The sequence below is a fragment of the Miscanthus floridulus genome, chromosome 14, assembly GCF_019320115.1.
Source record: "Miscanthus floridulus cultivar M001 chromosome 14, ASM1932011v1, whole genome shotgun sequence".
NCBI classification, from domain to species: Eukaryota; Viridiplantae; Streptophyta; class Magnoliopsida; order Poales; family Poaceae; genus Miscanthus; species Miscanthus floridulus.
In genome coordinates, this window is record NC_089593.1 from 62,288,279 (window position 1) to 62,358,758 (window position 70,480).

The 70,480-nt window shown below is 46.5% G+C and overlaps 5 protein-coding genes across 6 annotated transcripts in view; 3 read left to right on the plus strand and 2 right to left on the minus strand.

The window, feature by feature from the left end:
- The first annotated feature begins 10,855 nt into the window (after window positions 1-10,855).
- On the plus strand, window positions 10,856-15,284 carry LOC136504967 (probable boron transporter 2). The gene is made up of 12 exons (XM_066500022.1): window positions 10,856-11,242; window positions 11,437-11,519; window positions 11,633-11,825; window positions 11,926-12,064; window positions 12,565-12,730; window positions 12,895-13,061; window positions 13,162-13,335; window positions 13,419-13,514; window positions 13,600-13,740; window positions 13,839-14,158; window positions 14,334-14,601; window positions 14,728-15,284. The coding sequence occupies exons 1-12, from the start codon at window positions 11,139-11,141 to the stop codon at window positions 15,004-15,006; spliced, it is 2,130 nt and encodes a 709-aa protein (XP_066356119.1). The 5' UTR covers window positions 10,856-11,138; the 3' UTR covers window positions 15,007-15,284.
- A 2,453-nt stretch (window positions 15,285-17,737) lies between these two features.
- LOC136505416 (uncharacterized) lies at window positions 17,738-20,876 on the minus strand. Of its 2 annotated transcripts, none has more exons than XM_066500572.1 (5): window positions 20,739-20,876; window positions 18,636-18,712; window positions 18,280-18,324; window positions 18,081-18,178; window positions 17,738-17,972 (listed from the first exon to the last, which is right to left on the minus strand). In XM_066500572.1, the coding sequence occupies exons 2-5, from the start codon at window positions 18,687-18,689 to the stop codon at window positions 17,900-17,902; spliced, it is 270 nt and encodes an 89-aa protein (XP_066356669.1). In that variant the 5' UTR covers window positions 18,690-18,712; window positions 20,739-20,876; the 3' UTR covers window positions 17,738-17,899. The 2 variants fall into 2 exon arrangements, with proteins under 2 accessions (XP_066356669.1, XP_066356670.1); XM_066500573.1 differs by having other exon boundaries at window positions 18,636-18,705; window positions 20,739-20,785.
- A 669-nt stretch (window positions 20,877-21,545) lies between these two features.
- On the minus strand, window positions 21,546-31,629 carry LOC136503549 (ABC transporter G family member 29-like). Its single transcript, XM_066498590.1, has 11 exons — window positions 31,093-31,629; window positions 27,405-27,612; window positions 26,973-27,126; window positions 26,074-26,559; window positions 25,720-25,991; window positions 25,551-25,621; window positions 24,913-24,990; window positions 24,401-24,575; window positions 23,982-24,250; window positions 23,602-23,876; window positions 21,546-23,370 (listed from the first exon to the last, which is right to left on the minus strand). Exons 1-11 carry the CDS (start codon window positions 31,627-31,629, stop codon window positions 21,546-21,548), a joined length of 4,350 nt encoding a protein of 1,449 aa, XP_066354687.1.
- A 3,636-nt stretch (window positions 31,630-35,265) lies between these two features.
- Window positions 35,266-42,743, plus strand: LOC136505488 (protein MODIFIER OF SNC1 1-like). The gene is given in 9 exon segments (XM_066500647.1): window positions 35,266-35,491; window positions 36,659-36,739; window positions 36,826-36,870; window positions 36,974-37,337; window positions 37,418-37,499; window positions 37,774-37,854; window positions 37,953-39,478; window positions 39,984-42,083; window positions 42,085-42,743. Coding segments are annotated over 9 exon segments (4,527 nt in total). The 5' UTR covers window positions 35,266-35,459; the 3' UTR covers window positions 42,301-42,743.
- Window positions 42,744-67,606: 24,863 nt separating this feature from the next.
- LOC136504356 (ATP-citrate synthase alpha chain protein 3) overlaps window positions 67,607-70,480 on the plus strand; it is a 3,493-nt gene continuing 619 nt past the window's right edge. Inside the window, exons 1-9 of the mRNA XM_066499263.1 lie at window positions 67,607-67,883; window positions 68,718-68,894; window positions 68,995-69,237; window positions 69,389-69,440; window positions 69,536-69,650; window positions 69,789-69,870; window positions 70,027-70,122; window positions 70,282-70,383; window positions 70,467-70,480. The exon at window positions 70,467-70,480 is cut by the window's right edge and continues 103 nt beyond it. Of these exons, the coding sequence (XP_066355360.1) occupies window positions 67,785-67,883; window positions 68,718-68,894; window positions 68,995-69,237; window positions 69,389-69,440; window positions 69,536-69,650; window positions 69,789-69,870; window positions 70,027-70,122; window positions 70,282-70,383; window positions 70,467-70,480 (980 nt within the window). The 5' untranslated portion in view covers window positions 67,607-67,784. The remainder of the gene's footprint in view (window positions 67,884-68,717; window positions 68,895-68,994; window positions 69,238-69,388; window positions 69,441-69,535; window positions 69,651-69,788; window positions 69,871-70,026; window positions 70,123-70,281; window positions 70,384-70,466) is intronic.

Genomic DNA, 70,480 nt, shown 5'->3' on the forward strand with positions numbered 1-70,480 from the left:
CAGTTAGGAACGCCAAACGGGTAGATGATGTTGAGAAAGAATTTGACTGCTTCCTCCGAGAGGATGTTGGTAATGGGTTTGGCCTCTATCCACTTGGTGAACTTGTCAATTGCTATGAGTCGGTGAGTGAAGCCGCCTGGGCCCTTTTTGAGGGGCCCTACCATGTCGAGGCCCTAGACCGCGAATGGCCAAGTGATGGGGATGGTTCAGAGCTCCTGTGCCGGTAAATGAGTTTGTTGAGCATAGAACTGGCATCCTTCACACCTGCAGATGACCTCCTCTGCATCTCGTAGCGTGGTGGGCCAGTAAAAACCTTAGTGAAAGGCTTTTCTGACCAGCGACCTTGGGGCCATGTGATGTCCGCAAATCTCGACATGGACCTCAAAGAGGAGCTGCTTCCCCTAGTTGGTGGGGACGCACTTCATGAGCACTCCTGATAGACTCCGTTTGTAGAGCTCGTCACCGAGCACAACGAAGGTCTTGGTGCATTGAGCGATCCATCAGGCTTCAGTCCTTTTGGGCGGGAGAACCTCCTCGAGAAGGTAGGCGAGTAGCGGCACTCGCCAGTCAGTTTGATCAAGTGCCAATACAGCAATGTCAGCGGGTGATGCCATCATGGAGGTACTAGGATTGGAGCCCCCGAGCGCTAGCTTGGCGCTAGGGTCAGAGCCCCCAAGCGCTGGCCTGGCGTCAGGGTGTGTCTGGGTTGGACCTTCCAGGACATGGGTGGATAGCTCATGGAGGCCGTTGATGAAGATCCTGCTTGGGGACGGGTCTCTCCTGGCCACCAATTTTGTGAGAAAATCGGTGGCATCGTTGTCCTTTCGGGGGACATGGTGCAGCTTGATCTCCTAGAATTTGTCCTCGAGCTTGCGCACCTCATGGCAGTATGTTGCCATGTGGGGGCTTTTGTAGGAGGATTCCTTCATGGCTTGATCAACGACCAACTCCGAGTTGTCACGAACGTAGAGTCACATAGCGCCGAGCTCGATGGCGATACGTAGTCCGATGATGAGGGCCTCGTATTCCATAGCATTGTTTGAGGCCGAAAAATGGAGGCAGATGGCGTAGCGGAGTCTACTCCTGTCTGGGGAGATCAGAACCACTCTAGCCCCCAAGTCGGGCGCCATTACAGACCCGTCGAAGTAAATTGTCCAGTACTCATGGGTGACGTCTGGGGTCGGTAGCTGGACCTCTGTCCATTAGGCGACAAAATCCATAAGAGCCTGAGACTTAATAGCGGTATGAGGGGTATACCTAATGTTATGGCCTATGAGTTCAAGTGCCCACTTGGAGATTCGCCCTGCGGCGTTGCAGTTGCGGATGATGTCTTCGAGCGGGTATGAAGTGACGACCGCAATTTCGTGGTCGGTGAAGTAGTGCAGGAGCTTCCTGGTCGCCATTAGCACGGCATATAGGAGTTTCTGCACCTAGGGGTATCGAACCTTGGGGTTGGTAAGTACCTCCCCGATGAAGTATACGGGTCGTTGTACCTTGAGCTGGTGTCTCGGCTCCTCCCTTTCGATGACCAGGGCAGCACTCACCACATGGTTGCTTGCCACGACGTAAAGGAGGAGGGGTTCTCCCTGTTCGGGAGCGACGGGGATTGGGGCCTATGCTAGGGATGCTTTGAGGCTTTCTAGAGCCTGCTAGGCTTCCTCAGTCCAAACAAAGGCATCCATCTTTTTGAGGAGCTTGTAGAGCGGCATCCCCCGTTCGTCGAGCCAGGAGATGAAGTAGCTCAGGGCAGCCAGACAACCGGTGAGCCTTTGTATGCCCTTGACGTTGCGTATGGGGCCCATGTTGGAGATGGCCATGATGTTTTTGGGGTTGGCCTCGATGCCACGCTCGAACACGATGTATCCAAGCAGCTTCCCCTTTGGAACCCCAAAAACATATTTTTTAGGATTCAGCTTGATGTTGAACCTTCGGAGGTTCATGAATGTCGTGGCCAAGTTTGCGATCAGGTCGCAAGCTTGAGCTATTTTGACCACTATGTCATCAACATAGACGGAGATTGTTGGTTTTGGTCATTCAGCCTAATTAGGCTGATCGAACGGGTCGATTTGGTCGACGAAGCATTGCTGCATGCACCTTTGGTAGGTGGCGCCAGCATTCTTTAGGCCAAAAGGCATGGTTACATAGCAGTACTAACCATACGGGGTGATGAACGAGGTTGCGAGCTGATTGGATTCTTTCATCACGATCTGGTGATAGCCTGAGTAGGCATCCAGAAAGGAGAGGTTCTCGCAACCTGAGGTGGAGTCAACTATCTGGTCTTTGCGCGGCAAAGGAAAGTGATCCTTTGGACACGCTTTGTTGAGGCCAGTGTAATCAACGCACATTCTCCACTTCTCGGTCTTCTTTTTAACAAGAATGGGATTGGCAAGCCAGTCGGAGTGGAATACCTCTCTGATGAATCCGACTGCCAGGAGTTTGGCGATCTCTTCGCCTATTGCCCTGAGTCTCTCATCGTTGAAGTGACATAGGCGTTGCTTGGTGGGCTTCGAGCCTAGGATGAGGCACAATGCGTGCTCGGTGACCTCTCGTGGTATGCCCAGCATGTCAGAAGGCTGCCATGTGAAGACATCGCGATTGGCATGCAGGAAGTCAACGAGCTCGCATTCCAATTTGGCTGGGAGCTGGGTCCTGATCTGCACCATCTTGGTTGGGTTAGTGGGGTCGATACCCACCGCCTTGGTTTCCTCGAGCAGGTGGAAGGCCGTCGAGGAGGTTGGTTTGTTGCAGTCTAGGACTACTAGGGTTGACGACTCCCCAAGCCGCGGGAGCTCGGACAAGTTGACGATCGTGGTGGCAAGCTCAAAATGCTCGTGGTCACACATGAATGCGTGCGAGAAGGCACTACTTACAGTGATGACGTCGTTTGGTCCCAACATCTTTAGCTTGAGGTAGGTGTAGTTGGGGATCGCCATGAATTTGGTGTAGCATGGACGCCCCAAGATAGCGTTGTAGGACCCTAGAAAGTCCACCACCTCGAAGGTGAGGACCTCCAAGCGGAAGTTGGCTCATTTGCCAAATGTGATGGGCAGATCAATCTGCCTGAGTGGGTATGCCTGCGCTCCTAGGATCACCCCATGGAAGGGAGAACCCGCTAGGTAGAGTTCCAATCGAGGAATGAGCATGGTGTCGAGGGTGTCGATGTAGAGGATGTTGAGGCCACTACCTCCACCCATCAGCCTTGGTGAGGTGCTTCTTGTGGATGATAGGGTCAACGACAAGAGGATAGCGTCTTGGTCTTACGACGTGGGAGGGATGGTCCCTCTAATCGAAGGTGATCGGAGATTCTGACCAGCTGAGGAAGGAGGGGACGTCTGTCTTGGTGGCGCATGCCTCCCTGTAGCGCACATTGTGCTGGTGTTTCGTCCAGATGGCGTCGGACTCGCTAAAGATCATGATGCACTCCTCAGGTTTGGAGAAGCCATCTTCGTCCTTGCCTACCGTGCCTCCTTTCTTGGCTGCCGCCTCTTTGTCGTCTCCCTCCTTTGGCCCGCCGGCCTGTCGAAGGAAACATTTGAGGAGCTTGCAGTCCTTGTAGAGGTGTTTGACGGGGTAGGCGTGGTTGGTGCATGGACTATCCATGAGTTTGTTGAAGTGGTAAGGCAGCCCCTATTGGGGCTACTTGCTCGTGCAGTCAGCCACGACGACCATCGCGGTGTTGTTTGATCGATGCCGATCCTTTTTGTTCTTCTTGCCCCTCTGTGTGGAGGAGCCCTCATCTTAGTCCGCACGCTTGGCCTTGCCTTTGTCCCGACCTTCGCTGAAGATCGCTCCAACCGCCTCCTCGCCAGAGGCATGGTTAGTGGCGACGTCGAGCAGGTCACGGGTGGTATAGGGCTTTAGGTAGCCAAGCTTGTTGATCAGGGACTCGTAGTTTGTCCCGGAGAGAGATGTGCTGATGATGTCTGTGTCGACGACATCAGGGAGGGAGTTGCATCGTTGGGAGAACCTGCGGATGTAATCCCACAGGGACTCGCTGGGCTCCTGCTAGCAGCTCTTGAGGTCCTAGGAGTTTCTAGGGCAGACATACGTCCCCTAGAAATTTCCGACGAAGACCCTCTTGAGGTCCGCCTAGTCGTGGATGCTGTCGTGCGGGAGGAATTCAAGTCATGCCCGAACATGTTCCCCCACGCAAATGGGAAGATACTGAATGATGAAATAGTCATCATCCACTCCTCCGGTCCGGTAGGCGAGCCAAAAATCTTCGAGCCAAATATCGGGGTTTGTCTCCTCGGTGTACTTGGCGATGTTGGTGGGCGGTCGAAAGCGCTGTGGGAACGGCGCTCTTCGAATACGCCAGTCAAAGGCCCGCGGCCCTGGACCCTCAGGGCTAGGACTCTGGTCGTCCAGTCGACAATCGTGCCTAGGGCACATTTCACCGCTCCCCTCGATGGTTGGGCCGGGATCCGTGTCGCCTGCTCTTGCCACCGCCCAGTGGATATCATCATCGTGCCAAGCCTAATGCCAGTTGCTGACAATGCTGCGAGCGTCTTGGTGCAGACCGGGCCGCTCGTGTACCAGCGATCGGTGTGGGGCAGGCGCCAGGTCGGACCGTGGCATGGCTGCCGCCCCCCGAGCCGTACCTGGCGGCTGTAGCGGCAAGCGGATGGAGTGATCCATCTGGCATGTCCCCATTCCCTCAGTGGGGAGAGAGGGCGCATGTCGAAGTCGAGATGTGGAGCTTTCCGCCTGTTGAACAGCGGCATCTTCTACTAGAACTCGGAGGTTTCGGTAGACTACCCGCTCTTGGGGGTTGACAGGCTCAGGAACGCCACGCAGAAGCATTGCCACAGTAGCGATGTTCTAGCCAGCTTGAGCGAACTGTGGGAGATCATTTCCCTCATTCATGATGTCGTGTTGGACCTGACGGGTGTGACCCCGGGCGCCACCCGATGGGTCATGCGCATGGGGCACAACGTACTGTACCGAGCATGCCGACGCAGGCGGTGGCTAGTTCTGCCGTCGCTATCGTAATTCCTTGGCATGCGCTTGCGCAGACGCGAGGGCCCTACGCGTGGGTCTAGAGGGGTGTGAGCTTACGCAGATTCCACAACCACCGGTGGCTATCCCGGAGTGCCCACCATAACGCACTCCCAGGACGGACGGTGGCAAGGTGCCACATCACCGATGCTGGAGCCGTCACTCTCACCCTCGTCATCCGGGAGTTTGTGGAAGGTGGCAGAGGCGTAGCTCGCCATTCCCACGAATTCAGATGTGAGGGGGGATGGCGCCGGCATCCTTCAGAGCCCCCGAGCGTACGCATCCATGGGGGATGCGAGGCCATAGGGGAACCGATAGTACGGTGTTCGTGGCGTGGGCAACATGGTCCCTCCGGATGATCGGTGGGAGATAGTAAATAAAGGGTAAATAATAGTACGCATATTACTTACAGTGGGGTTTGAGCAGAGAGTTTGCTCGGAATGAAGCGCAGATGCCGTGTCGTTGAAGTCGTGCTACCTGGAGTCGATGGAGGGTGCCCCTCCAATAGGTGTCGGAACATGAGCCTCCTTACGGAGGTGTAGTACGCCGAGTCGGTCGGCGACGAAGTCCAGGCTTTCGAAGAGGAAGGCCTAGGATGGCTCAAAGATGGGTGGAACCCACATCCCAATAGGCGAGAGTGTAGGAAACTCCAGTGAACCGAAGCGAATCGTATCGCCCGAGCCCGCCACAGCGAGGGTGGCGGAAAATGGGCCATTCGATGACCAAAAAAGTGTTGAACATACAGCGTCTTCTCCACGGACGGCACCAACTGTCGGTGCAGAAAGTGACCAATACGTAAATATTTGTAGTTTTGTCGTACGTTATGATCGGAGGTGGTCTAGCACTCAATGACATAGGGTTTATACTGGTTCAGGCAACATGCCCTACATCCAATTTGAGTCGGTCGGTGACTTTATTCCTGAGCCCAGGTGCTCGAAGTCTGTAGTGGGGTTACAAACGAGAAGGAGAAAGATAGGGTGTACAAGAGGTCCGGTCGGCTCCGGTCGGAAGGGCCGATAGCGACAGGAGCTCCTCTATAGGCTAAGTGTTCAAGCGTGTGCCTGAGGTTCGAACCTGGCGGTTCTGTGGTTGTGAGCTAGTGAACTTGATCGATCTAATGAATCTAAAGGGACTGAGTTATCTTGGAGGGAGCGCATCCCCTTTTATAGATAAAGGGCATGGCTTTACAAGTGAGAGGGTGAGGGTACGTATACTACTGAGCTTTGTTGCCCATGTCGGCGGGTACAAGATAATGGTAGGCGCCCACAACACTATTGATGTCACTGTAGAATGTCAGATACATGTGGAAGGTTGTGTTGCCTTCTTCAGGAATGGTAGATGTCGGTACCTGCAAATATTGTTGACGCCTAGAGGCATGTGAGGAGTTTCACCACATTCACCCGGTACGGTAAATCCCAGCGCCCACAATACTATCGATGCCCAAAGGCATGTGGGAGCCTTACCGTATGGGAGTTAATGGCACCCACAATACTGTAGAGGGAAATGTCGGCGCATACAATACTGTTTGTGTCAGGGCGGTGCAGAGTACTGTTCCGTGCAGGGTACGGTCCCTGGTACCGTGGTTTGACTTGTGCGTCTCGCCTCGCTTTTCTCCGCACGTCTCCTGGTCCCTACCGAGCGGGCATCCCCGGTCGGTTGATCCCAGTCGGCTCTAATCGTGCCAATCGGAGAAGAGCGGTGAGCAAGGGCTGGGCGTATCCCTGGTCGGAGAGTGCAGGGTCAGAGTCGGAAGCGGTGCTTTTGGCCGGCCCTTCCGGTCGAAGAGGTCGTCCAGAGGCGGGCTAGCGACCGAAGTGAGCGCTCTGGTCGGAGAGGCGGGCCGGAGTCGGAAAACAGGCGTTGTTCCTCCTCGGCCTGACCTTCCGGTCGGAGATTGGATCACTCCCCCGGCCTGTCGCTTAGGTATTTGGGCCGGCCCATGAGTTGCGCGCTGTCTGGTTGGGCCGGGCCTTTGTGGGGAAGCCGATCCACGAGGGACCCTGGGTTTATGAACCCGACACACAGTGTTACACATAATGAGGTAGAGATAATAGGCAATAAATTGGTGTGTATTTTTTATGGGCTGGAGGAGTTTTGTCCATTTCTTAGCATTTAGTCCTTCACTAAATGTCTACATCACCAATTCACTATGGGGGCATCTAGCATTCTAGCTTTATAAAAAGGATGTCATTATGTCAAATACTACCTTCTGCAAAGAAAAGGTTTATCACAGACAATTTAGCTATGCTTTTCAAACTAATTAGCAATGACAACATTACGATTTCTTTTTTTTTCGTGCAAGCAACATTTCCCACTTTGCACGCAGCCTTTCCTAAAGATCAGACCATTAAACTAATAGCTTAGCTCAAAGAACAGTAAAATAAAGTAGAACCCATAAAAAAGAACCAGTAGTGCCCGTGCATGGGACTAGGCCAACTAAACCATGTTAGTGTCGCCTGGTTCAGACCCACTTTGGCAGAACTTTTCCAGAAAGAAGTGATTCTCTGTTAATTCTGTGGAGTGATTCTCTAAAATGAACTAAGAGGATGAGAGCTGAAAAAATAGCTTATCCGGATTCTGTAAAGTGGTTCTCCATCGAGTTTTCAAAAGTTTATGCTAAATAATCAAAGAGGATCACTTTCAGACACAGAATCACTTTTATCAAAGAATCAACTTCCATAGAAAATCAGAATCAGACGAAGTTCTTCCAAACTAGCCCGTATCTTAACCTTTTGTGCTAATATATAAACCATTCAACTTTTACGAGAAAGAAAGGGTACTATATAGATATGTTGCTTCAGCTTTTGTGAAATACCTAGTTTGCTGAGGTCAGCAAATAAACCATCCGTACTATATAGATATGTTGCTTCCGCTTTTGTGAAATACCTAGTTTGCTGAGGTCAGCAAATAAACCATCCAAGATGAACTCGACACCTGTGCACCACCACCAAAAGAGCAATAAACCATCCAAGATGAACTCGACACCTGGGTCAGCAAATAAAGAAAATAAAATAAAATTTGCATCCTTCGCATCTCTTTCTCTACCCCTCTCTTAGTCACTTAGACTTAGGTACATGGATCAGCAAATAAAAATTTGCATGCATGACAGTTCCCTTGAGTAGTTAGCTCTTAGCTCACACAGCCTCACTATATAGCACCACCTAGCCTGTCACCACACTCACTTGTCATGCATGTCCCAAAAACAATCATGCATATTAACCACACTGTCAACGAAAAGTCACCAGATTAATTAGCCACATCAAACCAAACTTGTCATGACCTACCTTTTCAAGCAGGATTGTGCTCATGCATGTGTTCATGCATGCTTCCATATAATCTTGAGCATGAGTTCCTGTAAATTGGAAAACAAAGAAACATTCATTTGGTTAGAGAAACAGAGCTAACATCATGGTTAATTAGACAAACGTTCTTCAGATAACACCAGATCAAAGCAACAGTAAGATACTGCCTTTTGCTAATTAAATACTTCTGCCAAGACAATCATGCATGTTGGGACAAAGGTAAGGTCAACTCTTGTACCCCAGCTGAAGCCTGAAGCAAACTTCAGTTTTCTTGGGTTCCTGAAAACCCTGGTTTCTTATTGGAAGATTCCACGCACACATGAACAGGATGCTGGTCTCAAGGAACTCTACCACCTTGTCCACATTATCATATGAGCTGTGCAAGTACTGTATTATTAGGGGGAAAAAAGATAATGATGCATGTGCACATCACACACTGATGGCAACTGGTGACTCACTGACTTGTGACTGATCATGTAGCAGATAATATCCTCCACTTTATTTTGTTTCAGGCCCGTTTAGTTTCGAATTTTTTTGGCTTTTGGTTACTGTAGTACTTTCGTTTTTATTTGACAAAAATTGTCCAATTATGGACTATTTAGGCTTAAAAGATTTGTCTCACGATTTCTCGGCTAACTGTATAATTAGTTTTTTTTCGTCTACATTTAGTACTCCATACATGTGCCGCAAGATTTGATGTGACGAAGAATCTTGAAAATTTTTTGTTTTTGGCTTGCATCTAAACGGGGCCTCAGTCTGGATACTGGGGCCATGTGGGCTTCTGCCTCCAGTAATCAGTACAGTAAAAGGAACTTGCACCAGTTTACATTAACTGCAAGCAGTTATGCTAGAGAATTTTTTTGGTAAGAACATTTGTGATCAAACTTAGATATTCCCATCACCGCTTGGAGATACTACTAGTCATGATATGTTTAGATCTACTAGTACTGACAGTACTCCCTTTGCTCTATAAAATAAGGAATTTAATATTATCATAAGTCAAACAATGCTAAGTTTAACTAAATTTATAAAAAAAATAATAGTTACGATGAGAAATTAGCATCATTGGATACGTTGAAATATAGTATCATAACTAACAGTTTTTATAGTTCCAAAAAAACTAACAGTTCTTATGTAGTAGATTTTAATACTCTTTTTAATAAAATTGGTCAAACTTAGTATAGTTTGACTTAGGATAGATTTGGATCTTTTAAGTTTCAGGACAGAAGGAGTAGCTAGCTCATAGTTAATGACCACTAACTATTAGCTAAATAATTATTAGCATGATCCATTCGGATCCACCTATTACCAGCCTCTTAACTAATAGTCAATTAGTCTATTAACAGTTCTATTTGGATCCACTGGTACTAATTTTAATCGCTAACTATTAGCATTAGTGGATCTAAATAGACCCTTAGGCTCATATGCAATGCAGCCAAAAACAAAGAGAAAGAGTTGCTTCTTTTGGGGATACTAAGCCCTTGTTTAGTTCCTCTAAACTCCTGAAAAATGCACTATGCAAAAAGAAAATTCCATGTCACATCAAACTTGCGGTACATGCATGGAGTACTAAATATAGACGAAATCAAAAACTAATTGCACAGTTTGCTTTAATTTTGCGAGACGAATATTTTGAGCCTAATTAGTCAATGTTTAGACAATAATTTATAAATACAAACGAAATGCTACAATAGGGAAACTTCACTATGCAAAGTTTGCCTGCGCAAACTTTACCCAACTAAACACCGCCTAATACACAAGATAAAAGTGGCACGCTATTAAAAGCTGCAGTTTCACAACCATTGGAGTTTCCAATGCCCCCTTTTCCAACTACGTGGAAGACGCTTGTGTATACACAACATTACACACGATTTCCACCACTGATTCTCTATAGCTTACACACAAGCAATTTTATTGCTCAAAGTTTTTCTTTAAAAAAGAAAAACGCCACATGCACATTCTTCCAAGAGGTGCTGCCTTTCCACCTTAAATCCTGTAAAGGAAATAACACCCCTGAACACCTTCCAATGAACCTATAAGCAATCATTTTAAATCCTTCAGACAGTGGACTATATAGGAGAAAACAAGCACGTGAAGGGATGAGCAAAACGGCGCAAGGAAGCTTGCTGGGTCCTTCTCGTCTTCCCCCAGACAGCAGACAGCTGAGCTAGAGCTGGACTGGCAGTCTGGCTCTGCCCTCCCAGTTCCAGGGCAACAGAAACCAAATTTTATTAGTTGTCCTCTTGCCTTTTTTTTCTATTCCTTTTTTAACTGAACAATACACTGGTAAATACAATTAGCTGTGACACTTGCTACAGCAGTTACAGGAAGTCACACACCCCACTGGAACCCCTCTTGTGCTTTTGCTTCCGTGTGCTCAGCAAATCAGCGTTCAGCAAGCCTCCCCCGGACAGTTCTTGAGCAATGCATTTTTTCTTTTCAGGATAACTTTTTGCTTTAAACTTTTTTCTACCCAGATTTCTTTGGTGAATTGACAGTGGTGCCCCTCCTCTTACACCGCCTATATATCCACCCTCTATCCAGCTCCATCGCTCTGTAGCTCTTGCAGTCTTGCCTCTGTTTCGCTCCGCTGCTCTCTCTGAGCCTTGCCCTCCGCATGCTCTCTATGCTCCCCTTCCGTTCATAGCCTCGGCCTTCGTCATCCTCCATGGATCCGCGCTAAATGCATTGCGAGGTTCCGAATTGGTAGCATTTCTTCCTGCTCCATCTGCCGCAAGATGTAAGCAGGCTCTCACTTGACACTCCGAGTGGCGGCCATTCAGAATATACCCTCATATCTTATTGTCTGAGAAAAGCGACGCCCTTTTGGCCCGAGCAATGGAGGAGAGCTTCGTGCCCTTGCGGGGCATCAAGGACGACCTCCACGGGAGGCTCGCCTGCTACAAGCAGGATTGGACTGGAGGATTCCGTGCCGGTATCAGGTACGAACTTGAAGGCTAATCTAATCTTTCTTCGCAATCTTGCATTGTGCTGTTTAGGATTAGAAATTCGGTATGTCAGAATCTTGAAACTGTCTGCGATGTAGATAGTCAGTCCTTTTGTTGTTGTTCTGAAGTTTGTTCTTGCCTGGCCCAAGATCTTGAATGAAAAGGAGTGATTTTTGGGGGTGTTTCAGGATCCTGGCGCCGACCACTTACATATTCTTCGCGTCCGCGATACCGGTGATATCGTTCGGGGAGCAATTGGAGAGGAACACTGGTAAATGGGGGATTCAAAATTTGTACTTGCTGGTGTTAGTTTCAGACTTTCAGTACACAGTGGGTGAGGAGAGGAGCTTATTTGTTTGTTGAGGGATCAAAACTTGTGTGCAGATGGAGTCCTCACAGCAGTGCAGACGTTGGCATCCACTGCCGTGTGCGGCATAATCCACTCCATTGTGGGAGGGCAGCCCCTGTTGATACTGGGAGTTGCCGAACCCACTGTGCTCATGTACACATTCATGTTCAACTTTGCCAAGGACAGGCCCGACCTCGGACGGAATCTGTTCTTGGCCTGGACCGGTTGGTAGGTCATCCTTGCGGCGCTGATTGAGAATTTTATTTCAGATTGGTTGGGTTTGTTCTAATTGGTTCCCTCTCTCTTTCGGTGTCATGTATATGTGCAGGGTTTGTGTGTGGACTGCCTTCCTACTGTTCTTGCTGGCCATACTAGGCGCATGCTCCATCATCAACCGGTTCACCCGCATCGCAGGCGAGCTGTTTGGGCTTCTGATTGCTATGCTCTTCATGCAGCAGGCTATCAAGGTTGGTGAAAACTGCAGGCCTTTTCAAGCCACTGCTGCTTTCCAGGCTTGAAACCCTGTGCTGATGCAGAAACTTTTTTTAAGGCGTGCTGCTGCTGGACCATAGAGCTTTATACCAAACACCAGTTGCCTTGCCTCTCGAAATTGTGTAGTACTGCAGTCAATCTGAATGCAACTGACTAGTGGAGAATCTAGTAGGTTGGTCAAAGGCATGTGCGAAAAGCACATGGAAGCCAATGGAGATGCCTCCAGCTTCTGTTTTTGTGCCATTGGTCACTAGTGCAACCAAATATTTCAGTGTTCTCAGTTTGGTACAAAAGAAAGAAGTAGATAAAATCAAGAATGCTTGTTTATAAAAGCAAATGGTGTTTTCCTGGAAAAAGGTTCCTCAAAAATATTAAAAAAAAACTATCATAAATTCATGTGTACTGAAGTAATTTGCAAGCTGACTTTTCTTTGTCAATCTGGATGTGTAGCTCACCAATCTGTATGATGACATAGGGACTTGTCGACGAGTTCCGCACTCCTGAGAGGGAAAACCGAAAGGCACTAGAGTTTGTTCCATCATGGCGGTTTGCCAATGGAATGTTTGCAATTGTGTTGTCATTTGGCCTTTTACTCACTGCCCTGAGGAGCAGGAAGGCACGGTCATGGCGCTATGGAACAGGTATGCATCCGAAAACTGTTCTTGTCCTGCAGATGCTATGAGCTATAATACTTTATATAACTCTCTTTCTTTCTCTCTCTCCCCACCCTTTGTGTTGCTTATGGCTGTGAAGCACCTCACTTAGTCCAATACCAAATTTCTGATGATAATACTCTTGTACCTAGGTTGGCTGCGTGGCTTCATCGCGGACTATGGTGTTCCACTGATGGTGCTAGTTTGGACTGGAGTGTCTTACGTACCTTATGGAAATGTACCAAAAGGAATTCCGCGACGCCTTTTCAGCCCTAATCCATGGTCCCCTGGTGCATATGACAATTGGACAGTCATCAAGGTATTCCAATATTCACAAAAAGATTCTAAAACATTATTTTTATTCATGTGTAACATCATTACCTATCGATTAAGTTTTTCCACATCAATCAAATGAGCAGGATATGACACAAGTTCCACTCCTCTATATCATTGGTGCCTTCATACCAGCAACGATGATTGCTGTTCTCTACTACTTCGATCATAGTGTTGCATCTCAGCTTGCTCAGCAGAAAGAGTTCAATTTGAGGAAACCTCCATCCTTCCACTACGATTTGCTTCTCTTAGGCTTCCTGGTATGCCCAGATGTGCACAATTTTCAGTACCAAGTTTTGGTGTTTTCTATACATTTTGATAACATCAATGTTTTGAACTGTAGACGTTAATGTGTGGCCTTATTGGTATCCCTCCATCAAATGGTGTCATTCCACAATCACCCATGCATACAAAGAGTTTGGCTACTCTCAAGCACCAGGTGAGTTATGAAAATTTTAAATAGTACTTCAAAATACCATGTGAATATCTGATTTCTCACTCACATGGCAAACATTTCTGTTCAGCTGCTTCGTAACCGTCTAGTAGCCACTGCACGAAAGAGCATGAGCCAGAATGTGAGCTTGAGCCAACTGTATGGCAGCATGCAGGATGCTTATCAGCAGATGCAGACACCACTGGTTTATCAGCAACAGTCTGTCAGAAGAGTACGCGTTCTATTACCCAAAACTTAGTATTTCACAACACTTTATTCAGACGATTTCTTTATATAACATTTTCTATACTTTTTTATTAAAAAAAATAGGGCTTAAATGAGCTCAAGGACTCAACAGTCCAGCTAGCTTCGAGTATGGGTAACATTGATGCACCAGTTGATGAGACAGTCTTTGACATAGAGAAAGAAATTGATGATCTGCTGCCCATCGAGGTCAAGGAGCAGCGCTTGAGCAACTTGCTACAGGCTTCCATGGTGGGGGGTTGTGTCGCTGCTATGCCGCTACTCAAGAAAATCCCTACATCTGTCCTCTGGGGCTATTTTGCCTTCATGGCCATTGAGAGCTTGCCTGGTAACCAGTTTTGGGAGAGGATCTTGCTGCTCTTCACTGCTCCCAGCAGAAGATACAAGTAAGTTTATTTTATCTCAAAAGATTAGCTTGGCTTTGGCACCTCTGATTCTGTTTTTGCGTATCCACAAACTGCGCAAAGGCATGATCCAATGGATTCAAGAAACAATATATTATGCTAAATACTGTTAATTTAGCTGCTTTGGAAGACTGAAATTACTGTAAATATTTCCCAGGGTGCTTGAAGAGTACCACACCACGTTCGTCGAGACAGTGCCATTCAAGACGATAGCCATGTTCACATTGTTCCAGACATCGTACCTGTTGGTCTGCTTTGGAATCACATGGATTCCAATAGCTGGAGTTCTTTTCCCCCTCATGATCATGCTCCTGGTTCCAGTCAGGCAGTACATCCTCCCCAAGCTCTTCAAAGGTGCACATCTAACTGACCTAGATGCAGCTGAATACGAGGAATCACCGGCTATGCCATTCAGCCTTGCTGCGGTAAGTTCAGAAAGACATCATCTATTCTGAAAAATACATGAGTCTTGCTCATCAACATGGTATTTTGTACTAGAACATTTTTAGTCATGTTGCATTTCCCTGAAACTCAAATCTCATGTATTTCAGCAAGACATCGATGTCGCATTGGGACGCACCCAGAGTGCAGAAATCCTAGACAACATGGTCACGAGAAGCCGGGGTGAGATCAAACGCCTCAACAGCCCGAAGATCACCAGCTCAGGTGGCACACCTGTGGCAGAACTGAAAGGCATCCGCAGCCCATCCATTTCTGAAAAAGCATACAGCCCTCGTGTCACTGAGCTCCGGCATGAGCGCAGCCCTCTGGGAGGGAGAAGCAGCCCTAGGACGCCATCCAAGTTGGGTGAAGGCTCAACGCCAAAGTGAATAAAGCAATGATGTATTGCTTAAGCTATGCAACTACTGACCATCAGTAATATGAGTGATTTTAAAGTGGTCTTAGTGTTAGTATCCTTATATGAAGATGTCCTCTGATGAGATTACTATTTATGTGTATCTCTAGCCTATTTTTCTTCTTTTTTGTGTTCTCCTGATTAAAGGAGTGCTATACCTGTAATCTCTGAACTAGCAGAATATTAGAGTAACTACTTGAAAAATCCTGTCACTAGCAGATTATTATTCTTTCACTGTTTATAATCATTAATATGTACATGATTGGTGGAAATTATGCACATGCATTTCCATTGAGCTCAAGGATGTATCTGGATTCTGGAATACTCAAGTGCTCACAATATTCCATTGACAATGGTGCTGAAGCATGGAACTTTATAGGCCTTGCTTCCCTTCTTAATTTGCACATATTTCATTATTTTGTTAGTTATAACAAGTTTTCTTGCTTTTTCACTTGAATGCGTAGCTAATTCCTCCATTCCAAATTATAAGACGTTTTGGCTTTTCTAGATATGTACTTAGATATACATACATAGTAAAAACAATGTATCATGTATCTAGAAAAGCTAAAACGTCTTATAATTTGGAACAAATGGAGTATTGAACTATGCTATAACAGTCAATCTATTGATGTAGCAAATTGGTAGAAGCAAATGCAGCTTGAATTGGCAATGGTGATGTGGTTTTGAGATTACTTTTGCTTCCAAAATGTATAGTGAATGTATGATTCAATATTCAATGCAGAACGTAAAGTTCTCCTAAAGTGCCGCTGATGCAAATCTCGTGAAATTCAATGAACTGAAAGTTCAGAAAAGGGGAAACGATGTAATAATATACTTATACAGTTACACTTTATCTAGAGAAGTTCTTAACTTGAGAGCTTCATCGAGAGATGCGCATGCAAAAAACAAGATAAGGTCAGAAATGACTGATTCAGACAGAAAGATGATTGCATAGGGAGATACCAATCGTCTGTCTTCCACTCTATTTATCTGCAGAGGTATGCCATGCTGATTCCAGCAGTAATTTGTTAGGCACCATCACAAGCTGTAAGAGATGGTATGATTGTATAGGAGACCTGCATGGCCAATGTTCTCCATGTTATGATGCCAACTACATCTGCTCTGAATACAGCCTGAAAATCGTACTTGCTCATGTTACTATAGAGGGAAAGGCTCTTTGTGGTGGAGTTTCATCTGATGCAAGGAACAAAGGGAACAACTGTAACACATGCCTGCAGTAGGTAGAAAGTGCAAAGACTTGAGGGTGGCACCACAGCACAGAACAACACACAGTTACATTCCATCCCTCTTTCAACTGCAGCCATGATTCCAGCTTTAGAAGACACCCCTGCATTGGCCCTGAAGCATTGACCTACTGAAGCCAACATGTCATAACCACCATAGATGCAGGCTCACCTCATAGGAGCTGCTGCTGCTGGGCTAAACGACACGCCCATTGTCGGCAATTATGGTCATTCGTCTTCCTTTTTCACATCGATAATTTTCCTTGAGAGCCCGTGCGTTAGGACTGATGATGGAGTAGCTGATACAGGCGATGAAACTGTGCTGGGAAGATGAACAAGGAGTCATCTCAGCCACAAGGATCTGGGGAATGATGCGAGGATTGAAGAGAAAGTAGTGGCTGGAATTCAAAGGCATGGCGGCAAAAGCGCGATAATCTTCAGGTCAGGTCCATGGATGAGTCCTGGATGAAAATTCAGTGAATTGAGTGTAGCTCCAGGAACGGTGTGTTTGTTCCCCATCATTTGACCTGCAGACAGCAAGTGGTGTGCCGTGCTCTGACACGCAATTCCTGAAATGGCCCCCAGTTCCCAGGGCCACATCACATTCCCTCTACTCCACAGCCACTGAATTCTTCATCATCCCCTTCAGTTACCTTTCATGCATCCCTCTACCATCTCTTTCGATGGGACGCCATTTGTTCTGGTCTCACTTTTCCGGATTCTAAAGAGCAATGTGACAATTTCATAGGGATGTAGATTGCGCCAGTTAAAAGATTGAGACATCAGATCCATGCACACACATCATCCAGCATCTGCAGATGTGACCATAAATTATTGGAATGCAATGTGTTGCTCCACTGAAACTTGGACGGATTTTCCGGAGGAAATGAACGGCTGAAACACTTCTGACATCTGTGGAACTGGACAACACTTCAATGAAAGAATGAAGGCAACTGCTCCCTTCAGTCTTAAGCACAATGCAAGCAATCGTAATAACAAATCATACTTCTGCCAAGGAGACATGTTCTATAATTGCAAAGCTTTCGCTGCAAAAAATGTTCCCATGCTGCAGAGCATCAGGTGGGATCCCCAAAACATAAAATACTTTCGGTGATGAAGAAGTTCAAACGAAAAAACCATTGCCACAAATATGAGCAGTGTGCACTTCTGCAAAATCATGGCTGTGGTTCAGACACAGAGATGGAACCAAGAAGCATGGTAAAACTACACCAATTATTACAGTTTATCAATCCTCTCATGAAGGCTGTGAAGTATCAATACACAACAGAAAAAAGAAAGGGGTATTATCCATAACCACTAGGGAAGAGAGGAGCATTCTCAGTCACCAAAGATTTATGTCTCCTGGCTATGAGTAGGATTACATTTATAAGATATCCAAAATAATTTGTAGTCAGCATTTATGGGACAAATGCATAAAAGAAAAGACAGCCAAGCTCATGGTTACTGAAAATCATTGCTGTAATAGCTCGAGTACTCAGCAATCCAAAGGAAACATTTGCAGGTCCTTGTACAATAGAGGTGGAATATTTCAAAGGCAACAAAGTAAATTGTTTTTACTATTATTCATACAGCACAACGTAAGTCTAGTTTCAACTTCCGTTTTTAACCTGAAAATTTGCGTCCTGTAATCTTCTCAGACTCATACAGAATATGATTGATAAGGCCCCTTGCAGCACTGCATAGCAAGGAATAATTTCATAAGATATGCTTCGACCATGATAAAGTACTGGAAGATAGTAAAACTGAAAAGAAAATTAAAATTCTACACTGGGCAGTAACTTACTCATCCTTCATTTTCTGTATCTTCTCTGGATCAGTTTCATGCATATTTTTCTTGAATTGTTGCCTCACCATGGTGACTAAAAGCTCTGTATTGTGTTTCTGGATTACAAAAGGCTGATTCAGTCTATTATTACAAAGAACTTTTCACAACTTCAAGGTGGGAGCAATGGTAAATTTTGCAGACAAAAAAATATGCATACCTGATGCCCAATATACTTTGCCCTCCGTAAGCATTCACGATATAACTACAGCATGAAAAAAGAGAAAATAGTAAACAGAAAAAAAAAAAGAAATGCTTTTTCCTCATCAGCTATGATTTTGTTTGTTTCATTCATGACAATTTTTCATAAAAGTAACAAAGAACATAGGATGCATATTAGATGTGTCTTCTGGAAAAGCTGAAGCTAGAATTTACGGTAACTGATCCAAATGAATGAAGCCTGATGACTGACTATTCATTAACAATACAACAGTACAAGTTGATTTGAAAGTTGGTCGCCACCCATAATACCAAGTAGAACACAGCAAAAAGCAAAAGGTGCAAAAGGAGCCTTACCCTAAGCACATTATCAGCAAGTTCTGGAGGCAAGGCTTTCTGGAGTGAAGGCATCTTCTTTAATGTTGTGCTAGTCACTAAAAAGGTATAAGAAATTGCTTTCATCAATAATATGCACATAGAACATGGTTAGAACAAGAAAAGAAGTCAACATGTGTACTTATATGTGTCTGTGGCCAACAACAATAAGAAAATGTGGCCAGAAAACTTTGGTCGATTAATGTTTAAAGCGCACAGTAAAATTGTAAAACATATTACCACAAGAGGACAGGAAAGAATATAAAAACTCACCTGTTGATGTACACATATACCACCTATTTTATCAACAAAATGAAAGAGCTGGGGATGGAAACTTGTCCCAAATGCTCACAAAGTTACATCCATCCAAAGGCCCATAGTTGTTTGTGTCAAAATATGATATTTCCAAGAGATAGCGGAGGACCCATCCAACCAATACATGGGCCTTTCATGCCCCCCTATTGATCAATGCAAGTAGACTGCAATATCTCAACATCCATGAAGTCACCTAGGCCTCAGATCAGGCAACTACTGAACGAAAAATAGGCAGCCCAATAGAAGGCGTCATTGGACTTATCCAAGAAGATGTCTTCCTTCCTTTATTTGTGTTGATGAATTGTTAACACCAAAAAAGAGCAACTACTATGACTACTTAACCAAAAAAGGAATTACTGAACCAAAAAAAAAGGATTCTCAAATACGCAGGAGAGCTGCGCATCATTGCATTAAGAAGAGAAAAAGTACAACAGACCCCAACACCCACACACTCAACATAACTCACAATGGCACAGCACAGTCCCCTACACACAGACAATTACATCACATGTGCGCCACTAATAAGAAATGAACTCTACCAAAACGACCAGACCAACTAGCTCGATGCAGCCTCAAGCTGTGCCAAGCCTCTAGGCCCTGCTAAAACCCAGAGCTGCCCTTCCTATGGATCTGCCGGAGGACTACTTACACACTAGGGCAGCTCCATTGAAAACACACTCGTTCCTGTGAAGCCATAATCTTCAGGCTCCAAGTGTGATCAGAGTGTTCAGACCACCACCAGAAGCACCAGGAACCAAAGCATTTCACCTTATGCCACCATTGACCAGACTCTGTCAACCTCCAACGGTGATCATCTTGCATACCTAGCTGAAGCTTTACTTCAGTCACCAAGTCCCAAACATGCAGGAATCCAGAGCTCTATTGGAGCACAAACTAAGGCCAAAAGGGGCAGGTTTTTTCAAGAATATGCCTCTCTTCCTTAATTTGTGTCGTGTAGAATTGTTGACACTAAACGCACAGGCGCACAGCAAGCATGGCTACTGAACTAAAATTCAGGAGAAAAGGGGAAGGCTCTTTCAAGAATATGCCTCCCTTCCTTAATTTGTGACAAACTGTTGACATTGACACTGAACATGCTGAACCGAAAATTCAGGAGAAATGGGAAAGAGAGGAAGGGCAGGCAATAAAAAATAATTATTAGTGTTTCCAAGACAAGGACTGGATAGCAAAGAATAATCAAGCACGGCTGTTACTGTATCGAGGGATGCTCTTCAAATTTCGAAATAACCATTGTAGGGCCAGAGATAGACCATGTTATACTGGGTGATCCTATGCATTTGTAAAACTAATACAAAAAGATCATCAGAGGTAGTCCATTGACCATTGTATTGATCAATGCAAGTCGTCCCAAGAGAAACCTGCGATCAACAACAACAACAGTTCCATTCCAATTCCCAAGTGAAACCGAAGTACTAGAGGCAGCACCGCCACACGAACTAGCTGGCTGTGGCATTTGACACCTCCACGAATACCTCGTGAGCGCAACCGTCCCTGCCTGTCCCCAGCCCGCCTCCCCCCTGCTCTCCCTGCACTCCCAAACCTGAAGGAAGAAGCGAGAACAACCGCAGCAGCCGGCGCAACGGGCTCCCCAGCCGCGCCCCAAGTCCGCGAACTGCGAAGGAGCCGGTGCCAAGAAAGAAGGAAAAACCTTTCCCCTCCTCTAACGCCAATGGAACCAGGCCAACAAGGGGGAGCGGAGCAGCAGCAATGGTGATTAGGTTCTGACTTCAGGAATTGAGAGCGGAATACCTGCGGATCTCCCGGCGGCGGGGCGGCGGCGGCTGGCCTCTTTGCGCTCGAGCGACTGTGCCTCCGTGGAGGGAGTGGGCTACGTCGTGCAAAAATAACCGAGCAGTAAGGCCTTGGCTATTGGTTGGCGTATTCGAGTGGTTCCGCTTTCGGCCCGCCCGGGCCAGCGCGTCTACACCTGCGCTGCGTGCCAGGCGCGCGGGCGCTGGGCGGCTGTGAGCCTTGCCTGGCGCGGCAGCCAGCAGCGCGCCTGGGCCGCTTGGCAGGCGGCGTCCGGTTGCTGGGGTCTGGAACGCTGCCGCGCTGGGAGACAAGGAAGGCAATGTGATGAACAAGGAAGGGTTCTCTGCAGCTGCAATTGGTTCGTCTCTTGTCCTTGCTCCCCAGATGTTTTTTTGCTAGGATGTTTGATTTCAGCGTGTTTTATGTGCTTGCATTACATGTCTAGTAGAGTAGCTTGGCACTGCTATGCAAGACATAAATAACCTTGTCCTCTGGAAATGATAGTGGAAGTAAATATTTTGCGGTACATAGAGAATTCTTGCCATATGTCGAAATGTCAAATACAGTAGCATCTCATCATGTATATATTTAAAAACAAAAGTAGTACATCTCGAAGATAATACTGCTTTCAAGTTACAGTACTCTACACAATGTGATGAACAGGAACATTTGGAAATGCAAGCCCAATTCTGTCACTGCCATGGACCAGAATACAATTGAAACACAAATCTGACTTCCTGTCATGACTGATGAATTAGAACACTTATTCAATGGCAGAACACAAATCTGATCTGCGTGTGACTCTCAATGGGCATGTGCTGAGTTGTGCTTCAGCACGGTGAAGAAGAGGAAAGCAAACACAGCAAACATAATGCTCATCCCTGCTAAGGTTACCACATCGGTGCTTATCCTCTTTTCACTCAAGGATCGTATGCTTGCTATCCTTTCCCACACATATGAGCCATCAGGGAGCTGTGGGCACTGGCACTGTCTCTCGCACTGGGATGTGTCACAGTAGAAACTTATCACCGTCAGCACACTCATCGCATACTGAAACGGGTTCGTCCAGTACATCCACTTGTAGAACCTGATATCGGAGAAGAGGACCACCACACCAGAGGCAGAGATCCACAGCGATGTGATTATGGAGACGAGGAAGGCGGCGAGGATCGGGCTCGGAGCCAGGAATGTAATCATCATGCCAAAGTAGGTCATACAGAGTGTGAAAAGGAAGAGAACTGACCAGTAGGCCAAGAAATCGGCGGCTGTCTGGGTTGCTATCCCTGCCATGCCATTGCCAATGCCCACGAATGCCAATGTTGCTATGAGGAAGTAGGGAATTTCACTGATCACCCATGACACAGGATAGATTATTGGAAGGTACATCTTGGACCTCATTTCACGGAAGTAGGCAAGCTTGTCAGTGCCAATTTGAGGAATCACATTGTTAGCGGATATAACCCCGATGAGTATAGTTTGCATGTAGATGTACAGTGATCTAGAAGTCACCTCATATGTGTCTTTGTACTTAATCTTAAAATAGAGTGAGCCCATCAGTAATCCAATCATCACACAGCCAGTAAACCTGCTGTAAGTGTAGTTGACATTCCTCCATAAGAACCTCTGTGTCCTTAACAAAACCAACCCTATTTGCCTTATAAATGACACTGGATAGTTGTAACTAATGGATCTCATGTTATGGTCCTTTTCATTTCCATGTTTGTTGTTCTTCATAGCAGTGTTAATGACTTTCATGGCCACCTCATACAAATGACTGTTCTGAAACTCGTCTGCAAAATCTGTCACTGCAAGTTTTTTTCTTGGAATTCCAAGTCCAGTTACACCCATAACAAAACTTATAGGATTCTGTGTCTGTAGGTAGTGAGGAACCCTTGGGATCATGGTAAAGTATCCAAGTATTTCATGGCAATTGAGTCCTACTGGGCCAAAGTAAGCTTGACGGCCTTCTTGAGTTAGGATGATGACTTGATGGAAGTGTGAAAGTGCACGGGTGTTGGGATAGTTAAATGTTGCGATGACCGATTGACCGCAAACTGGTAATTGTGATAAGATGCTCAAGATTGCTGAGGTACCAGATGAATCAAGACCTGAAAGAGGCTCCTCAAGGAATAGAATACTTGGGTTTGCTGCAAGTTCAACTGCAATTGTGAGCTTCTTTGCTACTTCAAATGTTTTCCCAGTCCCATCTCTCAGGGAACCAACCAAGTTATTGGCATAATACTGCAAGCCCAGCTGGTCAAGAACTAACTGAACATGCATATGCCTTCTTGCTTTGCTTATGTGATTTGTTAATCTAAGGCTGGCACTGAATTGAAGTGACTCACGTATGGTGAGGTAAGGTTGATGTGCATCAATCCGCTCAGCATAGCCTACTCTTCTTGAGAAATCAGCAGAGGGTTTGGTGCCATTGACTCGGATATCTCCAGTAAAACTACCACCTAGAGGTGTCCTACCTGAAAGGCACTTTAGCAGTGTAGCTACACTTCCATTAGCACCCCCTACAAGAGCTAGCATAATTCCTGGTCTTGCACAACCACTGACATTCTCAAAATCTATAGCTTCTTCCTTTGTTACCTTTCCACACCTGTCACCGGAAAGCCTTGTCATACTGCATGTGATAAGGAATTAAAGTACATTTTGTTTTTTAAAACTTTATTGGCCTTGTCTCTGTCATCATGAATTTGCATTTAATCATGTATTATTTTTGTAATTTGTTAGTTCCATTTGTGTCACTTCATAATATGTTCTACTCTGAATAATATTTTGCTAACTTTCAGGTGCACACTTTATAAAACAGTACGCTAGTGTAGAATTGCAGCAGAATTAATTGGAAAATTACCTGACAAATGATAGTTCCAAGAATGATAAAGTCATCAGTGTGACTGGTATTGTCAACTGTTCTGAATCAATTTTAACTCTAAATTCTTCCCTCCAGCTCCTGACACTCGCATTCTCATCCTCAGAAAATATTGTTGTTGAACTAGATGCTAACTTTGGTGACTCCAGAAACTTGTATCTTCCTGACTCAATAGAAGCTTCTATACAACTGTCAGTTGAACTTGAATAAATCTCCACATCATACAAAAAATTCTTTGAAAGCTTCCTTTTTTTAATCTGTGGCACAGATTGACTGATTTGCGAAAACTCCATCTTATTTAGGAATATCAATGCCATTAACAGAGCGAGTAGCGTCCAACCAATTAGAATTATAAAAGGGACCCAAGGCTTTCCTGAAACACCTGTCAACAGTTCAGCATAGATTAAGTAGGCCTTGCCAGTAGCCATCTCTGGATTGTCCTTGCAGAAAGTAAGTTGGTTTAGATATTTGTTGCAGAAGTCTTTGTAACCATATGAGAACTGTCGATCGCAGAAGGACATATTGGCCCAACGAATTGGATTGATGTGTAATAGCCACTTCCAGTATTGAGGGATATTAGATGGGTAAATCACAAACCCACTGAACAGAAGGAAAATGGAGACTATGAGGCCTGCATGCAGGTAGCAGTTCGAAACAGTATATCAGATGAAATCTACATGTTAATTTTGATAGAACTACAGAATTTAAACCAGGCTAACCAAAGTTTTGTAATGCTGTCTTCTCATACTTAAAGTTACAAAGATAGGGAAAAACTAATTACCTGCCAAAGCATTTGCAGCTTCAGGAATGGGTGCCATTGCACTCAGAAAGAAGAAGAATGATGATCCAAAGTAAGCCACGAGAAACATCAGAACTAAGTAGTCGAGGAACACTACTCCATTGTTTTCCAATGTCAGACCCGCTAGAAAATACACACAAACTGAATAAAGGAGTGCCTGCATTACACATAATATGTTTGCATTATACAACCTTTGTTGTCATAGTTGTGAAGCTAGAAAGTAATATGCTGGTTATGTTTAGGATCAAGTACCATTTAGACTGCATATATGTGCAGATGTTAACTATTGGTGACAAAAAGTTGAAGGATGAGATTACCTCAGTAAAAGCCTGGGGTAGATTACTAATGCAATGAGCTACAACATAAGAGGATGTCCTGAAAAATCTTTGGTCCCTATGTTTATAGAATGTGGGTCTCTGAAGCATATATAGAGGTAGCTGAGGCATATTTATGAGCAAAATGCTCATGCTGGTTACAAATCCTAGAGCTCTCACAGAGTTCATGTGTTGAAGATTATACTGGCCACCAAGCTTGTAGAACAGTGTCCCTGCAAATATACCAAGAATGCATGCCTGAAAAAAGAACTTTAGTAATGTACCTTATCCTATCATGATAAACCAAGGAGCCGACTCATCTGCCATGTTTGTTTAATAATAATTGGCAAACCTGGATGATTCTGAGTGTGCTCAACATTTGAAGTTGTTTCAAGATCCTAAGCTGCCTCTTGATCAGGGTTCTTGTTGATTTCCACCATGGTTGCACATATGGCCTCTTAAATTGCTCCCGTCGTAATTCATCCTCATTGCTCTATGGTTTTTTTTATTTATCAAATGTGAAATACTTCAGTATTGAATTATTGAATAAATCTTCAAGTTCATCGTGACAAAATTTTGAAACCCAATCAACTTATGATTTACCACTGATAATCAGAAGAATAAGGTCTGAAGAAAACGTTAATAGTTTCACTTGCCTTATGGTCAGATCGTTCAAGTTGAAGGCGGATATGTCCTCGGGCATGAAGTAGACTGGAGAAAACTTGATCTAGATGTTGCTGTTGGTCAAATATTGGGCCAGTCGCTAGATACTGCATTGGCTCTTCGTTTATGGAAATTCCTGTTACCACATCGCCTACTTGGATGTTCCCTGTACTTTCAGCCCCAGTAGCAGATCCAGATTTGTTCAGAAGCTTTGCCACAACTATTTCTGAATGTAAAAATGAGATCGCTAATACAGTGTTAGTCTCAATGTATATACAAATAGTTAGTTGTACACTGTATGGCAACTTGACCAAAAAAACTGACCCATTTCTTGATGTTCTGCATTTGAGTTTAAGGTGCTTGCTTCTTTCAAGGATAAGCCGATTCCTGGCTCACTCTCAACCCAGTATGTACTGAACTCCTTGTTCTTTCCAATGACCCTTACGATATCCAAGTAATGGTCAGATGAATAGTAGCATTCCACAAGCTCCACCAAACCTCTAGGAGTTAACCTTGGTAATAGGTACTGCATTCCATTTTCAGCAGCAATATCTTGAAGAAACTCCCAGGATTCGACATGCGATGGCTTCATATACCTAATAGCAATTTTTTTTTATTAAATGTGTATTGTCAACAAATTCACCTGAATATTTGAGAAGAACATGTGTAGCTAGTTACCCTAGTTGAGCAAAGTATGTGACTGCGTCCTGTCTTGGCCCTTGGTACAGCACATGCCCTTCTCCCAGTAGGATGATCCTGTCAAAGAGATCAAATGCTTCTTGCGAGAGGTGATTGAGGGCCATGACTGCAGATGATTGTTGGATTCTACAGACAGCCCTGATAGTATTGACCAAATCATAGGTCATTGCCAGGTCTGAGCCTGTCAATGGCTGGTCATAGACCATAACTGAGTAGGTCCCTAGTGCAAGTTCAGCTATTGTCAGTTTATCCCTGTCAGTATCTGATATCCCACTAACAAGGCAATTCTCTATTTTCTTCAGGTCAAGAATCTGCATGACATATTCAAGGAAAGGATCCTGTCCTTCTACAAGCGCGTAGGCAAAGAATTTTCGCATCTGTGGAGTAAAATTCTCAGGCCGGAGAACCTGCATGCAGTCCCTTGCGAACTCGAGAGTTTGTCGGACTGAGAGGAAGGGGATGTGCCTGGGATAGAAACCAGAGTTAAGGATGCTGTTCTTGAAAGTAACAGAATGAGAGACTACGAAAGCAAGAATATGTGGCAGATGTACAAATTTAACTTTTATCCCTTTTAGTTCTCTTCGCAAATAAACCTGTCATAACATAGCTAGACCTAAGTTCTTTGTTACTTTTTTCCTGTAACTAACCCATCTCAAGTAAATGTCTGAAGAGGGTTTTTTTGTGTACTTTCATCACTAAATATTGTTATAACCTTTTGGTTTCCATGTCTTCTCCCAATTTTGCCCAAAGGAAAGGAACAGTTTGTTAGAGAGCTTGATTTCAGTTTCTAGTGATAACCTAAGCTCATATCATTTAGATGAGGCTGTTTTTGCTGGGTATTACAATCTTGCAATCTATATCTTCTCTAGTTGTCTTACATGTTGAGCTGTCCACAGACATAGGCAATTAATCGACTCTTTCGAACTTCAGATGCTGTCTTTTCATTGTAGTTGACTATGCCTGACAGCCCAGAATCTTGGCCTGGATCGGCTCTACCGGCAAGTATCTTCAGCAAGGTGCTCTTTCCACTGCCTGCACGTGGCAGAGACTGGTAACAGTAAGTGATAAAATGCTCATATAAATACTGGTTTACTTTGAGGGGAAAGTGGTTGTGTTTGGTTTTACAAGGTTTGAGTTACACACAAATTAAGATCCCTATAGTTTTAAATTTAGGGGGAATTTTGATCCTCTCCAATGACAAGGAACATTTTTGTACTTATCTTAAAATTCTAGTGATCAAAATAATACTTATTCTGAAATGTGAACGTAGGAAAACACTGTGCATGCTTGAATTGAACAAGGTTGATTACCAGGCGGACCAAGGACTAGAGTCATAGAACCCGGCATGATGTAGCCATCAATTCCCTTCAAGATTTGAAGCTCTGCTGATCGCTTGCTCAGGGACAGGCTTCTTATTGGTTGCACAAAGTACTCAAGCAGCTTGTTGCCAAAGGTTTCATAGCTGAAGGTAGCTGTCTCGATCTTCGCCAGGTATGTTATCCCACAGAATTTGACGACCTGCAGTACCACATTGTACTAACTCTGTTTAACTTAATACCTAAATTCATATATTTTTTAGAACGTAATACCTAAATTTATATATGAGAACACAATACCTAACATTAACGACCTGCAGTACCAAGTATGAGTTTTATTTCAATTCATATTGACGCTGTCTAATATAGTACCACATTGTACTAATGTTTTTTTTTTGGAACGGGTACTAATGTTGTATTCAGTTGCATAGTTTTAAGCCTAGGCCTTGTCCTTTTCATTTATAATTACTATAAATGGTTAGATCACTGCTGTTGAAAAAAATCGTACAATTACATATTTAGATTCCTTGTGACCTTGTCCAATTAGCCATTCTCAGATGCTCAACCTAAATTGCATTAGTTACCATACGGTAACGGTATTGATACGGTACTACTCAGTGGTATCTGTGGCTGCAAATCCTTTTCAATGCTTTGAGACTTGTCTACAAATTCTTTTTTTTTTATATAAGGTAGCGGTTCTGTGTACTCATGTTTCTGTTTATTGACAAGCATGAAGACTGTTCATTTATTGAGAAGCCGGCTTAGATGTATACGGGACATATATATTATTAATTATTATCTTCAACTTGTAACCCCACTTGATCCGGAGGTATCATCATAGTTAGCAAATCAGATGATCATGTGGATGCTTCTCGTTGCTTCAACTCGTTATTAATGTTTCGTTCAACTATATTAATTTGACACGGTCATTGGATCATTTTGTTCCACGTGGTGAGAATTCCTGTATCCTCAACGTGAATGACCTAATGTCTGTAATAATAAGATATGGTTAGTCAAACCTAAAGCTCGCTGCTAATTGTCTCAACTTGTACGCTGATGTTATTATTGTTCTATTTTTTGTCTCTGTCACACACTACATGCCAAGAAAGCACCTTTTAAACCACTGTATCTAGTTATACTAATTTTGTTCATAGTATATATTATATATAAGCTTGTGTAGAATTGATGACAGTCTATGTATGCAAGCCAACCTGTTTGTGCAATGGCTGGCTGCACAGAAGATATGTATATATATAGTAGTTACAATTCGTTTCATTTGAAGAAAAAAAAAGGACAAGTTTAGTCCTCAAGTTAAAGCACATTTGAAGATCCAAAGTGTTCTCAGTTAAAATGGTTGGTATTTTTTAAAGACACGAAGATTATTGAATGTTTTTTCAAAGACAAGATTATTGAAATTGAAACCAATGAACTAAAACTACATTGTCCTGACGTTTCAAAACTACATTTGCTTCTGCTTTGTCACATCGGAGCATTACTCGAGTATGATTCTGCTTTAATTTGTTCTTTTAAGTAATCTATTTGACTCTGTACAAGTTTTGGATTGAAACTGCTACTCCAGCTAGCGCGATCAACTTTTTGTGAAGTATTATGGTGCAAATGATGATGAACGGCGATGGGACATTTATCACATCCACAGTTATTGATTTAAGAATGGGACGAACCAAAGAAGTGCTTACCTTGAAATGTTGAACATATTGCTCTCTCCTTTCCAAACTATCTAAGTCATTTTAGTTTCGGTAAATCTGTAGCTCACTCGAGCGTTTCTGGCGCGTCCGTCACTCGATCTTCTGGCCGTCCATCTGCTTATGTCAACCGACTTGATGATAGACGAAGCGCCTGTGCCTGCACACTCTTCCCCACCGCATGCAGCTGGATAAGGCGCATCCCAGCTCACGCACTGAACAACTCACGTTCCATCACACGATTACTCCAGTATAGCTCTGAGTCTGACACCCCTGCACCCCACTTCGTTTGCAGCTTGTTCGCTTGTTGTTTCAACCAGAGTTTATCAACCAGTCAACAGTTTTTTCCTCTCACAACAAACTAGCACCAGCCAGACTTATTAACCCAAAAACCCACCAGCGAACATGCTCTTGGTTGGAAGCATGTATGGAAGCATGTAAAATACTGAGTACACAGGCTTTTCTCCTCGCAGCTTTCTTCTCCCGTCCTTCTCTTTCTTTCTTGCCTCCGACCCTGCCCCGGCGACCTTCTCTTTCTTCCTTGCCTCCGACCCTACCACGGCGCCCGCGCCACCGCACCCCGCCACGCCTGCAACCCTGCACCCTGGCGTGCCCCTCGGCTTTGCCGTCCCTGCGTCGCTGTTGACCGGGCACCGAGCGTCCGAGCTGCCACGCCGCGCGCCCTTGCTTACTTCTGCCTCCCCACCCATCCGCTGCCGGCAACTTTGTACAAATTCATTCCTTGGTTAGTAGTTACAGATTACATCTCATTGTAACATATTTTACTATTACTATTTGAATGTAAGTTCTATGTTTAATTGGTGTAAATTGATTTTATAAATGAGAATGGTGATTTGGATTACTTGAACAGTTATGTGATCTTTGTTTTTGGCTCTTTTTTTGTCTTAATGTTTTATTTCTTTGATCTTCTTCTAATTTGTCTTTCATAGAACTGATCTATTAAATTTGTCTTTTTTCTTTGTTTTTTGCTTTGATCTTCTTCTAATTTGCTTTCATAGAACTGGTCTGTTTAATCTATCTTTTTTTCTTTGTTTTTTTTTTTTTGCTTTGATTTTCTTCTAATTTGCATTTCATACAACTGATTAATTTGTATTTTTTTTCTTTGTTTTTTGCTCTGTTTTTTTTTCTTTTATTTGGTTAGTTGGATTTTGATCTCGTGGTTATGGGAATCGAGTGACAGAACACCTTGAAACACTCGATTTGTTTTGTTTGGTAAATTCGAGTGATTTAACAGCCTGTTCGTTTGGCTGTGGCTTGTCGTAAACGATCGTAAATTTCCAGCCAGAACAGTATTTTTCTCTCACATAAACCAGCCAGTAGTACTTCTTCACGAACCAGCAACGATATGAACCAGCCAACCGAACAGGCTGTTAAGTTGTTCTATCACTCGGGTGACAGGAGGGTGTAAATCACCCGAGTTTTTAGTAGACAGACTCTTTAGTTTTTGTTTTAAGTCAAACTTCATGCATCAATTTTGATTTAAGTTTATAGAAAAAATGCACATACATCTATAACATCATGTTCGGTTTTATTTATTTGGTATCGTAGATTTTAATATATTTTTATAAATTTGATGAAGTTTGGCACAGGACAAACCTTAAACAATTTACAATTTGTACCCGATGTATTGTCCCAATATTCTTTTCATGTTCGAGAAGTAATGTATCTATGCACCCTAAGTCGAGCGCATTCCCACTCGAATTTGCTTTAGCTATGCTCTGTTCTACACTTCGGATCATCAACCCATCAATGAGAGATTTGTCTTTTTGTTTGCGCCCTAGCCAATTACCCAAATGTGATGGTAAAGGTTTTTCCAATCCTTAATGTTTTTTGCTTGTTGTGATAGCATCTCGAGCTGTTGCTGTGTTTGTTTTCTGAATACTAATCCAACGCATGATATCAAAACTGCAGCCATGCATGAACGCCCTGACATATATACTACGTATACGTTTAATTACCTGCTTAGGAACAGGTGGGGTGATCTTGGCAAGCTCCCTGAGGTAGCCGACGAAGCCGTCCTTGAGCAGGCACGCCATCCCCGTCAGCTCCCGCTCCGCCGCCGCTCCGCCACCACCGTCCGCCGCCGGCGCGTCGTCGTTGGCAACGGCGGCGTCGCGGAACGCGCGGTCGGCCTCCTGGCGCAGCCCGTGGCGGCGGAGGCTGTCGTAGAGCCGCACGGCCACGCGCCGCGCGGTGCCCGGCGAGGCCGCGCCGATCCTCGCCCGCGCCTCAAAGGACGCGCACCGGGACAGACCCGGCATCCGGGCGCGCGTGGCGGGCGTCTCGGTGCCCCTCGTCGGCACCACCACCACGCCGCATTCGTCGTCAGCGTTGTCGCCGTCGTCCGTCATCGAGGTCGAGGACCACCGCCAGCTGGCGGAGGCGGACCGCCCGCGCACCAGAGACTGCGACCGGGCGTGCCTCCTGGGGACGCCGCCGGCGAGGCTCCACGTGGCGTCGCACGGCGAGCTCGGTGCCCGCTGCGACTTCGACATCTCCTTGGCTCCGTGGCTCGTCCGGCCTCTAGTGCATGCTCGGCAGTCGGCAGCTCCCAGCTCGGGTGAGCAGAGCCCCGGGCACTCTATTTAAAAAGGAGCAGGCGAGCAGATGGCAGCTGTTACGAGCAGTAGGTAGACGAGCCTGTCTAAGGGAAGGGCTACGGCCCAAACAACTCCCTTCCTACACATCGGCGAAGGGCCTTACAGCCCAGTCAACTTCGTTACTGCCTCCGATAAAGTACTACTTTCATGGGCCACCGCGCCATTTTTTATCTTTTTTTAGGGGAAATACCTGTAGTGATTTTGTGAGGATCTAAAGCTAGTCTTGGTGAAAGTTTTATCATAGTTTTTCCTGCATCTAATAGGTAGCCATATGTTTCTCAAATAAAAAAAAATGTTGCCATATAACTTTTTTATTATAATATGGCAACGTTTTAAAATGAGAAAAATTAAGTTTCGTGGGGATGAAAACTCTATTGGCTCAACTATATGAGTCATCAAATTAAATGTCTATTCTATGAAACAAAATTCATCGAGAGTGATTGTTTTATCCATATTTTATTGCATCTTGAAAACAACGTTATGAAACTTTCCACTACGAATGGCCTAAGAATGTACTTTTGCAATTTGTTGATGAGAAAATTGAGAGTATAACAGTAGTAGTATTTGTATTGGCTATGTTACGAAAAATATATCAAATTGTTGATGTAAAGGCACAAATCTCTCGTCTGGCAATGCCAACATTGTGAGGTCTGTAATAAGCTCACGGATCCACTTGACAAACAAAACATCAATATCATTAGCTGGATTGAGATATCAAGACTAGAGGAGTTTAAACCATGTCTTTGGAGAAAAGAGGTATGATCTTTCTGATCATCAGGTCTAGACATAAAAAGGTGAAAATATATAGTTCCAAATTGATTTATACAACAAAAGACGATTGAGTTTATAGTTTTAGGTTTATTGTTCTTGAAATAGTGCTTATGGAATAGATGGGGCACGGCGATGTGACAAAAGAGTTGAACAAGTAAAATAATCTTTGCTAGGCTATGTTGGAGTTTCCCGTGGTGATTTTGCCTCACGTGATTAGCTAGCCAAGGTGAAGTATAGAGGTCTACGGATTTACAAGGCATTGGGCTGTCTCCAATAGGAGACCCATCAGGAAACCTAAACTCAAAACAGGTCTCCAACATAATACCTATACCATCCAACAGATTACTTATATAGAAGACCCATTTTAGGTATCAAGGGAGGTATAACCCAAAGCTGAGTATCCTCTCTCATGGAGACCCATTTGTAGAAATGGTTCTCTTTTAGGTCTTATTGTTGGAGAAGACTAAAAATGGGTATTGAACCCTTTGCCTGTAGCGCCAGGCTTGGGCGTTCGGGTTACCCGATTTTTTCGGGTCGGGTAATTCAAAATTCGGGTAATAAAAATTGCTACCCGATATTACCCCCGAAAAAACACTACCCGCAAATTCGGGTACCCGATAATTCGGGTTCGGGTTCGGGTATTACCCGATATACCCAAATTTACAGAAAACAACAAACTACACTAAATTTCAGTAGCGATCTATACATAATTTCAGCAGCAATTTATATAGAATTTCAATAGCAATTTGTAGAGAATAATATATTACAGTCACTCATTCGAATAGAGAGAATTATATTCTAATAAAGTGATAAGTTAAATGGTTCAGCTAACAACACATGATGAATATAAAGACAAAATAAATCTTTGGATAGTTCGGGTAGTTTGGGTACCGGGGGATATTACCCGAATTACCCAAACTAATTTCGGGTAATCAAAATCGCTATCCGAATTTGGGATCGGGTACCTCGGGTTCGGGTAATTCGGGTCCGGGTTCGGGTAATTCGGGTACGGGTAATGGGTATCGGGTATTTTGCCCAGGCTTATGTAGCGCTACCCAAACGTGAATGGGTCTTGTATTTTCGGTAACGGTTGTTGGAGATGGTCTTAGCTAGCCAAGATGGGTTAGTTGTCAGATCGGAATCCAACGGTTGAGATCAGCTGCCTAAAAAAAATGGAACAAAAGAGATATGTGAAAAATAGTAATTTCTAGAGTCTGCTTGGATTTTCTGATCTAAAGTTTAGTTAACTAAAGTTAAACACTAAAACTTGACCGCTTTACCTCACTTGTGTGGTCAAAAGTTTTGGTAAGGTTGACTAAACTTCGGATAACACTTTAAACCTTCTATTTTAGCCTTAAAAGCTAAAGTGAGCTTAAGTTTAGTGGCTAAAATTTAGACCATGGGATCCAAACACAAACCCCTGTCTGCTTGTGGATGTGTAACGACTTTTGTAAGTTGACCATGTGCTATTTTTTTTGGATTATCACGGTCTTTCATTTTTGTTTTGCTTGATAAGTACTAACCATATATTCCTATAAATTTAATGTTATTATGTTCATAATTTATGTAGTCGCCCATCATCTGGGAGTCCGTGGATGCAGAGACGCCAGAGGAGAGGATGCGATCATGGTGACGATGGTGGAGGTGGAGGAGGCGGCGACAACAAAGGAGACGACTGTGACGGCTAGGGTTCAGGAGAGAGAGCTGAGTGGGTGGGCTCCTGTTTTGACCTGCACTGGGCGGGTCAAAACCAGGTGCACGTTAGCGCAACAAAGCCTCAACCGTGCTCAGGTGCTAAATGTGAATGGTTTTAAAAGTCGGAGTTGCTGGGGGTCAAAATCAGACCAAAATGTTAGTTTAGGAGCATTTAATCCATTTAAAAAATGATCAGCAATATAAAGGGTGAACGGTGATCTGTGTCGTTATTTGTCAGCAGCAAGCTTTAGGGCGCGTTTAGTTTCCAAATTTTTTTGGGGTTGGCTACTGTAGCACTTTCGTTTGTATTTGGTAATTAGTATCTAATTATGGACTAATTAGGTTCGAAAGTTTCGTCTCGTGATTTCTCACCTAACTGTGCAATTAGTTTTATTTTTCGTCTATATTTAGTACTCCATATATATGCCGCAAGATTCGATGTGACACTTTAGATTGAAAATTTTTGGAATCTAAACAGGTCCTGAAATGGAAGGAGTATTAAACATTTATTAAACTGTCGCCTCCTGTATATCCTTGCGTCGCACGGAACGTCCAAATCATGGGATCAGATGTGGCCAGCCAAATCAAGCACCCAAACAAACCATCTCAAGCCCGACACGGATCCTATGCTCCCTGCAGCCACACCATCCCACGCATCTCCTCCGCTCCCGTTCCGCCACGCCGCCACGTGCCTTTCCCTGACATCTGGGGGCCACGGGAGCGCACGGGCTCCCGTCCCCGCATCCACTCCCGCCACGCCACGCGTCCGTCCTCTCCGACCCTTTATTATTATCGCTCTCACGAACGCCTCCCCAACCTTCTCTCTTCCCTCCCCGTCGCCTCGGCATCCCGCCTCCAACTCTGACGAGCGGGCCCCACCTGTCATCCTCCCCCACCGCCGCCGCCGCTCGCCGGACGGCAGGGCGACAAGGGCCCCGTTTACCCCCCCCTACCTGCTCTGGCACCCGCCTTCGCGCCGTGCGCCGCTGATCCGAGCGGACCGCTTCCCGCGCTGATCGCTTCCTCCGTTCGACCCCCTAGGGTTTCGGCGTACAGCAACCCCCCCCCCCCCCCCCCCCCCCCCCCCCTCTCTCTCTCTCTCTCTCTCCCCGCGGCTCCTGGGAGGCGGCCCCAGAGATCTCGATCTCCCGCGGCCTTGTGGCCTCGGTCGCGCTCCGCAGTTGGTTCCGCTCGATTCAGCACCGGGGAATTAGAGAGGCGTTTTCCGCGGGGGAGCTTCTTCGCGGGGAAGAGGGGCCATGGCCTCGAGCCTGCTCACCACGGACAGGAGGTTCGTGATCTCCATCCTATGCTCCCACACGATACAATTATTCTATTGAACTTTCCGTTCGCAATTCTGGTTTGATCGTGTAGTGCCTGTGCCTTGGTACGTGTGATTTTTTTTTCTATAAAAAAATTAGAAAATTAGCATCTGTTTGGTGTGGGGCGGTGGGGGCGTGAGAGCAGCAGCCTCTGTTTCAATTGATTTTGGAGGTATAGATGCTAGCTTTTGGATGGTTGGGTTTGACATTGAGCTGCTGATTGGCTCAATGGAGCTACAAAGTTCAGCTGGTGTGGCACTTGTGTCATCATGCGGGCGCCTAAGTGTTTTATTGGTGATATTATATGGAGGTTTTGTCGGTTTGGACATTGGATGTGTCCGGTAGTCCATTTGCGGGGACAACACCAGAGGCAGTTAATGATGCTGTGATTTTATGCTCTGCGCTGTGAGTGAGCTTGCTTACCTTTTGCCATGTTTGAATCAGGCCTTCTTGTTTTTTTTTTGCAACTTTTCTGTGTAACCTATTTGTGATTTTACGGTGGGCTTAGTAAAAAGCTGTGATGCTCTACTTGTACTTCCTCCGGTCACAATAAGTTCTTCTAGGTTTGTCTATTCTTATCTCAACCGTCAATATCAAAATTTTCAACACAAGATCGAAACTAGTAGGTTCATACTTCATATAGTGAAAAATAATATATATCTCCTCATTAAGATAATATATCTTTATAGATATTGCTAGTAAAAGCTGAAAAGGCGGACTTAGGACAGACGTAAATGAACTTACATTTGTGATCAGAGGAAGCAATATTTAGGTTGAGAATCCCTAATTAACGATTTCACAATGACATACGAAAGTTTGTTGCTCAATTGCGTGTACACATTACAAATTGAGGTGATAAGGCACAGTATCTTGGCCCATTCAGAACTAGCACTGTGCTAGTTATCTCAAAAGCTTCTGAACATAATTTTGCTTCCTGTATTTTGTCCCACCTGTAACAATTCTTCTGTTGCACCTGCTGATTAATATTGTGTCCATATTATGAACTGCCTTGTTTTGTGATGTTATTTAGTGGGATATCTCATATTTGTAATTTGTATGGGTACATTTTTCGTTGTACTGATTGCCAACATTTGTCTTTGTACTTTCATAATCAAATTCCCTATGGCTTCCTTCAGATGGGGTGCTACTCCTGCAAGGAAATCTGGTATGACTGTTCTGGGAAAAGTCCCAAAACCAATTAATTTACCAAGTCAGAGGTAATAATTTTCCTAGGTTATTAATAGCAAATCGTTAAGAGGCTTTTTTTCTATATGTGGATTGATTTGTTTTTTTTTTAATTTAGGTTGGAAAACAATGGTCTTGATCCCAATCTGGAACTTGTTCCAAAGTAAGTATGCATCCTTGTTTCCTAGCTGCTCATTTTAAGTTTTGGGATGGTCTCGATGTTCTCCCATAATTACTGTGTCATGAGACTCTTGTTTCAATGTTAGGGGCACCCTCACCTGGGGCAGCAAAGCACCATCTACAACACCAAACGCATGGGGTTCCTCGTCAATTCTGTCTACCAAGAATGATGGAAGTTCCAGTTCATCTAGTCACTTCAATGGCCGGCCCTCCTCTGGTGGAGGCTCAAGGCCATCAACAGCTGGAAGTGAATCACTTGGTTCACCCAATGCTTGGGGTCCAAATTCTCGCCCATCTTCAGCATCAGGCACATTTCCATCACCTCACCTAGCAATGGCCTCAAATCGTCCCCGAAGTGCGGAAACAAGACCCGGAAGTTCACAACTTTCTCGATTTGCGGATAATGCTTCAGACAATGTGAAAGCATCGATAAGGACTATTGATAGATCGGTAATGCTGCAGACCTAGAACTGAGTCTAGATCAGGATTCAATACATCATTCAGTTCATATATATTTTTTAACTGTGTAGGGATCTTCATCACATGGGCCTGGGTTCACACTAAGTACTGGTGATTTCCCAACGCTTGGCTCTGAAGCAAACAGTCAACGAGGTAACTATATGCAATATAAAATGTGCTCTGCAGTTTTTATGTTTTCAAGTTTTTTGCTCCTGCCAAATTATTTCTTTGGTTTTATAGGTTTTTATGTTTAGCATGTCAAATTCTGTGCTGTCTTCAATATCTACACATGTGCTAGATATAAATGCTAGTGTTGATCAAACAAAATTTGTTTTTTGTTTGTATTTTTTTGAGTCTACAAATGGCAGTTTCATCTACTTAGTTTGTGTATAAGAAGAGTTCTCTTTACACGACTTTTTTATTCCAGGCCATAGTTTGAAAGGGCGCCCAACTTCTAGTTCGGGTAAAGAGGCGTCACAAGGTGAACAAGTGAAGAGCCTAACAACTGGTATAATATATTTCATCTTTACAACATAGGTTGATAGCATCAACTACTGTTGGATACGTATTGCCTTACCTAGTAATGGGAAATATCTTGTGTGCTAGGAACTGGTGAAGTAATCTCGCCATCCAATAATCACCCTGTTGATATCATGAAGACAGAGCAGCATGCACACACTGGAAGTGCTCCTGTCCCCGCCACAAGTGTATCAAATGAAGGCCTGCAACCACAGCCATATCCACCAAATTTTCCTATGCCGCCTCCGCAGTTTGATTCATGGCGTGCACCTCCTGGTCACCCACCTGAGGGAATGTGGCATAGAGGACCAGTGCCAGGTGGGCCATACAGACCTGTTGGTCCCCCTGGTGGTTTCCCTGTTGAACCATTTGGTTATTATGGTCAGTTCCCACCCAACTCCGAAGCTGCAGCAAGGCAGGGCCCTGGGCATGGTGGATACCACACTAAAAGTGGAGATGTGTATCATCCTATGGCTCCTAATTCCTATATTATGAATCAGCCTGTTATTCCAGTCAGGCCAGTTTATCAGGGTCCAGTACCTTATGATGGGTATTATGGCCCTCGACCAAATTTCAATAATGCCAATGTTAGAGATCCTCATTTTATTGGAGGTCCTCACCAACCTGGAATATTAAATCAGTTCCCAAATCAGAATGACAGGTTTCACCCCGGACATCCTCAGAACAGACCAGGCAAACATGAAACGGTTCCAAGGGAGCAGATGGAATCTGATAAAGTACATGTGTTTCGTCGAGGACAGCCTGGGAGTTTGCATGATAATTCAGATCGCCTAGGAGGTTCCCGTGAATTTGAAAGGAATGTGCAGCCAGCACCGCCACTTCTTCCACATCCTGATGGAAACCAGACTGATATGAACATGAGGACAGATACAAGGGACACCTTTGGTGAAACTGAAAGAACCAGGGTACTTACAAAATCGGTGCCTAACCAGAGAGGTCCGGTTGGTACAGAACATCTATCTGTTTATGAAAATGCACATTCCCATCACCGAGAAACTGTTGATGGCACTCTGCGCAAGAAGTTCAAGGAGGATAGCTCAATTGCACTTGATCAACAACCTGTCATTAAGAAGAATGCAGCTTTAATAGAGAAAATCGAGAGTTTGAACAACAAAGCCAGAAATGTTGATGCACGTAATCTCCCAGAACCAGCTTCATCCAAGGAATTCAAGAAGCATCCAAAAAGCACTGATGTTTCATCCACTGGTATGGTTTGTGCATCTGACCAGGCGGTTTCTGTTTCCCGTGTTTCTCCTGTGGTGCAGAGACTACCAAATGTGCCCATCGAGGGTAAAATTCTTGGACCGGCACATTCACAGTTAACTGAATTTAGCAAAGCTGAAAAGCTTGGTGATCCAATTAACGATCATGTACATAGGAGAGGTGATTCTTCAAGAAACAGTTACCATGGTCCTTCTAAAGATAGGCCAGCTAGAAGTCATGGACGGGGAGAAAGTTCCACAACTAATTCATTACAAGTAGCTGATCTGAGGAATAATATTCAACATGGTCAACAACCTGAGAGTGCTTTGCAGCTGCAACCTGTGACTGTACCTGATGATATGCCAGCTTCACTTGATTATGAGTCTCAGGTATATAGTTGTAGACTTGTGGTATTCTTACAATTTTTATGGCTATCATTCTAATCTTTTGGAAATTCTTTATTGCAACTAGCTTTAGGGGGGATATTGACCAATGGCCATTATCAGCGAAAATTTAATACTCTGATCTGATGAAAACTCAACTGTCTTGTGTATATGAAAATCAGGCAGTTAGGAAATTTTGTTTTTCTATTGCAACATTGCCATTGCTTGAAGTTATATTAAGTTCTCCTACCTTGTCTATGTGCATCGGGGATTCTGTTTGGCATTCATATCACAGTAAAGCTGGTGCACATCATGAGAAAAAACACTAGCTTTTGCTAATCAAGACACATTTGTTTGCTTTGTTGCTTGTGGAATTTCTGCAATATGTAGAACAAAAAGCTTTATGCAGTATCAAATGCTCAAAGCAGTCAGGTAGTGAGTCGAACATGGTTCTTAGGAATTTGAATGTTGATTACTCACTAGTGTCATATTTGTTGTTTTTCCTATTCAGCGTGCAAAAATGAAGGAGTTGGCTGCAGAACGTGCAAAAAAGTTGAAAGCTGAGGAAGAGGAACGGATAAAGAACCAAAAAGCAAAAGCGCTTGCGAAGTTGGAAGAATTGAACAGGCGATCAGTACTTCAGAAGAAACCAAATGATACAAAAGTAGAAACCAATGATGCGCATGATAAGCAACAGGCTGGACTTGATGTGACTGCTAAACTTGCCACTTCAATTGCTGAACCACGTGATGTTATTGCGCCTAATAGGCCTACTACTCTTCTGCCTCTTAATGATCCCAATCATACTATGGTTCATGTACAGTCCCAGTCTACTGCACAATCACATGCTTCAGATGGTGAAGACCCTGTTGCTCATGCCGCCTCATCCTCGGTCAGAAACACACCCAGTAACATGGAGCATGTTGTGCAGAAGAGTATCTCACAGTCACATGACATCAGTGTGGTGAAGGCTAAGCAAGGCTACAGGAAAAGACATGTTGTTTCAGAGGAGAAAATTTCTGGCGAGAAGGCAAGTGCTTCAATAACCACTGGGAATGTTAAGAAAAATGTTGATGTTCCCGTCGACACAATAAGGGCTGTTGTTGCACCACATGATGATCCCCCAGTTCAGAACAAGAAGGGAACCCGGCATTTGAGAAGTAAGAAAAAGGTTGATGATGCTCCAGTTACTTCTAAACATCCACCTGTGGTTTTTAATGAGCAGAATACAGTGAAAGTCTCTACCGAGCCAAAGGCACATACTGGTGGTGTTATCATCAATAGCTCTATTGTTCCTACTGAAGGCACTGTTGTAACTGTTGGAAGTATAACTGTTGGTGGAATTTCACTTGCTCCTATGAATCAGGAGCGTGTTAAATCACCAGATGGAACAAATAGTACAGAAAGTAGCCGACCAAGTCCTCAGCAAGCAAGAAAATATGGAAAGCATCAGCATGTTCTTCGGCCTGTAGAGAAGCCACATGGGAATGATGGTGTCTTGTGGGCACCAGTTAAGCCACCAGTGCAGAATGAGCAGTCTGATGGAGCCATGCCAAATGCAGCAGTAGCTGATCTCACTCAACCAACAGGGAAAGCCATCATTGATGGGGAGAATATGACAAGAGCAAAGAGGGCTGAAATGGAAAGATATGTTCCTAAGCCTATGTCCAAAGAGCTGCAACAACAAAATCCAAGTCATGATAAGGAAGCAATAGATAAGCCCGGTGCTGCTAAATCAGATGTTGCAGCCGAATCCAAGAAAACTAGCAAAGGACATGGGGGCAAATCTAATCCTTCTTGGCGCAAGAGGAATCCAAATGAATCAGCTTTGGTGGCACTAGATTCTGTTGAGCAAGCAGACAGCTCTTATGAATCAAAGGAGATTCAGAACTGCACCGATCAGAATCAGCCTGTTGATCTTGGCAAGCAAGATACACAGTTAAAATCCAATGCAGATGCTGCTGCTGAGAATAGCTCAGCTCCAGCTCAAACAGTTCCACTATCTGTTGGTGGTGCAAAAGAACATAGTGCAGCTAACAGGCAAAGGCGACAGCATGTTAAGGCTCAAAGAAATGAAGCAAGTAGCTACTCAAATGAGAGCAAAGGTAGAGAGGGCAAGAATGACGTTGTCTATCAATCAGCAACACCAATCATGGATTCAAACTCATCCAATCACAGGAACGTGCCAAGATCTGATGTGAAAAGCAGCGGGGTAGTTTCACATTCTAGAACCTGGAAGCCAAAAGCCAATTCCCATCCTCAGAACAGCTCAGACGGCAAGATTGCTGTTGAAGGGCCAGTGGAGTCCCATGGAGGTGGGCTTGAGATCAACATTTCCAAAGGATCTGATACAACTACCCATCAAGACACCAGCAGTAAACCGATGAAAATGAGTGATGGCGCTGATGAGGTCTCACACAGCAAACAGGAGAACCTGACACGGGAAGATGGTAACCAGAAGAGTGAGACTGAACAGGAGCAGGCTAATCCTGCACTGCGTCGCCAAGGCCAGCCCAATGCAAGGTACCACAGGGGAGGTGGGGCACACAGGGGAAGGGGGGGTTATGATGCTGGGAGGCCTAGCCATGGCACGAATGCGGAGAGGCGGAGGGGGTGGCAGCCATCTTGAATACCAGCCAGTCGGATCCCAAAATAAAGCTACAGACTTCCAGCAGAGCCCGAGCATGGAAGAACGAACCGAGAGCCCCCCTGCTTCTGGACAAGCGTTCAGGGAGCGTGGCCACAACAGGGGGCTACGCCCAGCAGGCCGCTTTGTCCGGCGAAACAATGCCTCTACGCCTACCAGTAATTCTCACCAAAGTGAATAATCTCCCACGGGCTGCCACATCCGCTGAGCTGCAGCAACTCGCCCTTGTGGTGATGTTTCACAACCGGTAGGTAAATGCGTCTTTGTTGGTCTGTACAGGGAGCATCCCCAAATCTCAGTCCCCTCCATCGCTAACATATTTTGGGGTTAGCAGGTTTGGATGGATGCACTTGGGTGGGCGGCAGGTGTCCATCGTCTATGGTTGTGAGCATTAGGATCATGTAATAGTCTTTTGTCCCAAGGGCACCTGGCCCCTCACGTGCCACGTGTGATTGTGGATTTTTCCTGAAGAACATCCCCTTTGTTGGGATGCAATGTTGGAGCTTGTACTAACAGGGTTGTGTTTGAGAACTGGGTTTAAATGTTGTTAGCTTGTGCTGCTAATGGGAACAGAAAGTGTACGTTTTTGCCAACTTTTCAGGCATCAGGCCTCTCGTTGGCTAATATGTTGGCGTCACCAGAGCATGCTCTCTTTGTTTTTTTGTTTGCTGGCGGTTGGTGGTGTTCATGGCAATTGCTTTGGATCGACGGGGCGGGATCCCTGGTATGATCAGTCGTGTGTGGTTAGTTTGAGGAATGGGGTGGTGGTAATCTTGGCCCTGTTTAGCAAGCTATTTGGATCCATAGCAACGTGAATGTTAAAAGGTGTGATAGCTGCTACTATGTTTCAAATTTTAGTCGTTCTATGTATCTAGAAACGTCAGAGCACTTTCCCTTCTTTCTAATTTTATATGCTCTATCATCAGCATCCTGTGGCCTCCTATTTGTAGGAATTGTTGCTTGTCTCAGCATCGTAGATACTAGCTCGATTGACGCCGACCACATCTTCATCACAGCCGCAGTACAAGCACGGAGATTTGCTATCGTCTATTCTTATCCAAGATGTACCGGCATATTGAGCATGTATGGAGGTAGAGTCCATGGAGATGGGGGCGGAGCCACCGTGCGCCGAGCACCACCAAGCTCGCGCCGGCGGAGTCCCGTGCGCCCCGGGGCTGGCTGCACACGCGCCGTGGAGCCGTCCGCGTCCGCGTCTACACCGGTGGCCGACGGCGCCTCGCCCTGCCATGGCCGGTGGCCAGGGTCACCACGCCGCCACGCTAGGGGGTGGCTTCGCCCTGCCAAGGGTGGGGGCCAGTGCTACCTCGCCCCGCTGCGCCCCGCCATGGCTGCCTCGCCGTCGCCAGAGAGAGAGAGGGAGGAGGTTTCGCGATCAAGAGAGAGGAGAGGGGAGGGAAGGAGAATGAATATTTGGACGGTTCGATCGAGGTCACCGCATGAATCGAATGGCTGAGAAATCAGCGACGTGGCAAAATAAGGTGCCAGAGAGCGTGGTGCAAGATTTGTCAAGTAAAAGATAAGTTGGCACACCTTCAGTAAAAAAACTATACATAACGTAACAACAAATCACAACATTGGAGCGACCCGTCTTAAATAACGACTAGTTACATAACATGACAACAAACCACGGCGTTGGAGCGATCCATCTTAAATAGCGACTAGTGTGCATGCTACCTTTGTTGATAGACTTCCATATATAGTTCCATGGCGAAACCACGAAACCGGTCAATCGATAATCTTAAGACTAAGCGTAGGAATTTTACAAGAATCATATAGAAAGTTTACAGGAATCAATTTTATTTAAAAAAAACATAGGAAACAGAAAAAATTCCCCGTGTTCGCATGCTCCAAAAGAATAAACAACCAACAACTTAGTTGAACATTCAATCCATGATTAAACGATGACGTATACAAGCAATAACAAATGTGCAAACAACATTAGCGATGGTACCGCCATTAATGTATGCACCCAATAACAAATGTGCAAACAACATTAGCGATGCTAACCTACTTGTCAGAGCAACTATATAAGGGCAACAACAACATGGGCTAATAGGAGCACGCCCCTCACACGCACCCACCACCACACACCAACCTCCACCTTGAAAAGGTAGTAGGCATGTAGGTGTCAAATTCTCAATCGTAGAACTCAGAACGCAGAGTTTTGAAACACCATTTCGTCGTTTGTTATTAAAAAACACCATCTCATTGTCATCATGTAGCAGCAGCGATGCTCAACGTTGCTTTTCGCTACAGCCAGGCCCGGCCCTGGGGGGCAGCCGTCGCAGACCCAGGTTGCCATACGCTAGACCAGAGTCCAGATGAATCGACGTCGACACCAGTGTTGCGCCGCTTCCTTTCCTTTGGCCCGCCCGCCCACTGGCCGGGCACGTCCGCGCACCGCCGCACCGCTCTCCTCTCACGACCTGTCCGGATTCTCCGGTTTATAAGAATCTGGTTTTCGAAAACGGCCTGGAATCGTTTTTGTTCAGTTTCTTGCGTCAGTTTTTTATCAGATTAAAAAAAAACAAGAAGCTATAACTTTTGTTAGTTTCTTGTTACCCTATGAATAATAAATGAAGCATTCTTAAAAACTGGGGATTTAAACATCCCACCAATTTTTGCTCAAAATCCAAATTTTAGAAATTAGAGGAAAAAAACTGGTTTTTAACTGAAACTCATCCAAACAAGCCATCAGTCCACACATTGATGTGATCGACGTGATCAGTGAACCAGGTACGTATCTGATTCCTATCCTATTCGGCTATTCCCTAATCATGTACGAATCAGACAGTTAATTATTATTTCTATATATTTTAACTGGACCATGTCATGAAAAAGTATACTTCTACAGTGACAAAAGAAAAAAAGGTAAATAGATGATTTGATACAATCATGTAGAGGTGTTCTTCATAAATTTCTTAAGAATAATACAAGTACTCAAGAGATCCAGATGCATTGTGATAGTTATTGTGGAGGAAACAACTAATGCTAATCCATAAGATCAGGACTACATTGAAGACAATGTTGACATCGATATGGATGAACACAATGTGAGTGATCATGAGCACTTATATTTAATTTAAATGAAATAGAACTGTAAAGGACCGTGACGCCTAAGAGAGGGATGAATTAGGCAACTTAAAACTCTAACTCTAAACTATAGCCTCTTTTTCTACCCTTAGCAAAATCTATGCAAAAGATAAACTATCTAAATGTGCAACTATGGTTTTGCTAGTATGTTGCTATCTCTATCGCAAAAGGAGTTATGCAACCTAGGTTTCAAACCTATTAACTAGCCTATCACTAAGTTAGAAAAGTAAAGCACACATCAAGATTGTAATGTAAATGCGGAAGCTTAAGAGTAAGGTAGAGATATGCAAACTCCCGTCGACGACTCGGTATTTTTACCGAGGTATCGAGAAGCGCGCAAGCTTCCCCGTAGTTCTCGTTGGAGCCCCTCGCAAGGAATCCCACGCAAGGTCCAAGCTTTCGGTCTGGTAACTCCGTGGATAGCTCTTGGCCTTCCCCATACGCAAGTGGGTCTCCGGTTAAGCCACTCGTGGGAAAAGCCTCTCCCGGATGCTCCCCGCCGTCTTCACTATCAAGCTTTCGGTCGAAACGCCGCGAGCCTTGTTCCCTTCGGTACACGGTGATGGCCACACCATAAATACGGTTGGTGTGATCTCACAAGACTACAAGTCCCTCCGATGTATAACAATGGTGCGCGCAAGCAACGAGTGATAAGAGGTGTGCAAACCTCACTAAACACTAGGCCTAAACTTAGAGCAAGCGCATAAGCAGTGGTCTAATCAACCTAGTACTTCACAAAGCACCTACGCTAATCACCTAATGAATCACTAAGTACTATGCAAGTGGAGATCACTAAAATGATGTATCAACACCCTTGGTATGTTTCATCGGTTCTCCACATATCAAATGACCGGTTGAAGGTTCTATTTATAAGCCCCATAGAGAAAGTAGCCATTGGGGGTGAAACCCAGCTTTCTGCTACTGACTGAACGCTGCTATCGTCCTAACCGGACGCGTATGGTCGTCCCGACCGTTGAGCGCGCGCGTAGAGATCGGACGCACTGCCGAGTTCGGTCATCATTGACCGAACGCGTCCGGTCGTATTTGTGCCGCTCTGGAACCTCTCTGGACATGATCGGACGCTGCACTTTGTGCGTTCGGTCATCCAGTGCCGCTGCGTCTGGTCCTCACTCAGTTGTTGCCGTGACGATGAACAGTAAAGTCCGTGCGTCCGGTCACTGCCTCGCTCAGCGTCCGGTCACTGCTGCTAATGCCTGCTGTTGCCGAGCTACTGATCAGACGCGTCTGGTCCTCATAGGGCCGCGTCCGATCACCTCTGTCGAGCTCGTTTCTTTGCGATCTTACGTCTGGCTTGGTTCCTATCTTCGTTCTTGGACTTTGCTTGATATCTTGGGTCTTTTTTTATGCTTCTAGGGTCTTGGTTATGGTGTTGATCATGGGATCCTCATGTCACCTTCGTCCAAGTCACATCTTGCACCCTATTGAACTACAAAACAATTACTTACAAATTCATTAGTCCAATTTAGTTGTGTTGGTCATCAAATATCAAAATCTAAAGTAAATGGGCCTAGGGTCCATTTTTCTTACAAGAACCTACTATTCTTGATGAGGACCTGGCTTCTATTGATATTTATGATCTAAGAAATTGGGATAAAAATGATAACAAAGCAAGGGATACATTAGTTGAGAAGTGGCCTATAAGAGAAGAGAATCTTGAATTCCCTGTGGATGCCAACGATATACGTTTTTCCAATATATATATACAAAAGGTGATTGTTATCCTCATACTTCTATTGCTTATCGCATCTTATTTATTGTGCTAATGACTCTGGCATCAGCTGAAAGAAGCTTCTCAAAATTAAAATAGCTGAAGAACTATATGAGATGTACATGCCACAAGAGAGGTTAAATGGATTGGCCACATTCTGCATTGAGTAGCGATTGTTTGATGAGATTGATATTGACATCATCGTCGATGACTTTGCATCGAGGATGTTAGAACTGTTTTAGGTAATTTAATATGTATATATAAATTATTTCATATGAATATCTACTTTTGCATTCAGTTAACTGCTTATATATACACACACGCACACACACACTAGCAATGAGTAGCAGTAACTGAATTTTTTACATTTTAGCCCTTTTTTAAAAGTTTCTCACAAATAGACCCTTGAAAGAAAGATTTCAGAAAATGGACCCTTAGCTCGGCGCCATTGATGCTGGTGCCGAGCTAACACGTCTCGGCGCCAGCATCCCTGGCACCGAGCTCCTGGGCTCGGTAGGTGACATGAGCTCGGCGCCAGCCACTCTGGCGTCGAGCTCGGCGCCGTAGATCTTGGCGCCAACCTCGGTGCCAGAGTGGCTGACGCCGAGCCTTCATTACATATTGGCCCCGTGCCTCTCTTCCTCTCTTCCTCTCCCTCTCTCGCCCTAGCAGAGCAGAGCCGAGCTTCGCCGCTGTCGCTCGCGCCCACGCCTCCACCAGATGCCCTCGCCTGTGCCACGCCGCACCCACGCCCTTGCCCGCGTTGTGCCTGCGTCCGTGTCTGTGCCTACGCTCGTGCCCTTGCCCACGCCTGCTCCCGCGCCCATGCCCGCGCCCGCGCCCGCGCCCACGCCCACCGAGCGCCACCGTGGCCGCCCTGCGCCGTGCCACCACGGACGGCCTATGCCCCATGGCCGCCGTGCCTCAGCATGCTAGAGCACCGTGCCCCACAGCTGCGCTACCCCCCCCCCCCCGCGCGCAGCACCGTTGCCCGCGGTTGGCCGCCCGGGCCGCACCGCCGCCGCCGTGCCATGGCCAGTGCCCCTCAGCCCGTGCCTCGATCCCCTTGCCGGTTCCTGCGCCAGCGCCGCGTCCTCTCCTCACCTTGGCCTCACCCCACCTTTGCCTCCTACGCCCGTTGTCGGGTTCATAAACCCGGGGTCCCTCGGGGACTGGCTTCTACGCTAGGGCTCGGCACAGGAAAACAACCTTTCTTTCTTCTGGACCGGCCCAAAAGTCTAAAACCAACAGACCGGAGCACTCGCTTCAGGCCCAGGCTGCCTTCGGCCCATCTCTCCGACCGGAGCACTAGCTCAGGCTCAAGCCAGCTTCGAACGACCTCTCCGATTAGTGCGCTAGCGTCAGGCCCCGGCTGCCTCCGCATGGCCTCCACTCGAAAAGCCTAACCCGAGGATCGCCTCTGACTCTGACCCCGTGTCTTCGACCGGGATTCATAGAAAAACACCGCCATCACTATTCTCTGACTGGCGCGCCAGAACCGACTGGGGACCATCCGACCGAGGACGTCCGCTCGGAAAGAACCAGAAGGCGTGTGGAGAAAGGCAAGGCATGGCTCACAAGTCAACACCACTATACCAGGCACCATACCCTGCACAAAGTAGTGCTCTGCAGCCACCCTGACACAAAGTATTGTAGGGGCCGCTAGAAACTCCCATATGGTATGCCCCCCGCGTGTCTCTAGACATCGATCGTGGTATGGGCTCCAGGATTTGCCATACCGGGTGAACATAGCATGGCTCCTCACATGCCACTAGGCATCAAGAAGTATTTTGCAGGTACCGGCATCATCCTTCCTAAAGAAGATAGCTCGACCTCCCGTGCATGTCTGACATCCTACAGCGACATCGATAGTATTGGGGGGCTTCAACCATTATCCAGTTTTCATCACCGTAGGCAGCAAGACTTAGAAATATCTATCCTCTCCCCCTCTCACCTGTAAAGTCATCCCCTTCATCTATAAAAGGGGATGCGCTCCCTCCCCCGAAGGGGAGATAGACTTCTTGAAGCTCAGACCCACTAGATCGACATCAACACTCCTAACCGCAGGACCACCCAGTTCCGACCGCGACCCTTCTGGTCAGAGCCAACCGAACCTCTTGTATCCCACCTTCTTCCTCCTTCTCGTTTGTACCCCCACTATAGACTTTGAGCACCTGGGCTCAGGAATAAAGTCACCGACCGACCCCGACTGGACGTAGGGCATGTTGCCTGAACCAGTATAAATCATGTGTCATTGTGTGCTAGGCCACCTCCGATCACAACATACAACAAAACTACAAATATTTACTAGTTGATCACTTTTTGCACCGACAGTTGGCGCCGTCCGTGGGGAAGACGCTGTACATTCAACACTTTTTTTTGGTAATTGGATGGCCCATTTCTCCGCCACCCCCGCCGTGGCGGGCTCGGGCGATACGATTCGCTTCGGCTCGCTGGAGTTTCCCACACTCTCGCCCGCTGGGATGCGGGTTCCACCCATCTTCGAGCCATTCCAGGTCTTCCGCTTCAGGAGCCTAGACTTCGTCGCCGACCGACTCAGCGTACTCCACCTCCGCGAGGAGGCTCGTGACCCAGCACCCGTCGGAGGGACGTCCTCCATCGACTCTAGGACACGCAACTTCGATGGCGCGGCATCTGCACTTCATTCCGAGCAAACTCTCTGCTCAAACCTCGCTATGAGTAATATACATGATGTTATTTACTTATTGCGCTCTATCTTCCACTAAATACCTAGTGGGTTACCATTGTCCCCATCGCAGCCGCCATACGGCTGGTTCCCCTATGGCCTTGTGTCTTCCGTGGATGCATACGCCCGGGGACTCCAAAAGGTGCTGGCACCGGACCCCCTCATGTCTAAGTTCGTGGGGATGGTGAGCTATGCTCCCACCTGTTTCCTCGACATCATGGATGACGATGTCGGGAGTGACGGCTCCAGCATCGGCGACGTGGCGCCTAGCCACCGTTGGTCCTGGGAGTATGCTGCGGTGGACGCCCCAGAATAGCCGCTAGGGGTAACAGAGTCCTTCCGGACCCATGCCCTGCCGGGCCCTCATGTGGAGATCCCCGAGCTCACACGTGAGCACAGGGAGGATCTGTGATGACAGTGGCCACATCAGCCACCAACTGCACCAATGCGCTCGGCGCACCACACTACGCCCCGTGCGCATAGATCGGCGAGCAGCGCTCGGGGCCACGCCCGTTAGCCCTAGCGCAACGCCCCGATTCAAGGGACCAACCTCCCACAGTTTGCTCGGGCTAGTCAGAACGTTGCAGCCACGGTAATGCTCCTGTGTGACCTACTCGAGCCGAACGACCCTCATGGACGAGCAATCCACCAGAACCTCCGAGCACTGTTGGAGACCACCGCCGTTCAGCAAGTGGAGTGCTCTGTATCGTGACGTCGACTCGCGACCTTGCTCCTCGTCTAGGGAACAGGGATGCAGCAGATGGGGCACTACACCCTGTCATCGCCACAACCACCGATTGCAGCACAAGAAGCCACGACCGATCCTTGTCTTGACTTGACAACCGCCCCATGCCGACTGCCCATCTACGCGTGGCTCAGGCCGAACCAAGACGCGCGCAGCGTTGACCGGAGTCCCAGCCCTGATAGCCTAGAACCACGGACCTTTGTCCAACACCCCCATCAAGCGCCTTTTCTACCACGCTTCAACGGGGGCCACGACAAAGGTAAGGCCAAGCGCCAGGATCAAGATGAGGGCCCCTCCACACAGAGGGGCAAGAAGAACAGAAAGGATCGCCACTGACCGGCCAACTCCGCGTTAGCCACCGTGGTAGATTACGCGGGCACTCAGCCCTAGCAAGACCCTTTGGGCCACTTTCACGAGCTCATGGAGAGCCCATGCACCAACCACAACTATCCCATCAAACATCTCTACAAGGACTGCCAACTCTTCAAACGCCTACTGTGGTAGGCTGGCAGGCCAAAGGAGGAAGAAGATGGGGAAGCAGCGACCGAAGAAGGGGCGCAGTGGACAAGGATCTAGATGACTAAAGTGATCCGACCAGAAGCCCACCGACTGAAGGACGACGACAACGACGCCCTCTCCGTGGACCTTAGAACAGCTATGTCTTTTACTCTTTTCCTAAGTTTCAGTCTTTTACACTTTTTGGCTCGGGACGCTCGGGGGCTCCACTAGGGGCCTCTACTACCCCTTTGTTGTTGTTTTTACCTTTAGCACTCTTTTGATTTTGTATGGAGAAATTCCTTCCTACCCCAATAAGGGGGTAGTTCGTTCCTTTGTTTTGCCTTACGTAACTTTGCTTTACAACATTCCGACTGATCGCACCCTGCCTTTTCCTATGGCTACGACCGGCCGAGCCTCGTGGGCCACGCCTTAGGCTCGCAAAGTTGTGACCTACAGAACAAATGGGCAGGTACGAGATAGAAAGAAATTTAAAACAAAATTATGCTAAGGGAAAACTAAGGAACGAAAGGGAACAAGCTTCCCCGAACAGAGCGACTCCATCACAATAACAAAAACCAATTGTAGTCATTAAAACACACCACAAAATGTCTTACACGAGGGCTTCCCCATGAACTTAAAACTTCCTACATTTACTAACTACTATTATATTTTTACATGCTACTGGGCTGACCCAGCGACATCCGACGACGGTGCAACCGATGAAGGCGTAGGCTGCCCACTTCCCGACGGCACGGCATCTGGCTCGGCCAAAACCGGTGTGACATTCGCCTCTGACCCAGGCTCCTCACCATCCGAGAGCTCTACGGCATCCTCTCCACGCGTGCTTTTGGCTAGGTCTTCACGACGAACGTCCATCACCCACTCGGCAGAGACTTGATCTGCCACCGACCGCACGTGCGACAGCAAGCGCTCCCCGATCGACTGGATGTCCACCATGCTCATGCCTTCAGCGTATCCGCTACATATGGTGGCGAAGTCTAGGTGCGGATGGTGCGTCCCCACCACGGTCAGCACCCCCGACGCTCCGTAGAACAGCCCGGATCTGATAAGATCCTGGACCTCCCTCGGGACCTCCGCGAGCTGGACGGCGGGTGCACTGGTGCTCGGTGCTAACCCAAAGATCTCCAAAATGATGTGCTGGGCAACATTGTGGGTCTGGTCAAGATCCCCCTCAAGAGCATGATGCTCCTCATGAGACTTGGCCAGCTCCTCCGTACGTCGGCCAAGCGTCGCCTCGGTCATCTCCAGGTCCCGCTCCAGCACCTTCACTTTTCCACCTAGCTCTACGAGAAGAACAACGAGCTCAGAAATAGGCTGAGGGAAAAGCCAACACAACAAAATACAAAAAGGGGACATACCAACACGAGAAGCATCAAGGGCGGAGAGAACCTCTGCTTGCCAAGCCACCTGCTCACGTAGCTGGGCCACCTGCTCACACAGCCGGGCACTCGCGTCCTCCGTCTCCATCACCTGGCCCTAGAGCACGCGCATCTCTCGATCCGCCTCTGACTAGGCCCTCTGCTCTGGATCAAGGGCCACCAAGGCCTCCTGAAGTGCCACCTCAGTGTTCGCTAGTGACGCCTGCAACTCTGCCTCAGTCTCCGCCTGGCGGGCCCTTGCCGCCTTGAGCCCTTGCTCGGCTGTAGTCACCCGCTCCTCCACACGCTGCCCCTCCGCCCGCGCCGTGGCTGCCTTGGCCGCCCGGTCCTAGGACTCACAGCAAGCGGACTCCGCCTGACACTCGAGCTTGGCCATCCAGGCGTACTCTGACCGAAAAAAGTGGCGGGATGACGTCTTCCTTATCTCCTATGAAAGGTAAGCACGCTAAAAACAACCGACAAGGGATTCAGGGGTAAAAGACAAGTACCAGAAACTCACCTCTGCCGCGAGCTATATGTCGCCCTCAACCAACTACCGGGTGAACATAGCCCGCTTCTGGGCGCTTTCAAGCTGTGTCGTCAGCTTGGTGAGTTCTGATACCGCGACGTGCCCTTGCCCCCCGAAGATATCCTAGAGCTGATGCTCTTGGGAGTCCCGAAGGATGAACCACGCGCTCGCTGGATGCTCAGGGTAGGGCCACTCCAGGTCACCCTCCGGCACCTCGTCGGAGGGCCCAGCCTCCAATCGTGCCACCGCCAAGTCCCGTGGTGACACCACCAGCCCACTAGAGGTCCCAGCCACCGACTGGACCACGACCAGGCTCCGCGACGGCACCAATGGCTCTGCCGTGACATCACTGGTGGGTTGCTGCAATGGCACCGATGGCTCCACCAGGACATCCGCCTCATCATTAGACAGGATCTCCACCACCTCGTCGACCTAGGCCGTCATTGGGTGTCCCGACCCTAGCCCAGCCACGTCGTCCCTCGGCGCCTTCTGCTCCGATGGCAAGGGCGAGCCACGCGACCCTCTACCCGGCAAGGCAGGAAGCTCGGTTTCCCTCACCTCCACCGTGAGAGTCACCTCCGCCGCCACCGCCGCCATCGGCACCAGGATCGCCGCTAACACCGACGCCACAGCCACCGCCTCCTCAATAGCCAAGCCAGAGGGCACCATCCCTAGAACGGAAGGTCTTGCCACCGTGACATGCTGCAGAACAGGCTTCCAGGTCTCCTGCACGGTAGTCGGGGCAATACTCATCCCTGGCATCCCCAAGCCACTGACGGAAGGTATGGGTCAGTCACACTCCAACAAAAAGCTCAGCTAGCAAAAAACCAAAAGAAAATGGAGAAAGACATACCGGGTGGCGAGCAGCACAACTCTGAAGGCCGACCCTGACCTCGATGCGCCCATAGGACGAGGACTGCTCCCGGACTATGACCCATGCCCCCTCACTTCGGACGGGGTCCGAGCCGACCCAACCTGCTCCTACCTAGCCTGTGGATCACCACGACCTCTGGCTCAAGGCTCCCCGACCAGAGCAGCGATCGGGGCGTCCCCCAACTACGAGTCGCACATCGACCAGGCGCCAGTCTGCCCCTCAGACCGCCTAGACTGTTCGGCCACATTCACGGCAGGCGGGGCCTCCTCTGGCCACAAGTTTGGCGTCGACACCAGTCCCGCCGCCGCACAATCGCCGGGCCGCTCCTCGGACCACCCGGCTTGTCCAGCCGCATCCGCCACAGGCAACGATGGAGCTGGCAACGCCACTGAGGGGCGTGGTGACCGCGTCCGCTTCGCCGCTCGCTCGCCAACGGCGTCTGCGCTAGCCACATGCTTCTTCGATGCAGGAATCTCCGCGCGCTGCTGAAAGGTCCTAATGGCTAGAGGGGGGGGGGTGAATAGCCTAATAAAAATTTCTACAACAACACTTAACAAAAGGTTAGACAATTATGAGGCGAAGCAAATGTTGCGCTAGCCTACTCAAAATGCAAGCCACCTACCATAATTCTAGTTTAGATAGTGTTGATTCACACAAGAGGTATGACACTACTCTATGTTAGTGTGCTCTCAAAGACTAACTAAAGAGCCACACCAACCAAGCAAGCAAGCTCTCACAACTAGTTACACTAAAGAGCTTATCAACTAGTTTGCGATAATATAAAGAGAGTGATCAAGATAGTTATACCACCGTGTAGAGGAGTGAACCAATCAATCACAAGGATGAATAACAATGGAGACCACTCACCTCGGAATCAAAGGATGAACACAATGATTTTTACCGAGGTTCACTTGCTTGCCGACAAGCTACTCCTCATTGTGGCGATTCACTCACTTGGAGGTTCACGCGCTAATTGGCTTCACACGCTAAACCCTCAATAGGGTGCCGCACAACCAACACAAGATGAGGATCACATAAGCCACGAGCAATTCACTAGAGTACCTTTTGGCTCTCCGCCAGGGACAAGGTCAAGAACCCCTCACAATCACCATGATCGGAGCTGGAGACAATCACCACCCTCTGCTCAACGATCCTCGCTACTCCAAGCCATCTAGGTGGCGGCAACCACCAAGAGTAACACGCAAAATCCGCAGCGAAACACAAACACCAAGTGCCTCTAGATGCAATCACTCAAGCAATGCACTTGGATCACTCCCAATCTCACTATGATGATGAATCAATGATGGAGATGAGTGGGAGGACTTTGGCTAGGCTCACAAGGTTGCTGTGTCAATGAAAATGGCCAAAGATGTGAGCCACAGCTGGCCATGGGGCTTAAATAGAAGCCCCCACGAAATAGAGCCGTTGTACCCCTTCACTGGGCACACTGCGCTCTGACCGGACGCTCCGGTCCAACTGACTGGACCCTGGCCTCAGCGTCCGATCCACTGATGGACGCCATGTGTCACCAGCTTCAAACGCTATTCATCAGATTCTAACGGCTACGAAGTTGACCGGACGCTCTGGCAAAACTGACCGGACACTGGAGCCTCAGCGTCCGGTCGAGTACAGTAAGGGTCGAAACCTGGTTTTCCTCGATCGGACGCGTCCGGTCCACCTCAACCGGACACAGCCCAGTGTCTAGTGGTTAACCCTAGCCTCTATACCACCCGTCAACGCGACCGGACGTAGGCAGTCAGCGTCCGGTGCTTTTGGATCCAGCGTCCGATCACTTGACCGACGCAGGCATCAGCTCTATTTTCACTTCTAACTTCTCCACCCTTGCTCCAATGTGCCAACCACCAAGTGTATCACCTTGTGCACATGTGTTAGCATATTTTCACAAATATTTTCAAGGGTGTTAGCACTCCACTAGATCCTAAATGCATATGCAATGAGTTAGAACATCTAGTGGCACTTTGATAACTGTATTCCGATACGAGTTTTACCCCTCTTAATAGTACGGCTATCAAACCTAAATATGATCACACTCTCTAAGTGTCTTGATCACCAAAACAAAATAGCTCCTACAAATTATACCTTTGCCTTGAGCTTTTTGTTTTTCTCTTTCTTCTTTTCAAGTTTAAGCCCTTGATCATCGCCATGTCATCACCATTGTCATGTTATGATCTTCATTGGCTTATCTACTTGAAGTGTGCTACCTATCTCATGATCACTTGATAAACTAGGTTAGCACTTAGGGTTTCATCAATTCATCAAAACCAAACTAGAGCTTTCAGCTGCGTGGCCTCCTGCTCCCCACCAGCAGACGTCACTGCGGGGTCGCGACGCACCGCTGAGGTCATGACAACCTCCCGACTCTCCTCCTTGTCGAAGAAGACCATGTCGTCTAGATCTGTAGGATCATCCGACGCAAGTTCCAACTCGACATCGCTCCTATGTACCCCAGCCTTCATGCGCCGGGCGACCTCCTTCTTCTTCTCTTCTTTCTATTGAACCTCCTTGGTTCTCTTCTTCTTTCGGGCATCTGCCGCCTCCTTCTGGGTGGCCTACCATGCCCAACCCGCCGGCCCCTTGGGAAGGTGCGGCTAGGACTTGTACCTCCCAAGCCCCTACAGAACGAATGAACCGAAATAAAAAAGAAGAGGGGCAGAGGAAAAAGCATGAGCAAAGTGAGGGAGCATACCAGCGAGGGCACGATCAAGGCATTAAATGGTATGGGTTTTCCCACCACCATCTCTTTAGGCCTCAGCTGCAGCACTCGGCCGATGCGACTCTAGATCTCATCGTCCGATAGCTCCTCCGGCGACGCACGGTCTGGGTCCGACTGGCTGTCATACTTCCACATCGGGTGCGTCCTCTCCGCTAATGGTGCGACCCAGCGGTGGTAAAGGGTGTGGAACACCCGCACCCCGTCGAGGCCATCCCTTACAAGCTTCCGGAGCTCCTCCTCGATGACCTCCACCTTGTGCCTCTCTATGTGGGCATAGCCCCATGACCAACTCTTTTGCTTCACCGGCCTCTCGCCGATAAACGCTGGAAACGGCGCCCCCGCCGGATTCCTAATGTAGAACCACTCCCCATGCCATCCCCGGTTGGAATCACATGGGGAGTACGCGAGATACGAGCCTCCCATGCGCGGCTTCCTCTACAGGGCGAAGCCTCCTACCAGAGTGATCTCGGCCAAACTCCAGTCCACCATCACTCTCCCAGAGAAGAAGAGCCGAAAGAGGTCCACGTGCGGCTCCATCCCGAGGAAAGCCTCACAGACGGTGACAAAGCCAGCGATGTGCAGCACCCCCATCGGATTGAGGTGTTGCAGTTCTAGACCCCACTCATTGAGGAGCCCGCGTAGGAACCAATGTGCGGGGTATCCTAGCCCACGCTCATGGAAGGTAAGGAAAGACACCACCTCATCGGGACGAGGTTGCGGGAACTCCTCCTTCCCAGGGACCCTCCAGTGCGCCACCTCCCGTGGTGATAGGAACGCCTTCACGATGAACACCTCTAGCACTAACGCCCTCACGGTGGACGACCTCCAGTCCAACATTCTGGTGAGTTCTCTTCTCCCTTGCTCTCTCCCCCTTCCTTTCCTAAAAACCTCCGCAGCTCTTAGGAACACTCTCGACGAGGAGGAAAAAGAAAGGCAACGGTGGCAGACGACGAACAGGCAAAAGAATGAGGCGAACACCCTCTCTCTTCTCCTACTTAAAGGAAAGGGACCAGCGGCTAGGAAAGGGCGTACCGATCAGGAAGGTGAAGCGGTGGGGCGAGAAACTCTCTCTCTCTATCTCTCTCTTTCCATTTAATGCAGATGGGACACCCCCTGATCGATGAGACGTGCCCTGCTTGATGGAACGGCTCCTGATCAGATGGAACATGGCCTGGCCATGGCCCACCACTACCGCATGATCAACCACTACCACATGATAGGCACAGGAGCCGAAGCGCCACTGTACGCAGGCGACTCCCCACTTCCCTAGGCCAGACCTAAAGGAACTAGAATGACGGGTAAGGATAGACATCGATGGACAGGTCGTCAGAGTCCCGGTCATACGTCTTCAACTGGAGCTCTCCAAACCCCATCTCTTAGGTCACCAAGGTGAGCATGTGTTCATAAAATACAAAACTATTCACACAAGGGCTAACCCACGATTGACAAGCACAGGTACCGGTCGGATGTTTTTGACTGAAGCTCTTCGAACCCCGTCATTCCAGTCGTGCAGGCACCACCACCACACAAAATCTCAGCCGAGAGACCAACCGACCTCCTGAGTCGATCGATTCACTCAGGATAAGTACGTGAGATACAGGTAGGAAGCGAAGGGGCGCCCCATGCAGGCCATGCTGACTCCGTCTCAAATGACGAGCACGGGTCCTGGTTGGACATTTCCAACTGAAGCTCTCCAAACCCCGTCTATTAGGTCATCAAGGTAAGCATGTGTTCATTAAATACAAAACTGTTCACACGAGAGCTAACCCACAATTGACAAGCGCAGGTCTCGGACGGGCGTTTTCGACTGGAGCTCTTCGAACCCCATCGCTCCAATCTTCAAGGTAAAACACCATCAAAGCCCCTCTATTTCATTACAAATCATTCATACATCCATACACGCATTCATCTCATACGCCTAAACCCCCCGGATGGTTAGGGCATGAACCGCCTAGGGGCTCGGGAACTAAGCATTGCATATGCAGCGAAATGCACCAAAACGCTTCGTGTTGTGCCACAAAGCGGTGGCTTGCCTCATTCGACATGAGCGACCAAACAGAGCCAGGGGAGAAAACCGTAGATGAGCACCGTGCGGCCTTCACCCGGTCTGGCAAACCGGGTCATATCAACCTTCTCGTTCGATCCTGAACCTCTCGCCAAGCCCATAGAATCTCCATCGAGGGGAGGCCATCAGGCCACCCGGGTCGGTCTATGGAACGACCTAGGCATCTATTGAGCTGTAGGTAAAGGAGTAGTGGAATGCCACAAGAGGGCTATGCCGACCCCGTCACGAACGACGGACCCAAATTCTCGATCACACCCGTTAGTGAGCTCACAGGCGACGAAACTTAGCCCCTCCGGTTGTGAGGAACCAGATGGGGTTACGCAAAAATGACTCACAGCCCCCATGAAGGCCCGATAGGGCTCGGGGGTTTAAACGCCATGGGACCACGACTCTGAACTCACGTCGATGGGATAGGCGACATCCGGCTACGGCTTGGGATCGTGACTCCTTAATTCGCGTCGACGGGATAGGCGATATTCGGCTACATCTTGGGACCGTGACTCCCTAATTCACATCGACGGGATAGGCGACATCCAGCTACGGCTTGGGACCATGACTCCTTAACTCGCGTAACAGCTTCAAACGGCTTCACTAACTAAAACTAACTCTTTCGATCCACGGCGAGCACCGACGTCCGTGTCTACTCGCAACTCCACCTTACCTGATCCCACGGCATGCACCGACGCCAAAGATCGAACTCTGTTGCATCCAAAACTAAGTTATTTCTATTCACGGTACGCACCAACGCCAGGGCTTGTTTTAAAAACTAAAAACTTCCTCGTCCGATCCCCGGCGCGCACTGACGCCGGGATCATTAAGTTCTATCTCAATCCAATCCCCGTGCTTAAAAACACCTCAGCTGCACAACGATGCCATGGTAAAATAAGATTCTGTCTCAAACTAAAAAACATGCATACACGCCTGCTGAGACAACACCCCCAACCGGTTTGGCGCAAACCGCCTGGGGCTCGAGGGCTACACCCGTAGGTGTGCTTGCGCACACTCGCCGGTAAGACAAAAATCCCCCGGACGATTCTACCCGAATCGCCTGAGGGCTCGGGGGCTCCTATCAGGTTCATAAACCTGGGGTCCCTCGGGGACCGGCTTCTACGCCAGGGCTCGGCATAGGAAAATAGCCTTTCTTTCTTCTGGACCGGCCCAAAAGTCTAAAACGAACAGACCGAAGCACTCGCTTTAGGCCCAGGCCGCCTTTGGCCCATCTCTCTGACCGGAGCACTAGCTCAGGCTCAGGCTAGCTTCGAACGGCCTCTCCGATCAGAGCGCTAGCGTTAGGCCTCGGCTGCCTCCGCACGGCCTCCACTCGAAAAGCCTAACCCGAGGACCGCCTCCGACTCCGACCCCGTGTCTCTGACCGGGATTCATAGAAAAACACCACCATCACTATTCTCCGACTGGCGCGCCAGAACCGACTGGGGACCATCCGACCGAGGACGCCCGTTCGGAAAGAACCAGAAGGCGTGCGGAGAAAGGCAAGGCATGGCTCACAAGTCAACACCACTGTACCAGGAACCATACCCTGCATGAAGCAGTGCTCTACAGCCACCCTAACACAAAGTATTGTAGGGGCCGCTAGAAACTCCCATATGGTAAGCCCCCCGTGTGTCTCTAGACATCGATCGCGGTATGGGCTCCAGGATTTGCCATATCGGGTGAACATAGCATGGCTCCTCACATGCCACTAGGCATCAAGAAGTATTTTGCAGGTACTGGCATCATCCTTCCTGAAGAAGATAGCTTGACCTCCCGTGCATGTCCAACATCCTACAACGACATCGACAGTATTGGGGGGCTTCAACCATTATCCAGTTTTCATCACCGTAGGCAGCATGACTTAGAAATATCTATACTCTCCCCCTCTCACCTATAAAGCCATCCCCTTCATCTATAAAAGGGAATGCGCTCCCTTCCCTGAAGGGGAGATCGACTTCTTGAAGCTAAGACCCACTAGATCAACATCAACACTCCCAACCGCAGGACCACTCAGTTCCGACCGTGACCCTTCCGGTCAGAGACAACCGAACCTCTTGTATCCCACCTTCTTCCTCCTTCTCATTTGTACCCCCACTATAGACTTTGAGCACTTGGGCTTAGGAATAAAGTCACCGACCGACCCTGACTGGACGTAGGGCATGTTGCCTGAACTAGTATAAATCATGTGTCATTGTGTGTTAGGCCACCTCCGATCACAACGTACAACAAAACTACAAATATTTACTAGTTGGTCACTTTCTGTAGCGACACCCGTCATGCCAGACTCGCCACGCAGAGCCTCGGGTATCCCATGCCCGCTACGCGCCACCATTGTCGTTGGTCATGCCACCGTCGACCCTACCACCTGTAGCGGCTGGCCGTGCCACCGCCAGCCCGGATCGTCAGCCTGTCCCACGCCCATCGTTTGCTGTGACTCCATCGACGTCCGCAGATCAGTCGTTGGAAAGGTAAAAATTATGAATATGCAATGTACCTACTTAGTTGGCATTTGTTATTTACTAGTTAATGTGATGACTCAGGTAGTTGATTTAGTTAGTGATCTAGTGAGATATATATGTAGATAGATAGAAACATAGATATATAGGTACATAGATATAGTTAGATAGCTACTTAGATATGTAGTTACATATTTAGTTAACTAAATATGATCTAGCTATTTAGTAAGTACACTGTATATATATACGTAGTTATTATCTTATTTACTTAGTTTGTAGTTAGAAAGTACTTGTTAGGTACTATCTATCGTCTAATTTGGACTAAAGGACATGTGTTTTGTTACGTGTTTGAACTAGATGGATAACCTAGTGACCATATATCATGGAGGCACCGTTGAAAGTGATCACTATGGATATGTTGAGTTTGTTGACATGCAAAGCGTGCCTGTGCTATTCAATGACAGGCCTTCATTTAGTGAGATGGTTGCAAGGGCTCGAGAGGAGTTGCATTGCCTTGGAGATGATGGCATTATAGTTGATGGTGTACTGCACCTAGGTTCTCCTCCCAACATCTTCAGGCGAATGATCTCAATTGGTTGTGCGAATCAGTAGGAGAACTATGTGAGATCGGCTATGAAGAGCCAGCTGCAATGTTTAGACGTGGTTGTGCGTCGGGTGTTAGTTGATCCCATCCCTCATGGGTTTACCCTAGCAATAGATCATCAGGCACACATCAATCCTCCCATTCTGGAACCTTATCTACATGTGGAGATTGCACCTATGGTTCCTGATGCTCAATCTGCCCCCAATGCGGTAGTTGGAGATGGTTGTCAGACTCATGTTTCCGTGGTAGATCCTCCTTATGAGATCCCTTTGACATAGAATCATCTGAGTAAGTGTCTTAACCACATGATCTTTGGGAGCTTATCCTGTTCCTTACATCTATTTCTTTCATTCTTTTCTTATTTCTCTACTGATGTTGCAGGAGACATTCCTAAGAATGTGGATATGCCCCCTGTTGCTGCGCAAGTGCACTTTGGAGATGGATTCCGTGGCTCCAATAGTGTTGAAATTATGCATGATTCGGAGCCATATGAGATGGCTAGGGCTCTTAATTCTGATGATGATCACCCTGTTGGAGAGCTGATGAAGAGTGATGTTGAGATGATGAGACGTATCTTTCCTGGCCATCATGATCCTAGAGTTCACGAGTTCAGCGATCTTGCTCATTCTGATCAGGCATTTGTAGAAGGACGTGATGATGAGCTCCTAAGACTGGTCCTAACATGGTAATTGAGAATGAGAGGGTGTTCAATGACCTCCCTGCTTTGAAGAGGTAGTTGCAGGCTTTTGCAGTGATACAAAAGAGACGTTACAAGGTGGTATGCACTATTATGGATTTTGTATTTACTTTTATGTAACTATTTGGGACTGTATGGACATTGTGGACTATTTGGACTGTGCAGGACATATTATGTTGGTTGTGATGTTCATTGTGGTTGCATTTTGCTCCTTAGATGATTAAATGTTTGGAATATATAATGATGTCTCTGTTTGTAACTGTAGATGCTCCTAAAACAAGGGAAACTCTTGCGATTTTTTTTCGTGAATCATTAATCATACTACACTGCTAAAAAGGCACAAATGTAGTACACAGATTAACTATAAATTTATTAGAACATGTATAATCCAAATGTATCGTACATACGCTTTGTAAATGAATCTAGGGTTACCAAGCAACAGTGAACGATTCTATGCTTTTCAGACAATAAAAATAGACTTTTTAGATACAAGAACAGCAGTGATTTATCACATCACTGACATAGTACTAGCATGCAAGGAAGCACAACTCCACTCTATCTCCACCATCCATCTTATGACTGTTTGATCCAAGGGCTGAGGTGAAGAGGCACACGGATCGCTGACATGGCACATTAAGAGGCCTCCATTACTCCTCTCAATCTATAAATAACCACTCACTCCCTCTCATTCACACACACAACAAGGAAGAAGAACACTCCTCAGCATTTTCTTTCATTGCAGTACCAATATCTAGAGGGTCGTCTAGAGGGAGAGGAAAGGGGAAGGGAACTATCATTAGGTGGGATGGTCCTCTTGGTCTCGATTTCTTTGAGGAAGCTCTTTATGAGAGGTTCCTAGTTGAGAGCAAAAGTAATTTCACCAAAGAGGCACCACTGAGAGGATATGATAAAAGAAAAGAAGAGTGGCCAAAATGCATGGATGGTGAGGACTGCCTAGTGTAGATGTTCACCGAGGGAATAGATGGAGGTCGTCGTTTCTTCAAATGCCTATGAGCATGGGTAATTGTTATTACTATTTGTTTCTTCAATATGTTTCTCTTGTATATAACTTACACGATATACTTATTGTAGTCTTCCTTGGCTGAAGAAAACTGTGGGTTCAGTAGGTGAGTCGATCCTCGACCTATTTATCCGCATGCAGAGTACATCTACTATCTCGATCTAGAAAGAGAAGTTAGCAGTGGTTACAAGGACGACGAATAGGTTGACAACAATAATAGTGCTGATTCACAGGAGACACTCTGCAATGATCCATATTGCACCTGCCCTAACCATAAGAACAAGAGGCCTCCCCCGTCACCCCCGCCACCACCAACAACAACAACGGGAGGCTACTATGGAGAAGGTGCAACACAATTTGCTATGTGGCCACACTACTAGGATGACTTTATCTTTTTCACATGCACGTCTATGTTTTTCACACTCTATACCCAGGTTCAGTACATGTTCTCACATGCCATTTCATGTGTTTCGTGTGTTGAATTATATAATGCCGTACGTCGTTAGGTTTTATTTGCAGCACGTGTTCACATTTCAATACGTCCGTAACATTAAGTGGAATATTAAGACCATAAATAATGAAAACAACCACATAATGAAAAGTTCAATATTATGCCATATTAAACAACATAATAATACTAGAAGTACGTGCCGACAGTACACATAGGGGCAAATTCATATCCAAATCCTCAGTCTGAAACATACTGAGTAAGCAACTCATCATCCGAGTACCAGTCCTCTACTACAACTCTGTTGCTGTGGCTAGGCTCACCTGCGTTGCTCTAACCTGCCTGTCGCCTATAGTAAGTGGCCTCTGCTTCATCTACGGCCGCTGCGGCCTGAGTGAAGAACGTGTCGTCATACTCCTCCGCCTGTAAGCCTGTCTCTGCTAGACCGATGAGCTCGCTCAGTCTGCCAGTGTCTTCGTCAACCTCCTCCGCCTGCAAGCCCACCTCTGCTAGACCGATGAGCTCGCTCAGTCTGCCAGTATTGTCCTCAGCCTCCTGTGCCTATAAGCCCGCCTCTACTAGAGCAATGGGCTTAGTCAATCTGCCAGTATCGTCCTCATCCTCGCCCCCCTCATCAGACAACACAATCGGTGATTGAACGGTGTGACCAACTCGTGATCTATGCTCATCTAACTTCTTCTCCTCATACCTTGCACGAGCCACCTCTATGGCATGTTCCTCGCTGCAACCAATCCCTTCATGTATAAAATGCAATCAGTTAGCAACGCGATTATATTACATTTAAAATCAGGCAACGAAAAAAAAATACTTTTAAGCACTCACTGGCACATAATGCAACAATATGCTCGTTCAAGACCTGCATCTGTACTCTTGTCTCCTCCCTTACCTCATTCCTTGCCCTCTCCTCCTCTAACGGCATTCATCTCTCCAATCCCCATTTATTAAGCCCAACATCGATCGGGTTACAAATACCATGTTGTCTAGCAAACTCACGCATTTTTTCTTTATGATGTTTAACGAATAGGTTGACGTAGTCAGGTCCATATTCCCTCTTCCGTGTAATTACTTGCCTCTTCTTTAGTTCATCCAAGAACTTAGCTTGACCATCGTAACATTCCCACCTGCATTTCCTAGTGCTCTATTCAAACGAAAAATTATATCATATATGTCTTTGCAAAAGAAACAAAATATGATTTCATGTTTACCACACAAATAACCAACCTCATCATACTCAACCATATGGCCGCAATAATGGACTATTCCAAGCTCCGAAGGGACTAGGCCATAGTTGAATTTAACACCATATTCGCACATGACAGGAGGTGCTTTGTAAATTACCCTTTCTTTCTTTTTTTCCTTAACCTTTCGCGGTTCTTCCAGACATTGGTTCTTAGGACCATACAACCACTCCTTAAAACGACACTTCGCCATTGAAAACACCTAAATAAGTAGACATTAGTATATGAACACATATAGCTCAACATTTCAACACATACACTTTGTACTTACTTCATGCTTGTTTGGACACACAAACTCCAACGTATTCTCAGGGTTTATCACAGCTCGATCTCCATAATCGCACAGATGAGGTTCCTCGAGTCGTCTAACTACGGCTAGGTGCTTCTCCTTAGCCATCATTGGCGGAGGGTTACGGGGGTGGAACCCACCGCTTGAAGTGCTCACGTGGATGTCTCCCTCTAAACCAATTATCGAAAAGGAGGTACCTAGGATCAAACTTGTTTGCACCGTCGATCCACTGAAAGAAAAAGCACCTCTCATAGTCCTACACAATGAGATTCCAATAAAATATTAGTACCATACTTAGACAAATAAAGAAAAAGGATAGTGGAAATAATTTCTTACATTAAAACGACTGCATGTGTAGAAGCAACGCGTCGCTGTGTTTGGATGTTTCGATTGAAAAACATGGTCCGGGAAACCATAGTCACAGTTAGGGACAGGGAGGTCAGGAGGGACGGGGGCATCTTTGCTAGACGCGCCGGGGTATAATTCTCGAGGACGACCCCGTTTTCGCCAAAACTCCTCCTGAAACATTTCTTGTATCTAACAAAACGAATGTAATTTAACAAATATAAATCAAAACATCACAAATAAATGTCAATGAGAATCATAACTACAATACAACTAATTTCTTTCTAAGAACCGAAAGCAGTTAACATTAAACCCTAAACCTAGGGTTTCCTATTTGATGCATAACAATGAATCCATAACATAACTACATGCGCCTAGATTTGCTAGCTTTTCCACGCCTTGACATTATCCTACGATTGTATAACATATATTGAGGGATAAAATGAAACCCTAAGTGATGATGATTATTACGTTCAAAAATCTGACTAATATATACCGAATTGATGCGAAAAAAACTAGGAGGGGAGCGAGGATACCTTGCTCTCGAAGATCTACGGATCAAATCAAAGTTTCCAAGATCCAATATGCCGATTCGTGAGGTAGGATGACGTGGGAAGAGAAAAACCTGAGAGAGAGGAGAAATAAGAGGAAGAACGCTCGGGCAGGAAGGTTGGGCTGGGGTTAAATGGCAGGGAGCTCGGCGCCAGCTACTCTGGCGCCGAGCTCGGCGCCAAGATCTACGGCTAGGGATGAAAACGGATCGGATACGGACAGATATCACTGATATTACATTTGTTTTCATATTTTTGCCCGGATTCGGATTCGAATACGGATAGCGTCAACCATGTCGGATAGGATACGATTAGATATCGACATCATAAATATGCTATTTGAGTATTCGGATACGGATACGGTATCGGATGTTGAATATCCAGACTCGGATACGGACAGATCTAAACCCTTCTAAACGGATTCGGTCTCGAATACGGTAGGAAAATATCCGTATCGTTTTCATCCCTATCTACGGCGCCGAGCTCGACGCCAGAGACGCTGGTGCCGAGACGTGTTAGCTCAGCGCCAGCATCAATGACGTCGAACTATGGGTCTATTTTCTAAAACCTTTCCTCCACGGGTCTATTTATGAAAAACTTTAAAAAAAGCTAAAATATAAAAAATTCGGTAGCAGCCACAGCACTGTCATGCTTACATAAAAAAGGCTCGAAATTTTATAGTTTTGTTCTAGATAAAAAGAAAATTAGGACCGGCCCTGGCTACGGCATGCCAGTAGCGTCCGTGAGACCGAGCGCCAACGGTTTATTAAAAAAAAGGTAAAAGATAAATGCTTGACCTCGTAGCGATGAAAATGGTAGGAATATTTTTCGGCCATATTGAAAACCGAATCTGTTTAGAGGAGTTGAGATCTGTCCATATCTGAGTCTAGATATCTAACATTCGATACCGTATCCGTATCCGAATACTCAAATCGCATATTTATAATGTCGATATCCAATCGTACCCTACCCGATATAGTTGACACTATCCGTATTCGATTCCAAATCAAAATAGAAATACGAAAACAAATATAATATCGATGATATCCGTCCGTATCCGATCTGTTTTCGTCCTTGCTCATAGCTGCTGCCGGACACATTTGCACGTTTTCCTCTTTGTTTGACAAAGCAAGCACGGCAGCAAGCAACTGAGCGTTCTTCGTTATCCGAGCATCGTTTTTGTCGTCCGCGAATCATCAGCTGCAATAGAAAAACTGACACCGATTTCTGCATCCGTGTGTAGTGAGATCCGGATGCGGATGCGGATGCGGATGCGGATGCGATGGGGTCCTTTGTGGGTTGTATACAGTAGAGAACATATCACACCAACCCAGCCAGATCCCATCCACCTCCAACTCCAAACCAAACCAAACCAAACCGGCCGGGGGCCCCACCCAACCAGTGACCGAAAGAAACCAGCAACAACCAACCACGGCGGCGCGTCGCGGTCGCGGTCGCGGTCGCGGCTGCCCGCCGCTTTCCCTGCTCTCCCTCGCGGGGCCTCGCTATATAGTCCTGCCCGCGCACCCGAATCCCGAACACCGGTCGTCGCCCGCCCGCTGCAGGCTACAGCTACGCACGCACCTACTCCTCCCCTTAGCTTCCAGAAGGCTCGGCTCGGCCGGCGGCGATGGCGCGGAAGAAGATCCGGGAGTACGACTCCAAGCGCCTCCTCCGGGAGCACCTCAAGCGCCTCGCCGGCATCGACCTCCAGATCCTCTCCGCGCAGGTCGGTCGCTCACTCCCCAGTCCTCCCTCCCTTGCCCCTGCTCCTCGCTCTCCTGCGGTGCGGTGCCTGCTTGTCGGATCGCCTCGTCGTTGGGCTGTTCCTGTTTGTTTCGTGATTAGTAGGTGAACTGGCCAGTGCTTTGTGTTGGAATGTTCAGCACGTCTTCCTTTTATATATGAGAAATGCTCGATTGATAATAATTGGTTTACTAAAATGGATTTGCAAGGTCTGTGACGGTGGTGATTGAACCCATAAGATCCAAAAATTTCTAAGTAGCAGTATACATATAGTTTGGTTTAGAAGAATTTTACTCTGATCAACTGGGTCTGTGTCAAAAATCAGTAGATCATCTAGGTAACGCCAGCAGATTGTCTTCGTTTTTAGTTGCCATTCGCTAGATAGGAACAACCAGCTCATTTTACTTGAGTTCTCTTTGAAGGTGTGCTTGTTTCCTTTTAATACAAAGTTTCCTGAGCTCTATTCCTTTGCTAAGAACAGGAACTTGTCAGTGCTTCAAGCAAGTCAGGTAAATCCATTGCATAGTTCGTTTCACCTGCCTCTTTCAGTGTGGAAGCCTTTGAACAGTTCCAAGAGTTTTCTGCTGTCATTGATGCTCTGCGAGAAACCCCAAATGCTGGGTTTATTTGTTGTAGAAACACTGATTGAGTTTGATTGGTTGTAGAAACACTGATTCAGTTTGATTGCTCCTAAGTGAGTTGGTTCAAGTTCTGATGTTCTATATTAGCTATCTTTTTTCATTCACTATAGCATACCTTTTTTTTTTACATATTCCTTAAGACCAGTTGATTGAGATTTCAGAATGCTTAATCACAGGTCACACAGTCAACGGATTTCACTGAGCTTGCAAACCAGGAGCCATGGCTCTCATCTATGAAGTTGGTTGTGAAACCTGACATGCTCTTTGGGAAACGTGGGAAGAGTGGGCTTGTGGCCCTCAACCTAGATCTTGCCCAAGTCCGCCAATTTGTTAAGGAGCGGTTGGGAGTTGAGGTACTGTCATGGCTAACATCTTGCCATGCTTTTTACCAGCACAGACTTGATTGTTAAAGCTATTTATAATCTGTATGAATGGATTTGCTCACTTATCTAGGTCGAGATGGGTGGCTGCAAAGCTCCGATTACAACCTTCATAGTTGAGCCATTTGTGCCGCATGACCAAGAGTATTACCTTTCAATTGTATCAGAAAGGCTTGGCAGCACCATTAGTTTCTCAGAGTGTGGAGGTATTGAGATTGAGGAGAACTGGGACAAGGTTAAGACCATCTTTCTTCCCACAGAGAAGCAAATGACACCTGATGCATGTGCTCCATTGATCGCCACCCTGCCATTGGAGGTAAGCTATTGCACTGTTACTTGTCTATTTATTATACCATTTGTTTGTTCCCAGTAGGCTTGGAACTCATTACTGCTGGTAATTCTCAGATTCTTGGTTAACCATCAATTCTCAGTTGATTCTTCATTGATTATCCGTGCTTGAATTTCAGGTTCGCACGAAAATAGGTGATTTCATTAGAGGTGTATTTTCTGTTTTCCAAGGTACATAACCCTTGCTTTTGAAAGGCAAACAGTTTGTAATTGTTGCTTTTCCAGTTTCAACACTCAACATATGATGCTCATTGGTTCTTTTGCAGACTTGGATTTCTCATTTCTTGAGATGAACCCATTCACCTTGGTAAATGGTGAACCGTATCCTCTGGATATGAGAGGAGAACTAGATGACACAGCTGCTTTCAAGAACTTTAATAAGTATGATTCTGGCTTTTGATGTACCTCACAGATCCCAGTTGCCTCCTTCATATTAGTCATACCAGCCATTTTTATGTAAAAAGTATAGGTTTTTCTACTGTATTGCCAATCATAACGACCGCTGTTTTTCATGTACAGGTGGGGTAACATTGAGTTCCCTCTACCTTTTGGAAGAGTTCTCAGTCCTGCAGAAAGCTTTATCCATGAGCTGGATGAGAAGGTATGTTCATGTAAAAGTGGACAACTTATATTCGATTCCATCCTTCCCCCCTGAAGTATGCTATCTGTAAACCATTGCTCCACTGTCCAGTGTTCACATTTCTATTTGGATTAGTTTATTTTGACAGTTCTGTATGAACCATCTCTCTTCTTGCAGACAAGTGCTTCTCTGAAATTCACAGTACTGAACCCAAAAGGACGCATTTGGACAATGGTTGCAGGTGGTGGTGCTAGTGTCATATACGCGGATACTGTAAGCCTGAATTTCATGCAAACCCTCCTTCAAGTTTCTTTGCACCTTTTGATACGTTTTCATGTTAACTTGGGATAGAAGGAGCTAATATTTAATGACAAAATGTGCCATATGTGAGGTGCATGGTGCAATAGTTTCATAGTTCCTCTTGGATACCAGGTTGGAGATTTGGGATATGCTTCGGAGCTAGGAAATTATGCAGAGTACAGTGGAGCTCCCAAAGAGGAGGAGGTTCTGCAGTATGCTAGAGTGGTTCTGGATGTAAGAACAGTAGAACCTTTCAGCAGTCTATCTATTCTGTTCATTACATCTGTCTTTCATGAATATGTTTTGAACTTGTGCAGTGCGCTACCGCTGA

What these genes read in the sequence shown, in the direction of transcription:
- LOC136504967 (XM_066500022.1), top strand. Translation starts at nt 11,139, where the DNA reads ATGGAGGAGAGCTTCGTGCCCTTGCGGGGCATCAAGGACGACCTCCAC. An exon ending in GCTCCCAGCAGAAGATACAA is followed by an intron (nt 14,159 to 14,333) that starts GTAAGTTTATTT and finishes AATATTTCCCAG; the next exon opens with GGTGCTTGAAGAGTACCACA. An exon ending in TGCCATTCAGCCTTGCTGCG is followed by an intron (nt 14,602 to 14,727) that starts GTAAGTTCAGAA and finishes CATGTATTTCAG; the next exon opens with CAAGACATCGATGTCGCATT.
- LOC136505416 (XM_066500572.1), bottom strand. Translation starts at nt 18,689, where the DNA reads ATGCCTTCACTCCAGAAAGCCTTGCCTCCAGAACTTGCTGATAATGTG. An exon ending in CAAAGTATATTGGGCATCAG is followed by an intron (nt 18,179 to 18,279) that starts GTATGCATATTT and finishes TTTGTAATCCAG; the next exon opens with AAACACAATACAGAGCTTTT. An exon ending in ATACAGAAAATGAAGGATGA is followed by an intron (nt 17,973 to 18,080) that starts GTAAGTTACTGC and finishes CTTGCTATGCAG; the next exon opens with TGCTGCAAGGGGCCTTATCA.
- LOC136503549 (XM_066498590.1), bottom strand. Translation starts at nt 31,629, where the DNA reads ATGTCGAAGTCGCAGCGGGCACCGAGCTCGCCGTGCGACGCCACGTGG. An exon ending in GTGTTTCAGGAAAGCCTTGG is followed by an intron (nt 23,877 to 23,981) that starts GTCCCTTTTATA and finishes TCTGTGCCACAG; the next exon opens with ATTAAAAAAAGGAAGCTTTC. An exon ending in TTGGAACTATCATTTGTCAG is followed by an intron (nt 23,371 to 23,601) that starts GTAATTTTCCAA and finishes TATCACATGCAG; the next exon opens with TATGACAAGGCTTTCCGGTG.